At 36.4% G+C, this 72089-nt stretch overlaps 5 protein-coding genes across 6 annotated transcripts in view; 3 read left to right on the top strand and 2 right to left on the bottom strand.

The window, feature by feature from the left end:
- Positions 1-11662, top strand: part of plcxd3 (phosphatidylinositol-specific phospholipase C, X domain containing 3) — an 18845-nt gene extending 7183 nt beyond the window's left edge. The window contains exons 2-3 of the mRNA XM_048211074.1: positions 5726-6434; positions 9803-11662. Of these exons, the coding sequence (XP_048067031.1) occupies positions 5726-6434; positions 9803-9959 (866 nt within the window). The 3' untranslated portion in view covers positions 9960-11662. The remainder of the gene's footprint in view (positions 1-5725; positions 6435-9802) is intronic.
- A 6349-nt stretch (positions 11663-18011) lies between these two features.
- Positions 18012-31312, top strand: c7a (complement component 7a). The gene is given in 19 exon segments (XM_048209784.1): positions 18012-18044; positions 18261-18319; positions 19051-19153; positions 19279-19423; positions 19493-19625; positions 19742-19883; positions 20059-20202; positions 22296-22539; positions 22646-22762; positions 22907-23073; positions 23245-23473; positions 26327-26498; positions 26636-26723; positions 26817-26949; positions 28382-28570; positions 28733-28823; positions 28989-29025; positions 29027-29174; positions 30318-31312. Coding segments are annotated over 19 exon segments (2559 nt in total). The 3' UTR covers positions 30503-31312.
- A 1137-nt stretch (positions 31313-32449) lies between these two features.
- Positions 32450-43419, bottom strand: rgs7bpa (regulator of G protein signaling 7 binding protein a). Of its 2 annotated transcripts, XR_007187448.1 has the most exons (7): positions 42858-43419; positions 40698-40864; positions 37753-37883; positions 37309-37453; positions 36576-36646; positions 33192-33390; positions 32450-32987 (listed from the first exon to the last, which is right to left on the bottom strand). XR_007187448.1 is itself a non-coding variant. In XM_048209783.1 (6 exons), the coding sequence occupies exons 1-6, from the start codon at positions 42996-42998 to the stop codon at positions 33299-33301; spliced, it is 747 nt and encodes a 248-aa protein (XP_048065740.1). In that variant the 5' UTR covers positions 42999-43419; the 3' UTR covers positions 32450-33298. The 2 variants fall into 2 exon arrangements, 1 of the variants encoding a protein (XP_048065740.1); XM_048209783.1 differs by having other exon boundaries at positions 32450-33390.
- Positions 43420-43619: 200 nt separating this feature from the next.
- On the bottom strand, positions 43620-55307 carry rnf180a (ring finger protein 180a). The gene is given in 5 exon segments (XM_048209785.1): positions 43620-45006; positions 45142-45267; positions 48105-48336; positions 54340-54844; positions 54847-55307. Coding segments are annotated over 5 exon segments (1188 nt in total). The 5' UTR covers positions 54969-55307; the 3' UTR covers positions 43620-44803.
- A 2266-nt stretch (positions 55308-57573) lies between these two features.
- On the top strand, positions 57574-59963 carry htr1aa (5-hydroxytryptamine (serotonin) receptor 1A a). Its single transcript, XM_048211347.1, has one exon. The coding sequence runs from the start codon at positions 58273-58275 to the stop codon at positions 59479-59481; it is 1209 nt and encodes a 402-aa protein (XP_048067304.1). The 5' UTR covers positions 57574-58272; the 3' UTR covers positions 59482-59963.
- Positions 59964-72089: the final 12126 nt, after the last annotated feature.

The raw sequence follows: 72089 nt of genomic DNA, 5'->3' as shown, positions 1-72089 counted from the left end.
GGTTGTACTTCACACAAAAGATGAAGCGTCTGTTTTCACTCAAGAAAATCACTGTAAGAGCTTAATAAAACAGTGCAAGTCGTGTGCATTAAAATATTATCCATAAACTCTCTCTCTTATCCTTGTATTATCACCAACAAACATAGTGAAGAACACAGAAACACTCGTTACAACTAACAGTAAACAAATATATAAAGACCTTATGCCTTTCGTGTGGTGCTTAATAAACTTTATACCGTAAATAAACTCCGATGAACTGTAATAAAGTGCCCTCACCTTCATTGCTGCCATATAGTATCATTCTGGAGTCTTTAAGCTGGATCACGAACAGTTTTTACTTGTATATCCTTGAGTAGCACATTTTTAGCACAGTCTCTGTTTTATATTGTCCCTTTGTATTGATATTAGTTCACAAAGCAGTCCAGTGTGAAATGATTCACGCAGACATACACGAATTTCGGCAGAACTGTGGGAGCATTTTCCTGGAAAACCAAATTAATCCACCTCGTCTTCAGCAGCTCAGATTTAGGTTGTACATGAAGAGAGTTATGTGGATTAATCCATCCAGCTACAGAACACCTAAAACACTTGGGAGACGTTCTCGTCAGTGCAGCAATGGCGGAATCGCTGTAAACAACGCGCTCAGGGCGGTTCTATGTTCAAACTTCAGTGTCAGTCAACTCTGTGGGCGGGGCCTGTTGCTTTTGTGACGTCACACTGCCAAGGATCTGGAAACGGCTTGTTCTGAGACACTGCTTATGATTTATGGGGATTAAAAAAAAGGAGTGGGTGGATTTTTATCACTATAGGGTGGTTGTGTACACACACCGCCAACACACATTTATGTCCAAACACCAGGCAAAAGTGAATTTTGCATAATAGGTCCCCTTTAAGACAGCATTTTAAATAGTCTGTTTATTTGTTCGGACAGTTGCACCACCTGCATTTGGGGGTTCAAGATAACAAAAAATATCATTGACCCATAAACAGTAAATATGTTTGAGGGGCACTGGAGACCTGTTAGTTATCTTGCCCTATATTTCATACATGGTAGCATGTGTAATCCCACCTATTCACTAATGAAGAATGGAAGAAGGGATTACATCACTAACCACAGCTTTTTGTTGATGAGCTTCACAGAGGCTTCGTAATCTAACTGCAGTCGTATGTTAGAAGTGCTCTTGACAGGTCTAGACATTTGACCTTGAGGCAGCCGGAGTGTGTGATTAGGAACTCATCTGCTATGCCAAGTTATTTTCCTGTCCATGAACAGCATCCATAGGCAGTTATTGGGTAAACACTTTAAGTATATTCACTTTGACTACATGCTCAGTTGGAGACCAAAAAAAATCATCAAACTCAAGGCACATCTTTGTTGCAAATAATTGTTCTCTGAAAATTACTCTAATTACCCGTTTTTCTTTTGTCCTATCGCTCATTTTTCTTCATAGTAGAGCATTGCATCGCTTGCCAAATGTCAAAATGCCTACCCAAAATGTTTCCTGTGATGAGGTGTAAGGAATATTTATTTATTTTCTGACAGATCACACGTACATACAAAATGATTTCAATTACTTAAAGTTGCACTAGTGGCATGAAAAATTGCAATGGCTTTAAACCTCGAAGGCTCCGTTTGCTTGTGTCTGATTCATCTTTAAAACTGTCTATCCATCCAATTGTTCATCCATTAATCCTGCACTTTAGACCCAAAAGAGAGCCTGTCATGTCTCAAACAAGATAAATGGAAAAGATTAAGTGACCAGACATGAAAGCACAGTCACCATGGGGAAAAAAAAGAGTCACTTTTTCCTGTAATGATGACTTTTCCTGCTGAACTCTGAGGCGGTCCCCTGTGGTTGACAATGACATGTCAATCTTTTGAGATAAGTAGTTACATCAGCCTAAGGGTTCACAGTAAACCCTTGAATAGAATCTGCCGTAAGTGTTGCTGCTGCTGGTTTGGTTTTAGAATGATAGCATTTCACTGCGCTGCAGTATGTGATGTTGGACAGTCAACCCAGGGAGGTTTTTAAAGATCATATTGAAAAATAATGTCTTCATTCACCATATCCACATGAATAAAAACATATTAAATCAAAATATAATGAGGCGAATACATCTGGGTGCCGTTCAGTGATATTATGAACAGGTGTCGTATTGTGTATTTTATTGAGCAATCATTATCCAGGAATGAAATTATTAGGGCCCGAGCACCAATGGTGCAAGGACCCTAATCTAATTGCTCAGTCAATTATTCTTCTCCGAAATGAATTGCATTTTTGAGGGCCTAAACATGCTTGAAAACTCATGAAACTTTGCACGTGCGTGGTGAACATTTACATGTGATATGGGTTTTAGAATTAGGTGTGGCAAAATGGCTTGATAGCGCCACCTACAAAATTTAAATTAAGTGCCCTTTGTGCTACATTTCACGTACAAGTATGAAATTCGGTAGACACATGAAACAGCCCAATACCAACAAAAAAGTCCCTTGGAGTAAAATCTGAAAACCCAACAGGAAGTCAGATATTTTGAATTTTCTCTGCGAAATTTGTGCAGTTTTTGCTATTTCCAGATGTTGTACTTTAACAAACTCCTCCCAGAGATTTTATCAGATAAACATCATATTTGGTCAGCCTAATCTAAAGGACTTTGCGACGTTACAATGCGAAAATCTTGAGTTTTCATTGAACGGCGTGTCCGTGGCGGACTTTCGCCATGAAAGAGCAAGCTGTTGTAACTCAATGTCCAACCTGCCCCAAACTTCACATGTTTGATGACATCAACATGCAAATATTCAGTTAGTCATGGTGCCACCTCCTGGCAACAGGAAATGGCATGCTTTACACTGTAATTCACTCCCAGGAACACATTTATATATGCCATGAAGTACCAAACATGCTAGAAACATGTTAAATCATGCAATACTTGGCTAAGTGCTAAAATATGCAAGTAATGCACAAAACAGGAAGTTGTTGTAATTCAGGCATACAATGTCCGATCTGCCCCAAAATTCATGTTTGATAGACATGTAGTCATCTACATGGCAATATAGATTTTTTATAGTAAAAGCGCCACCTGCTAACAGCAGGAAGTGTGGTACGTCAAAAGCCTCTGGGTGGTGGTGGCCCTGGGTATGAGGGCCCTTTCATTGCTGCTTGCAGGTTTAATTTGTTTTTTATATTAATTTTGTATTTATTTTTATATTATTTTTATATAATATAATTTTATATTATACATATTTTTTGCTTTTTATTATTTAAAATGTATTATATTCAAACAATAACAACTATAGACAGGTTTGTGTCCTCTCTACACAACAAAATTTATTGTTTCAATAATCATCTCTGGATTGCATGAAATGAGTCTTTAATCTGCTCTAATGTGCCTCCTCTCTGAGGTTCAGAGGTGAAACATGAGACCAATCAGCCACTTTCATTTTGTTAAATGGTCCATTTTCCCAGAAATAATTTTCCTCAAACCTTCCTAATATCAGCTCAGTGTATCTCAAAGCAGGGATCTCATAACAAGGAGATGCTCCTTTGCATTTAGCTGAAGAGAAAGCTAACTAAAAGCACTGGGTCCTTATGGAGCTGAATTTGTTCAGGCCTGATGAAATTCACCTTGTTTTCTTCTGTTCAACAACCACACAGTGTTTTAAATGTGGTTTTCTTGGGATGTAAGTCATAATACAGCTTCAGTGCAGCTTTAATAATCTCATTTCCTTTGTTTTTAAGGTTTGCACAAGTTATATAGCTCAAGGAGAAAAGACAAGTTGCTATTAATTTATTTTTAAAATGATCTTTCTGTTTCAAAAATGTAATAAAAGAGGATGTTTTATAGCATACATTATAGGTGTTGTGTTTGGAGAGAATGAATGAAAACTATGTTAAAATAGTAATGTGTTGTGTTTCATTCACAGTCTCTGATCCAATGAGACATACTTGGAAATTGTGTTAGTGGAGACTTCCCTCCGTTTCCACGAACCAGAAGGCATTACCTGTGTCAAGGAGGGAAATGAGACATACACTGTTGCTCATTAATCTGAATTTGACACAGAAACAAAGTCTGTATATTTCAGGCCGATCTTTTTAATGAACATTCATTAGATAAATGACACACTTTATTGTCATAATAGAGACAGATTGTCATTGAACTGAAATGTTAGCAAATCTGAGGGTTGTGATTCTTTCTTTCTTTCTTTCTTTCTTTCTTTCTTTCTTTCTTTCTTTCTTTCTTTCTTTCTTTCTTTCTTTCTTTCTTTCTTTCTTTCTTTCTCCTTTGCTAGTTAAAGCAGCATCTAATGCCTCCATCATTTCCACTGGTTTTGTTGTAGTGATTGCTGAGATGTCTTTGCCGAGCAGACAGCTGTTTGCCTAATGGTCCTTTTCCATGGTGAATGTTGATGGCTGCTACAGTGCTGCCTTCAGATGCAGAGACGCATTGTTTATTCATCAAAAATAATATTCGGAGAGTCTCTCTCACATGCACCGGTTATAGACTGCTAAATGCTTTCATTTAATTACATTAGCAATGCATCTATTTTAATAGTTGTTTTGATTTTTGAGATCAAACATAGCACCTGGCTTTGCTCTGTTTTTACATTGAAAGCGTGCTTGTGAACTCCATGTTATTATCCTGTAGGCCCTGGCAACGCTTTTCCTCCTGCTGCAGTCAGGATGCAAGTGTTGGCTATTGCATTATTCCATTATTTCATTTAACCATTACAGCAGCCATTATATGTATTCTTAGGTTCCTGCTGTACAAAAAGTACCACAGATTGTCAGGCAGTATTAGATTTGAGTCTTTTTCACAGCAAGTCACCTTAAAATCATTGTTCTGATTATTTTTAGAGCAGATGGCCCTGTCCCAAATGGCACACTTCGTGTATGTTCGTAGGCTTGTGCATGTCTGTGAAGTCCACCAGACCATAGAAGAGGGCTATTCTATATGAACATTTTTTGGTGGTGGTGGTGGGGGGTTTGTTTTATGCTACTGTATATGATTTTTTTTTTTTAACTAAATAAATTATGCACCAGTGTTTATAGTGTTAATTATTAATCTCAGGATATTCAATAAATGGTTAAACTTGAACTTAAACTAATTAACCTAATTAACAGAATATCAAAACATCAAAAGTTTTGGGTCAACAATATTTTTTTAATGTTTTTGTCTTTTTTAATGTCTTTGCCTCATTGATCAAAAATACAGCACAAACAGTGATATTATGAAATATTTTAAAAATGTAAAATAACAGTTTTCTATTTTAAAATATTTAAAAACCTAATTTATTTCAGTGATGGCAAAGCTGAATTTTCCGCAGTCATTACTCCAGTCTTCAGTGTCACATGATTCTTCAGAAATCATTTGAATATGCTTATTTATCTACTTTTGAAACATTAAACAGTCACTTTTGATCAATTTAATGCATCCTTGCTGAATAAAAGTATTAATTTTTAATGGTATTATATTATATTATATTATATTATATTATATTATATTATATTATATTATATTATATTATATTATGTGGCCTTTCCTGTATTGCAAAGTGAATGTTGTCTTTATCATTTCACAGAGACCAGGGACTTTTGCTATTATACATGAGATAATACCCAATCAGTTCCCTATGGAATATTTTATATGAGCCAGAAAATTGTATCACTCAGTTGTCATTATCATATTGATATAATGAATATCACTGACTCAGAAATTTTCTGTTCAGGTTCCCATGACTCTTTTAGTTTCTACATCGACGAAGCCTCACCAGTTGGGCCGGAGCAGCCTGAAACAGTGCAGAACTTTGTCTCTGTGTTTGGCACTGTGGCCAAGAAGCTGATGAGGAAGTGGTTGGCGACACAAACCATGAACTTCACCACCCAGCTGGAGGCAGGCATCCGCTTCTTTGACCTCCGCATATCCACCAAACCCAGAGACCCCGACAACGAGCTCTACTTTGCACACGGCCTGTTCAGCGCCACTGTACGCGAAGGCCTGGAGCAGATCAGCGCCTTCCTGGCTTCCCATGCTCGCGAGGTCGTGTTCCTGGACTTCAACCACTTCTACGGCGTACAGAACCTCCATCACGAGAAACTGGTCCAGATGTTGCGCACCGTCTTTGGAGACCGACTCTGTCCAGTAGTGTTTGCTCAAGAGGTAAGCCTGAAGTACCTCTGGGAGAAAGAGTTTCAGGTGCTGGTCTTCTATCACAATCCCATGGCTCTGGAGGTTCCTTTCCTGTGGCCGGGTCAGATGATGCCCTCTCCTTGGGCCAATACCACAGATCCTGAGAAGCTCATTCAGTTCCTTCAAGCCTCAGTAAAGGATCGGAGACGTAAGGGCACCTTTTTTGTGTCCCAGGTGGTTCTCACTCCCAAAGCAAGCACCGTCATGAAGGGTGTCACCAGCGGTCTGAGGGAGACCATCACAGAGAGGTAGGATACTATATACAATTACAAAATCCTTTCTGTGAAATGTGTGGCATCAAAGATCGTGTTGACTCATTAGATCTCGCTCTCTGTTATCTTCAAATCAGCACCAGGCAGATTTTTTACAGTTCCAATTTAATCTCATTACAGTTATTAGCCGTTGCTCAGAGTCTCTTGGGCTTTGCTGATCAGGATTTGTCAGGCTTGGTTAGAAACATGAAACTCTTGGCAGAAAGCAGATTTCGAAATGGCTCTGGACGACAGAATGACATATTCAGTGCATTAATTCAAGAGTGAACCAATATTCTGCTCATTCAAATGACTGAGAGGGGGCCATTCCGCTTCCCGCATGGAATACATTGGCATCTGTGTCTGTCATCTTCTGTTATTCCTTTTCACCTGTCATGCAGGCATGACATATAGTGTGCCATTGGGCATGCAGCTACTGTAACACAACCATAATATCTAGGTGTTGGAATCATAAAGGAATTCAATAATTGGATTCCTCTCAATGATTCTAGTTTCTTAAAAAAAAAAAGTATAAAAGAAAAGAGTATAAAAAGAAATAATTTAGATAATATGTTTAAAACAATTTTTGAAACATGCTCGAAGCGGTTGACCAATCACAACACAATGGTCCAGCCGACCAATCAGAGCACATTGCACTTTTCAGAAGGAGAGGCAACATAGAAACTAAACAGAGCAATACTTACAGACATAGAAGAGAGGTGCTGCCTGCAAAAATGTAAAATATGTGAAAAATAATGTGCTTTTTAAACATTCTAGCATGAAAACCGACTCTAGTAGACCCCAAAAATAAAATCAAGAGTTTGAAAAAGGGCATAATAGGTCCCGTTTAAATTCAACTTGAAATCTGTATGTGTTTGATTCACTAAAAAGAACTGGCTCATTTGTTTGGGACTCATTTTAACTACACTGGCTATGGTGTATGGTTTTGATTAGGGCTGCATGATTATGGCAAAAATCATAATTGTCGATTATTCCCTTGAAATTGCAATTGCGATCATTAGTTACGATTATCACAGTTTACATTGAATGATGTTTTGAATAGCTTTATGCCATTGTTTGAAGCGAATGCATGCCATATTGTTATATCAAACTAGCTGAAAACACTCTTCCTGAAAAACTTTTATTGCTTTTCTATAGCATTAAACCTCAAATGTCAAAAAGACATTGGTTTGGTTTCTTCTTTAAATAAAAAAAATGTAAAATATGCATGGTATTATAATGTTATACTAAAATTTTTATTAAAATGATGGAAAAAAAACCTTTAAGATAACTTGTAGAAAGTAAAAAACATCTTAAGCACAGAATAATGTGAGTAGACTTTTTTTTGTAATTGCGCCATTGAACGATTACATAATTGTGGCAACAGTAATTGTAATCACGATTATTGAAATTCGATTAATTGTGCAGCCCTAGTTTTGATTCACTAAAAAAACAGCTAAGAGCGTTTGTTCAGGAATTAGACTATACTTATCATGCTACATGTTTCACACTATATTCTCAGTAGAAGAATTCGTGTGATTCCATAAATGGAACCAAGCTTCATTCAGTTATGGAATTTAAAAGCATAGAACGTAATCATACCTGTGATACCACCTTCATGCTCTACATACATAGCAGAACCTCCCTGGGTATTTAGTGAGGAGCTGCACATTATTTCTGCTTAGTGTAACTGGAACATTAGCTAAAGGGCAGAGATGACACCAGCGTTAGTCACCCTGGTTACTGGAAGACTCATTCAGAAGTCTCATCTCAGCATGTAACACGTTAAGCATCAAATCTCTATTCTCTATGGAAAATGTGCACATTGGTCACAAGTTCATTTTATGACCAAAGCCAATGTGATATTTTGGTAGAATGTGTCATTATTTTTGCATCGACTGTGGTGATGGCAAATAAATTATAGATGAGGTGAGAGGTGGGGCACAGAGAGTAAAATGATACGGTCTCTGCAAGCACCCTGCAATCTGACAAGAATGGCGTCTTATTAGCTGATAAAGCCTTCTAGCCCTTGCATCACCTCGGAGTGAGCAGCAGAGCATGAGATATCTTCTGAGTCATAACGCTCGTAGGGATGAGTCTGTGTCTGCTGATGTGACCCACCTTCAGGTGCATCACCATTTATAGACAGACCCAGCTAACAATACATATGAGTTTTGTAACAAAACCTAGTGAGCTGCCCCTCTAGATAGCATCCTAATTACACAATTTAAAGTGAAATCTGTGCTCTGCATTTCACCCATCCGAGTGCGCACACACACACAAAACAGTGAGTATTGAACACACACACATCCGGAGCAGTGGCAGACATTTTTGCTGTGGCACCTGGGGAGTGATTGGGGGTTAGGTGCTTTGCTCAAGGGCAGTTGCAGGTTCATTCACTCCCCCCACCTACATTTCCTGCCGGTACTGAGACTCAAACCCACCTCGGGTTACAAGTCCGACTCTCTAATCATTAGGCCACAACTGCCCCAAAATTAAGATTTAAACATGCTTCCTCCTTATTACTATGGAAGCCCATTTCTGTCACATAAGAAAACAAAAATCTTGCTTTGGTAAATTATAATTATGACATAAAAACATGAAATTATGACAAAAAATACATAATTACGACAAAAAAAAAAAAAGAGTCCTAATTATGAGATAAAAAGTCATAATTATAACAAATTGAAACTTTTTAGGTCATAATTATGACATGATTTATAAAATGTCATAATTTAGACTTAATTTTATAATTTTTTACTTAGTTATGTTAACAAAGCATGATTTTTTTTCCCTTATGTGGTGGAAATGTGCTTTCATATACGATACCTTGTTTTGACCAAATTTTAGGGCAAATTTTATCCTCCAGAGAGAATGCGTTCCCTGAATGCATTGTGAGATGGTGGACAATGCGAGAGAAATGTTGATTATAAATACACTTAAATTCATTTGGTACTGAAAAGTATCAGTGAGAATAGTTTAATAATGGAAAAAAAAATTTAATTAATGTCAAATATGAATTTATTAGTAATGTAATAGTATTACAGTAATTTAACTAATTATAACTAATTATAAACTAGTAATTTAAAACTAATTAAAGACTTTTTATCAAACTGTATATATACTTATTGCATCAAAGATTACGTGTGTACTTTGCATGAGGAGCACTACTTTTATGGCATACAGAGTTGCTGACTACATTCCAAATCAAGTCATTTATGAAGTTACATTTCAGTCAGGATGCTGCCTATATAGACAGCAAGGAAGTTCACTATGTTTTGAAACTGAGCTATTTTTTCCACAATGTTCATTTTGAGAACAAATCCCCTTAGATTGAAACAGGCTGTATATTTGTGTTCTCTCAGGGCTCTTCCTGGCATGATGCAGTGGATCCGCTCTCAGCGACCCGGGGAAAGTGGAATAAACATCATCACGGCCGATTTTGTGGAGCTGGGGGAATTTATCAGCGCTGTTATCACCCTCAACTACTACCTGGATGATGAGGAAGAGAATGCCACCTGAACCTCCAAATTTCCCACATCACTTGTGGTATCAATTACTTACTCCCTCTCTCTTTGCCATATATTTATTTTATTTATTTATTTATTTATCTTAGGGTGGTGGATCATAAAAGCTCTGTTCATGAGAATGAGCATAGAGACCAGACACAGTCTGGTAGAATAAATTCAGGTTTTGTCTGAAGATGAATTGGGTGCAGATGGTGATTTCTTTTCTTTCTGGGTGAAAAAAGGGCCTGACTGGCCTTTTCCCATGTTTCTCTGCTTCCTATCTATTGGACTACTAGTTACTGATTCATACGCTCGAAACCTTGATAAGTTTCCCAAATTCTGCTTCTGATGAAAGTAACAGTAACGTTAACTCATTTCATGAGAATAAATATTGTTTGTACAGTGAATGTGATGCTGAATCTATAGTAGGTTTAATTTCTAGTGGTCATAGTAACTTGTACAATTGTCGAGTTGTAAATACTTGTAAACCTGTTGAATTGTAACTTTGCTCACTATTTGTCATGCTCGAACATACATCAAGAGTAGAGGCTCCCTTCTGGGCCTCGGTCTGGTGTTACAATGTTGAAGAAGTGAACTATTAGATGTTTGTACTCAACCAAAAATTGCAAATGTATGTAACAGCATTTCTGCCTTTCTGCCATTATCAACACTAATAAGTGAGGCTTTGTATCTACATTTTTGTAGTTGTCCTTTACGTTATTATTTGGAAGTTTCCGCCACAGAATAAAAATTTTAAAAAGTAAGTGCGAATTTTTTTTTTTTTTTTCTCGCAAATTGTGATTTTACATCTTACAATTCTAACTTATTTTCTTAAAATTGTGTTATATAAAGTCAGAATTGCAAGTTTAAAAAAGTCAGTCTTTTTTCCTCAGAATTGTACTTTATAACTTGTAATTGTGAGTTTATATCCTACAAGAAGTCCAAATTGCGAGATATAAACATAACTTGCAAATGTGAGTTTAAATCTTGCAATTCTGAGAAAAAAAGTTGTGAGATAAAATGTCGCAATTATTTTTAAAATTGTTTTTATTCTGTGATGAAAGCAAGCTTCTATACTAACAGATTATTTTATATATCCGTGAACAATGTAAACATTCATTGCATTTGCACTGCTCTGACTGTGGACTGTTAAAGAGTGGCCAATGAAATTTGCTGGTGCAGGACAAAAATCCCCAATCCAATGACTTAATAATGCACAATTTGCATTCAATTGTAAACATGCATACATAAACAAACAAACACACAAGGGACTCACTTAATGGGTGTGAACAGATTTATTATAACGCCATTTTCTAATTATCCAGACTAATTGGATAAATAGCCATGCTAATGTTTTAATCACACAGATGCCAAGTAATTGAATTTGTTCAATATATGACATAATGGAACAACGTCCCTTTGTCTTTCCTGTTTAGATTAGTCCTAATAGGCTTGTGGCACTGAAAAACCAGCTCAGAAAGTTTGCAGCATTATTTGTTCTTTGAAGTGTTTAAATCATGTTCATTAATATGACAATCCCATGGCTAACCTGGAACATGGACTTGTGTAAATGCATTACTCATGCCTTTGTACAGTATGGAATCGCATGTAGTCGTCAAGGTCGATAAATTGTACGTAAAATTTCTATGGGTATGTGTCCTAATCTAACATTTCTGACAAATCTGGTGTACAATAAATGTAAATACTCCATATAAACCACATGGTGTGTTTCTTTGACATAATACTCATTTTTGTCTCGATATACTATGTTAATTTATTTAAATAAAAATACATTAAAAATGCAATTCATACATACAATGACTATTCCATACAGAAAAAAAAGCATAAAACAGGAAATTATATCATAGAGAGGCGTCCTGCTGACCATCATGACTGTGTGTCAAGGACAATAAGTCTTAAATTCAGATAAACTGACTTTTTTTATGACAAGACAAGATTAGTTCAGGGGCCTGTAGCATAAACACAGCCGCTAAGTGAAGTACTAGCAGTTAATTAGGGCTAATCAGTCTTACTTTTCGGATTCAAATTAGACCAATCTACCTTAACTGACTTTAAAAAAGTTATGACCAGCCATAAAAAATTAGATGACTAACATGTAAGGCTAGTTTAAACAGTTTATGCAACTTTCCACAGGTTATAAAATGTCATGTGGTGTGACCCCTCAAAAATATAATATATAATATTTATCTATTAATTCTTCATGATATCTATCTTACAAATGTATGGATGTGTTTCCTCGTCTGTTTTTGTGTAATTTCAACACTATTCATAATTATATTTTTTGGCAATTGGTGGCAAATTCGAATGAGCTCATACAATCTCATTTTTCATACTAAGGCTTAGGTTTAGGGGTGGACCTTCATGCTTAGTTTTAGATTTGCCACCAATTTGCCAAAACGTAAAATAGTAATGTTTTTTCATGCCTTATTGTTAAATAAAGTTGTTATTTTTGTTTAGTTTTTTTTTGCACACAAAAAGTATTCTTGTCACTTCATAAAATTAAAGTTGAAACACTGTAGTCACGTCAACTGTTTTAACAATACCTTTCTGGACCTTGAAAGTGTTGATTGTATATCTGTCTATGGACGAGTCACAAACCTCTTGGATTTTATTAAAAATATCTTAATTTGTGTTCTGAAGATGATCGAAGGTCTTGCGGGTTTGGAACGACATGAAGTTGAGTAATTAATGACAGAATTTTCAATTTTAGGTGAACTAACCCTTTCAAAAATGAATTTACAATCATAACTGATAATGTTAGTTTAAATACAATTAAATTGCATGTGCTGAAATTCTTGCTTTAGGTCTTCTATATGATATCTCCCACCAAATGAGCCATGATTGAAATCTATTGAAATGCAGATGAGAAGCTAATTTGAATAAATAACGATAGAAAAAGTAACATTTGCCAATTCTGTCTCTCTGTGTTGCCGAGAGCATAGTCCGTGGCCTCATTAAATGCTTTCTCAATTACAGCTATTCATCGCTGGCAGAGGTCCGCTCAGCTTGTTTTGACAATGGCACTATGCAGCTGTGAAAAACCTCTCTTTCACTTATTCGGAGCACTGTGTGCTCTCTTTTCTGATTGTGAGCTTATTAGTAGAAGCTGTTAGTCTGCTGACTGTATTTTTCAAACTGCAACATAGAGGTGTTGGTGTTACTGTGATTCTCTAATTTACAGCTGCTATTCAGCAGTGTCATGGTATGCAACTGAACTTTTGAAAATCAGTTTAGCTAGAGGTCATATAACAGTAAAGAGAGAAATGTTTCTCTTGGGCATAGATAAAAATCTGTTGTGGGAGGCGATCGTGATATAATCATTAGTCAGTTTCCATTTCTGATTAAGAGTGGACATTGTCTGACTGGCTTTTTCTCCTGCCAACTGAATCTGTTCGTGTTTGACAGTTGCCAGCAGCGATATTCGAAACGCTATTCAGAAATTTGCCAAATAAGGTTGGGCATAAACCTCACATTCACAGTCCACAGTGTAATTACGAGCAGCATGGGACCATTCTGAAACCGGCATTGGAGCAGAATAAGAGTTCCTCTAATGCCAGCATGCTTTCAGACAGGCAGCTGAACAATATTAGCCTGTTAGCACATCTTAGTTTGACAGCATCTATTTGCAAGTCATATCGAGTCGAATAACCCAAAGGCAACTCTCTATACAGCCTGTATAAATGATGGAGTGTTTGGCATTTTAGTGATGTTAACCATTTAAATAAATGCTAGATATTGCTGCATGCACCACAATCTAAAGCAGCTTACTTGAATTTTGTTTGTTATATAATCTATTGTTTCTCCAAACCGGCAGACGTTACAAATCTTGTCTGAGGTAGATCACACAGTTTATTCTTCAGTTTTGTCTCATCAGAAAAACAAACCAAATGCTCCTTTGCAGTCCCATTACAAAGCACTCAAGAAAATTAGATAAAGATACCATACAATATTATTTAACTTGTCCATTATGTATATACTGTATATGAATACAGTATCAGTTTTTAAAAGACACTCATAAATTCACTTGCTGATTCACATCCCATCTGTTAAAATATTTTATAATGTTGTATACACACGGTATATTGTATTTCATCATACCCTAAATGTATTTCAAAGTATTAATACACTAACATTCAAAAGTTTGAGATTTGTTTTTGTTTGTTTTTTATGTTTTAGTCTCTTATGCTCACCAAGGCTGCATATATTTGCTCAAAATACAGTATAGAAACAGTAATATTGTGAAATATTATTTCAGTTTAAAATAACTGTTTTCGATTTTAATATATTTTAAAATGTAAAGTTTTCCTGTGATACCAAAGCTGAATTTTCAGCTTCTTTACTCAATGTCTTCAGTGTCGCATGATCCTTCAGAAAACATTATAATATGCTGATTTGGTGTTCAACAAACATTTCCTATTATGTATAAAACATTTAAAAGAACAGCATTTATTTTAAATGGAAATCTTTTGTAACATTATAAACTACAGTGTCCTACACAAATATTGGCACTTTTAGTAAATATGAGCAAAGGTGGCTGTGAAAATAAATCTGCATTGTTTATTTTTTTGAGCTTTCATTCAAAAAATTCTAACCTTTCATTGAAGGAAAAGAATTGAAAATGGGTGGAAAAGCTCATTATGAAATAAATGTTTTTCTCTAGTTCATGTTGGCCACAATTATTGGCACCCAATTATTGCAATGTCCTTTTCCCAAGATAACAGCTCTGAGTCTTCACCTATAATGCCTGATGAGTTTGGAGAACACCTGAGGAGAGATCAGAGACCATTCCTTCATGCAGAATCTCTCCAGATCCTTCAGATTCCAGCTCCATGTTGGTGCTTCTTCTCTTCAGTTCACTCCACTCATTTTCTATAGGTTTCAGGTCAGGGAACTGGGATGGCCATGGCAGAAGCTTCATTTTGTGCTCAGTTACACATTTTTGTGTTGGTTTTGATGTTTGTTTTGGATCATTGTCCTGATGGACGATCCAACAACTGCCCATTATTGGATTTCTAGCAGAAGTGATCAGGTTTTGATTTTTTATCTGTTAGTATTTGATAGAATCCATGATGCCATGTATCTGAACAAGATGTCCAGGAGCTCCAGCAGAAAAATAGGCTCACAGCATTAAAGATCCAGCAGCATATTTAACCGTGGGCATGGGGCACTTTTTATCCATGTGTGCACCAAACCCATCTGGTGGGTTTGCTGCCAAAAAGCTTCTTTTTTTTGTTGTTTTTTTTTGTTTCATCTGACCACAGAAGCCGGTCCCAATTGAAGTTCCAGTCTTGTCTGACAACTGAATATGCTGGAGTTTGTTTCTGGATGTGCAAAGAAGGATTTTTCTTGAAACCTTCCCAAACAACTTGTGGGGATGTAGGTGCTGTTTGGTACATTTTTTAGGCTTTCTGAGACTCAAGACTCAACTAATTTCTGCAATTCTCCTGCTGTGATCCTTGAAGAGTCTTTGGCCACTCAAACTTTCCTCCTCACCGAGCATTAGGGCGATTTAGACACACATCCTCTTCCAGGCAGATTTGTAACATCTTTAGTTGATTGAAACTTCTCAATTATTGCCCTGATGGTGGAAATGGGGATTTTCAATGCGTTAGCTTTTTTCTTATACCCATTTTCTATTTTGTGAAGCTCAACAATCTTTTGCTGCACATCAGAACTATATTATTTGATTTTTCTCATTATGATGAATTATTAAGGGGATTTGGCCTTTGTGTTTCCTCATGTTTATACTCCTGTGGAACTGGAAGTCATGGCTGCACAATTTCATGCTCATAGTCACCCTGGTGTGCTAACAAATGTAAATGGGAATGGAAATATACTTCAGAGATATTTTACTCAGAAGAATTTCTAGGGATGCCAATAATTGTGGCAAACATGTATTAGAGAAAAACATTATTTCATAATGAGCTTTTTCCCCCATTTTCAATTCTTTTCCTTCAATGAAAGGTTAGAATTTTGTGAATTTTTTGAATGAAAGATCAAAAAGCAAATTTTTTTTCACAGCCGCCTTTGCTCATATTTACTAAGGGTGCCAATATTTGTGGAGGGCACTGTATTTTACTGTCACTTTTGATCAATTTATTGCAATTTGATGAATAAAAACCCCCTGTAATTTTATTTCAAAAAGAATAATTACTGACCTCAAACTAACTAAATATTTATACAGTGGGGCCTAAAAGACTTAGAACTCATTAAAAATTGGGATTCAAAATTTTACTGAAACCTAAAATAGAAGAAAAAAAAAAAAAAAAAAAACCCTGAAATACTGAAAATATGAAATTTTCCAGAATCTGCACTATTTCAAGGCCACTTCAGTAATGTGACTCTTTGTACAGATAGTCAGATGTTCTTTTGTGCTCTTTGCATTATCTCAAATCATGCTGAAGAACATGATCATCAGGTTTTACACAAACTTGTGAAGTTCATGCAGTTCGAGTGCTGCTGTCATTAAAGCAGAAAAGAGGAACACACCATGTACGAAGATGTCCTGATTCATGTAAATTTTCAATTAAACTTTCAATTTAAATAAAATTAAATTAGAAAAAAGCTAAATAGAAGCAGACTTTTGGACGTCACTGAATGACAAGAGGTGTTGGATGTACATGTTTGAGTGTGTGTGTGTGTGTTGTGTGTGTGTGTGTGTGTGTGTGTGTGTGTGTGTGTGTGTGAACACATGCAGGAAAGGACTCTGTGACCGGACGAGTCTGACATGAATTTATGATGCATTACCTGCCCGCCAAACATGTTGCTAATAACAGCTTGCAGATGAGGGGCTCACTGAGAAACTCAATTACCTTTTAATTATGCAAATGAGATCCTCAGAGGAACTGTGGATCCTGAGGTCTAAGGAGCAGAAAAGCATGCCGATTAACCACTGACCCGGAGACAATATAAGGCATTATTATTCACAAAGGCATCTGTGTGCTGGAAAGCACTGTCATTTTGTAAAGAGATACATCAGAAGATTTGACTTTTAAATACAGTGACCTTTCCAGTAGCTAAACAAGATTTCTGAATATCTAACAGAGGCTATGTATTAAATACTCCACATTTGCAGCATCTTAATGGTGCCTGGATGCAGAACCTGATTTCGAACCAGAACAACATGTTCCTGGATCAACATCTTTGATCAACATTCCATTCAACCAATCAGATATGACGGACAAGTTTACAGTTTATGTCAAGTTTAGGCTTACAGTCAGAGTTAGGTACATCAGTGTTATTCACCTATCATTTCCCTCTGATTTTAGGGATAACTTATGAGTAACTTATTAGGTTTAAGGGTAGGCAGGGCCGGATTTACCTTATATTGTGACAGGAAAAGTACATTTTGACTGCGTGCAGTACTTCTTTGACGATAAAGGCTGGGTGGATTCATGATGTTACAATGGAGTTACAAGGTTTAGCACAAGCTCTTTCTAAAGCTTTTCGTTAGTTAAAAATTTGCAAAATTATTTCTCCTTGTTGTATTTGTCCCACCCCCCCTGGAAGTGCAAGCATAGGCACGTGCCTAGAATGTCTACGCATAAATCCGGCCCTGTGGGTAGGGATATAGTTATAGGATTACATTTTTGGACAGGAATGTTGCAAGATCAACAAAATATGTAAAAATCAGGACGTGCGTGATTGGATGGAAAATGGCGCTCTGTCTCCATCAAGTGTTTGTTGTGAATACCTTGACATTACATTCTAATGTAGATGTCTGATTCTCATTAGAAGCATGACAGCTACCTGAGCGAACATGATTTAATCTATCTATTTACTTAAATGGACATCCATAACTGACCATTTAATTCTCAGCAGGCACCATAAATCCTCTAGAGCCATTAGAGAGATTTATGTGCTCTTTCTATCTCCTAGGCCTCGCTCACATTCCAGTGAAATGAGGATTGTGTTGTTACAAGCATTCATTGGCAGAGAAATGATCATTTCCTGCTCATGGCTTGTTTTTTGCAAGATAAGACACAGACTGGGAGTGTTTCCCATAGCTGCTTGCACACAGTAAAGACAAACAGTTTGGAAAGAAATGCACATTCTGCTTTAGATTATTACAATGAAGGTAAGCACTCTTGATTTTTCAATAGGTTCATTCCTGCATCATTTTATGGACCATTAAAAACATGTTTTTTAAAGCCTGATGCTTTAAGTTTAACTTTAGTATAGCCTTATTGAGCTTAATGCAATATTAATAAAATGCATTTTTTATTATTTAACTGTATGATAAAGCACAAAATTATTAGGAGGAAATCTTTTCTTAATTTAACTTTGTTTTCAGTGTTTATTCCTGCATGGAGTATTTTTTGTCTCTCTGTTATCGTCAGCAGCAATTACACAGTAAGTAACTGAAACTCCTTTGCCTTTATAACAAAATATACAAAATATGCCTAAATATACTTTATTTTCTGTTGCTTTTTGAGCAATAAATATTTGATGTAGTTCAGTTTAGTTGTTTTGAAATAGGTCTATAAGTATAATCCATCCATCCATCCATCTACATCACTTTAGATAAAATTGTCTAACAAATGTTTATGCATTTGTTATTTATTTTTGTTTTATTGATTTTGTCTATTTAATATAGTTCAGTTTCTTCTAAAAAGAAATGCATTATAGATTTAATGTTAGTATACAACATACAGTGTACATAAAAAGTTTTTGGACACTGAAGACATGCTTAAAAATGTCATTGCATTATATAACAAAAAGTCAAACTGAAAGTAAAACTGAAAGTAAGTTTCACAAGAATGTTTTAAAACAGTTCCATGTTAAAACTAACATTTTTTTAAATTATTATTTTTATAAATTAATTTGAATGTTTTGTAGCATATTCATAGTAAACATGATGAACTACACCTGTGGTTACTCTAATACACCTTTGTGATCTTGAGGAGAACTGACTTGAGACCAGTTGATTAAAAGTCATTGCACAAAGACACTTTTGAGAAATGAGTCAGCGTCATTTGGTTTGACATTTTGAAATGTTATGTAAAATTATCCAAATACTTTTTGTGGCTACTGTACATATTTGATGTTTGTGAAGACTTTCATTGAGCTTGCTCCTAAATCAGTGCAGTGAGGTCCATTAGGTCTGTGTCTGAACCTGTGGACTGCCAGTGGGGACCCTGGTCCTCTGAAAGCTGGTCAGTCTGCGACGGCTGCTCCAAAACACAGGTGGGACTAGAGTGTTTTGTTTTTGACCTTTTTAATGTGTCATTGTAACTGTACATCTAGTTCACTGCATACATTTGCTGGTTTGTATACTGACATGTTCAAGGCACTTTCTGGGGACATTACAGACACAGATCCGCTCCATTGCAGTCTACTCTCAGTTTGGCGGCCAGCCTTGCACTGGAAGCTCAACCCGCACACAATCCTGTATATCGACTCAGGTCTGTCCCCTCGAGGAGGGCTGTGGAGAACGGTTCAGATGCCAGTCTGGTAATTATTTTGATACATTTCCACTTTTTCCTATTTGAAAGTTATTAGAGTAATTTCTTTCTCTTAAGGGAGAATGTATCAGCCAGTCTCTGGTATGCAATGGAGATCATGACTGTGAAGATGGCTCAGATGAGCAGAAATGTGACAGTAAAGAGATCTGTGACCTGCAAAAACCTCCACCAAATGTAGAGCTCACTGGTCAAGAGTAATGATATCTGTTGTCAGCTTGTTTCTATATTTAATTCAACAATGCATACATATAATCAAAGACACACATCCCAATCTCTAAAGCCACTATGATTGTGTGCGATTGAACTATAGGTTTGATGCCGTGGGGAGAAAGGCAAGAGGAACTGTTATCAACACTATAAGAGCTTTGGAGGTCTGTGTAGAAAGGACCTTCAGTGGAGACCATATGGACCTATACAGACTTCCCCAAAGTGTCCTCAGATACTCTTTCCAGGCAAATGAAATTTCACAATTTACTATACTAACATAAAAATGACTGATTAGTAAAAGAAGAACAGATGTTACTAATGCAAGAGAAAAATCTGGGGATTTCTAAAGAAAAAAAAAACCCAGAAATATCTTTATAAAGAATACTCTTTGGTCTCAGTGTCCTCATTTGTGTTTGCCAGGTCACAGCAAAAAGTGATTTTACAGATGAATCCTATAGCAGCTCCTGGCACTACATCAGTCACATAGAAAAACATTCAAAAACAAGAGGCACAGATTACGGGCATGATGATTATGTCTTCCATGATGAGCTGTTTCAGTCACAGGTACTAAAAACATTTTATTCTAAAACATATTCACTATATAATACAGACTTTCATATAACACTGGGTTAATGTAATACTTGGGTTTCTCCCTTATCTCCATGACTTTATCCTAGTAATTAATCCTGGCCCACAGGGTTCTATATGTTTAACATTCTTATTTGCATATGTATGAAGTTAATACAGTTGATTGATGATTAAGAAACAAGAAAAAATGTAGGACAGGACTTGATTTTATGTTATTATATGTTATTTTTATTCACAAGTTCACAATTACAAACGATAAGATAAATAAAAAGTATTTGGCGTGCTTCAGGGCTCCGAGTTTGGAATGTCGCCCGAACCCAGAGTAGCCTACTCCCCCGTATCTTTGGTTAGGATAGTAACTAGGCAAGTGTGAGGAGACGAGGTGATGGGATGCAGAAAAAAAAATATATCAAGGAACATATGGCGCTTGCGATTCACTTTTTGGTGCTTTTCCACTGCATGGAACGGCTCGGTACGTCTCAGTTTTTGGCACTTTTCCACTGCACGGGACAGCTCATTTTTAATAAATATTGCAATATTGTATTAGAAAAAAGAATTGACTCTTTTTGTTTTAAATCGTTTGAAACACTGCAAAAATAATGTTGTCTCATCAGTTCAGTTAATGTGTTTGCCATCGCTGTTCAATATTTTTAACATTTTCCCATTAGACGCTAAAAACAGCCCTGTACTAAAGGCTGATTTATACTTCAGCGTCGGACCTACGCCGGAGCCTCTTCGCCGTAGGCTATGCGTCTGTTTTCATTTATACTTCTGCGTCGTTGTCCGCGTCGACATGCATGCAGACCACTAGGAGGCGGTGTCCGCGGTCATGTTGAGTATCAAAACAAAAGCGGAAGAAGAAGCAGCTTTTGTCAGAGAAGCTTACAAACAGAAACGGCAGAGAAGCGGCACATAGGTAATGACTTTTGTTGCATGTCGACTTCATGTGTCCCCTGAACCAGAGTGTATTTTCATTCATAGTGAAGTTGAAAGAGCTCGCTCTTCTCCGAGTGCTCTGCGCCAGTTTTTTGACCTGAGGGAGGGGTTCTAGCAGACCAATCACAGCGCTTGCGGTCCGCGTAGAATTGACGCGTTGTTAGATTTTTGAAGAGGTGCACGTCAGGCTACGTCGTAGGCTACGCGTGTTACGCACAGCCTACGCCGTTGGTACGGCGTACACTCGACGCAGAAGTATAAATCAGCCTTAAGGACTGTACAAAATTCATGAATAATACATGAGGTAAGTGCTGAGAAGGTTTGGGATTGGTTGTCTGTTGCTAAACAAATCCATGTGACATTCTAGCACCATGTTGCTTCACTGTTCCTTTCCACCTCAAAAGTTAAGGTTAAAGTCAGCACGAAAGGAAAATTCTGTTTTCTAAATGCACTGTTACAGATCTTCTTGTGAACAATTTATCTGTATATATGCTCCATTTTTAAAAAATCATAAATGCCATATATTATATCATAAGTCGATCTTCCAGTGAAATGCAGTACATGCAGTACTTCTCCAATCATTTAGTCTGCTTAAGTCTCATCCACGTTCATCTGCCTCCACTTTTGAGTGCAACGTCCACTTCTCAAAATCCAATCAACAACCAATGCATAGAAGTCCCCGCCCCTACATTTTTCTTTTCTTCTCCCCTATATCTGTTGCTACTTTTGTTTCATTGTGACTTTAAAATCAGTGTTAACCCTTTTAAAATAAAAGTTTTTCTTAACCCTTAATGTGGCTTGGTAACTCTTTTCAATAAAGTTAGATTCATGAACATTAGTTATTAGACAGCTATCTTAAACTAAACATACTTTTTTAATATTGTTATATTTCAATTAATCAATTGATTATTTATATTTACAATAGTATATTATAAAATTACATTTTAATCAATTTTGAAAGAAAAAAAAAGTTGCATTAGCATAAATTTTACCAGTTAACCTGGGGTTTTAGACATTAATTTAAGGTTAAGTGCCTAACAATCTCTGAATTTGCTGTGGCTTTTAATTGTTTTAAAGTCATTGAGAACACAGGCCAGAATATTTAAATATAAAAATCTCTGTTCACCCTTCAGTCCAAAAATCTGCTGATCATGAAGAGTGATGTGGATGTTGCCCAGTTCCAGAACCAGGCCCCAGAATATCTTCCACTTTCAGAAGAGTTTTGGAAAGCTCTGCTCTCCTTGCCTGTTGCATACGATTATGCGGCCTACTACAATGTGCTGGAGAGATTTGGGACCCACTATATTTCAGAGGGCACTCTTGGGGGCCAGTTTAGATTATTCATGGCGGCCAGCCAAGATGTCATGCATAAATTGCGTAAGTGACCTATATGTCACATATTCATTTCACTTGAGAAAAGTATTTGCCATTCGATATCATTGCAATGTCCAACGATTTTCTGTTGTCTTCTTTTTTTACCTAGAAACTGTGCAAAGAGACTATAAACATTGTGTCAAAACGTCCCATTCAATCCTGTTCATCATCAGATGGACCACAGAAAAGTGCAGTGAACAAAATTATAACAATGTCGTAAAATTTTGTAAGTCATTTAGGAAAAAGAAAGCAAAATCAAACCATAAACTGTCTTTTACTTTTGGAAGACAATGGTACTAAATTATACATGCATATGTGATATTTTCATACTAATTTCAAATACTAAATGTTCAAAATGTCTTCCAAACAGACCAAAGCATACCAAAAAATGATATGTCCACAAATATTATTGGCGGAGCTCCTGGATTTATTGCACAATTGTCAATGTTAGACAAAAACACATCCCTGGAGAATGGCAGGATGTTCTCCCAGTGGTCGGGTTCAATAAAGGACTTTCCAAAAGTCGTCAAAATGAAGGTTTGTTTAGAAATATATGGTATATATGGTATATGGTTAATATATGGTAATTGAATGCAAATGAGTTTGCAATCATACAGAAATGAACGTTAGCTTACCATAAACTGACACATATACATAGGAGCACATGCAATGATTTCATTCTTATGTGTGAATTTCTGATTTGTTCAGCTCAGACCTCTCTATGAGCTGGTGAAAGAGGTCCCGTGTGCAGGGGTGAAAAAGCATCACTTAAAGCGCGCAATTGAGACTTACCTAAACGAGAAACACCCATGCCACTGCAGAGAGTGCCAGAACAACGGCCTGCGTGTGCTTGATAATGATATCAGTAAGTGTGTGTGTAAACCAGGCACCAAAGGCCAGGCGTGCGAGCAGGGGACACCACAAGATGAACAACCAGGTACAGAAATTGTTACATTAAAATTATATAGATCGGGGGTTTTCAAGCTTTCTGATGCTACAGACCCCCAACTATGAGTTGATGATTTTGTATGAACTTGTACATTTTAATTCATAGAAAAAGATGATTTTTAGAAAAAATTAAGCATGGCAAAATGTATGATCATATGAATTTGTCACCAATTCACCAAAAAAAATTAAATATTTATGAATTGCAACCTAATGGCAGCTGTACATTTTCATATATAAAGACCTTTTTACATTAAATTACTGTATTTTTTTTCTACCCACCTTTAGAGTACTGTTAGGTGTACAAACATGAAGAGAGAAAAAACATGGCTTTCAACAGAATAAAACAGTCTTTAGAAAGCAGAATGAAATAGTGTCAAATTATTTTGTATATTATAATATATAAAATATTTTTTAAAATTTTAATAAATTTATTTTATAAATGTTTATTTTATGCATTTAATTTTATTTATTTATAAATTGTAATTTATTTTAATAATAATTAGAATTAATATTTGAACAACAATTTTTTTTATTTTTAGTGGATGTTAGTTCATGCCAGGCTGGGAGTGTGTAGTAAATATGAACATGCTCCACATTTTTTTTTTTAATTATACAATTCATTTTAAAAAGGTTACCCTTCATTTTGATGTTCCATACTACACATTCTACCCAGAAAATAAATAAATAAATACATTTTAAAAATCCGTAAAAATAGGGCAGAATGTACTGTATTCATTTGACGTAATTTTCCGTATTTATTTTTTACAGGTGTTTTACCTGTATTTTGAATTTTGAACTTCATTGCATTGTTTTAGGGTTAAAGGTGCAATGTGTAAAATTTGGGATTATCTATTGACAGAAATGCAATATAATATACATTACTATGTTTTTAGAGGTGCAAAAAGACCTTTCATAATGAACCTTTATGCTTTTACTACTGAGCCATTTCTATCTCATACACTGTGGGTCCCCCCTCCATGTCAAGTCACCATTATGCACCGGCATGTTTCTACAGCAGCCCTAAATGGACAAACACTCCACAGAGCGCGTTTTGTCGCTATGTTGTTCTTCTTCAAAATCGTTCTTGTTTTTAGAGGCAGCTTGCATTGTCAATACGTTGAATACGCACAAAGTTGTAGTAGTAGTAGTCGTCATCGTCTGGTTTATTAGAAGCAGAGACCATTCTTTAAGCTGTGGTCACACTAGACTTTGAACGTGCAAAATTTATTCGGATAACGACTGTAATGGTCGTGATATGACATCACAGTCTACAACGTCTTTTTTATAAGAATTCAACCCATAACTTAAAGCAATACATTCAAAATGTAAAAATATAGAACCTACTCGACTTTACTGCAAAAAATATAATTCTTTTAATTCAGCCAAGAGGTCATGCCGTGACGAATCGATCTTCTACTGGTCGCACGTCTTCACGTGATGCGAATTCACAGGTCAGAGTTCACCAAACTTGAACTTTGGAACGCAGCAAAATGCTAAATTTTCCGCACGAGCTTGCGTTTCCGGTCTAACGCATTCGCATGCGTTTGAATGAAAGTCAATGGAACAAAAAGTGCAGTGTGACCGCCCCTTTAGAAATAAGAAGAAACCTCATTGCTTCACACAGGCTACTCTCTGCTGTCTCAGACGACGACATCTTTGAGTTGTGTCGGCCATGCGGCCACCATAGCTACACCGAAAGAGAGAGGTGCAAGGGGTGTGCGCCGTTAGTTGCAGCAAAGCCACTGGAAGGCAAGCCTGCAACCTTTAGCCAAAAAACGTAATGGCTGATGCTAACTGGCGGTACGCAGGGAGTTTTGAAAGGCGACACGATAGGCTGAGAGATGCCACACTTGATTAAGTTATGGTAAGAGATACAGACCCTCTTATTTCCCTGTAATAATACAATTTCTGGTCTGGTTGCAGTTCGCAAGTTTCTTAGAAGCGGAAGTTTTCATAGTTGGGTAAAATTCTATAGCGTTGAATGAGAGAATACATTAAATATATTTTTTTGTGTTTCCATTTGCTCAAATAGCAAAAGAAAAACTCCACAATAGTGTTCTAACAACTTTCAAAAAGAGGGAAAAAATAGAAAGCGATTGAAAACGGCAGTCAGAAGAGAGAAAGATGTCAATTTTACTGTCCCATCTGCTGTATTAGAAACACCCTCACAGCAGCGATTTTTTTGTAATTTGACGCAAAGGTAATATAATACTAAGTGTATAGTGTTATAAATGTACGTAAGTTATTTTTTTGTTGTTGTTTTTTTTTAATGAAAATATAAAAAACTTAGCAGGATTTACGATACTGATGACCATTAAATCATGTCATCACAGTCTGTGAAAAGCGTCTATTCGCAACCTCACCACTAGATGCCGCTAAATTTACACATTGCACCTTTAACGGAAATGTCCGTAAAATTACTGAATGTCCTGGTAATTTTCTGCCAGTACATTATCCGTTTTTTACAGATTTTTTTTTTTTTTTTTTTTTTTTTTTTACAGTGTAAATATAAGTAACTTTGTAACTACATGTCAACTAACTCTCATTAGAGTATTAGTAGACTGGTTAGAGTTAGGTGTTAGGGTTTTAGTAAAATAAGTTGCCATGTAGCTACAAAGTTACTTATAGTCAGTCAAATGTCTGTTGAGGATCATCAAAATAAATTGTTAGCAGATATTAAGCCGACAGTCTACTTATGGCTACTCAAATGACTTGTAGTTCACATGTAGTTGCAAAGTAGAATTTCTAAACTGGATCTGTTATCTAAAGTTAAGTACCAAAAAACTTTGTGCTTGTTTTTGTGCTTGTTTTTGAGTGTCCAGTTAATATCTTTGTATCTTAGGAGTGATCCATGGAGACTGGGCTTGTTGGTCTTCATGGAGCACCTGCAAGGAAGGACAGAAAAGCCGGAGCCGCTCCTGCAGTCGTCCCGCCCCTTCGGGTGGCAGGAACTGTATTGGGAATGCTGTGGAGATGACAGCCTGTGATGATGCAGAGGAATTAGATTACTTACGGTGAGGAAGGTCAATAGCCTGTTCAAAAGCTGTTATAAGCTGTTCGCTGCAAGGTGCTAAAGACACAGTGAATGATACTGTGCAACAACACTGCCACTATGTGGAAGCCTGACTTATTGGTTTTGACCTATTTTCAGTACAATGGAGCCTCACTGCTTTGATGATTCAGTCACACCCAGGAAGAGTTGTAAAACACCGCCCTTCCTAGCTAATGGGTTTGTTTTGGTAATAATGATTATATGAAATATTCTCCTCCCAACTGTGACTGAATATGTATTCGTGATGTGTTATAATGTTATTTTCTTCTGCTAATTGCAGTACCCCAAAGATGCATATCCAGTGGGCAGTAAGATTGAGTATACATGTATTGAAGGCTATCATTTGATTGGAAATCCTATAGCAGAATGCCAAGAAAATCTAGACTGGTTGCGATATCAAATAGAGTGCAAAAGTAAGTGTATTTGAGTGTTTGGAGCTGTTGTATGCTGATGTTAGTATCCATTTTCAGTGTATTTTGAGTTTTATTTTGATGGCATGTTTATCATTACTGATGACAGTACTGTGCAAAAGTCTTAGTCACTTCAGTATTTTCACCCCCCAAAAGGGTTTTAAGCCAGTTAGTTATATCTTTTGCTGTAGTGTGTGAGTAGTAAATATCAGTTCACATTTCCAAACATTCATTTTGCCATTAATTGTAATACACAAGGAGTCTGACAACAGCCGGTGCTCCACACCGAGATCTGATCTCACCATCATCGAATCTGTCTGTGATTACATGAAGAAACTGAGACAGACTAAATCCAGAAAAACTGTGGCCGTGTCTCCAAGACGCTTGAAGAAACCGACCTGCAAAGCTACCTGAAAAACGATGCGCAAGTGTACCTGGACAAAAACGCAAAGGGTGGAAATACTGATTTGATTTGGTTAATAGAAGTTAATTGATAAATAAAATCTATTTATGACAGTTTTTTTGAAAGCATCTTCACTTTACACTTCTCACAGTACTGTAGATTTGCAGGTTGGTTTCTTCAAGCATCTAGGAGGCACGGCCACAGTTCTTCTGGATTTAGTTTGTCTCAGTTTCATCTGTTTCTTCATGTAATCACAAACGGATTCGATGATGGTGAGATCAGATCTCCGTGTGGAGCACCGGCTGTTGTCAGACTCCTTGTGCATACAAAAATCTCACTGGATTATTACAATTAATGGCAAAATGAATGTTTAGAAATGTGAACTGATATTTCCTGACACACTACAGTAAAAGATATAAATAACTGGCTTAAAACCTGAAAATACTGACCTACCCAATACTTTATTTCTATAAATAATACATGATATAAGTCCATAATATATCTATAGTTTTGAAGGGTGCAAAACTATAGATATAATGATTTTAAATATATATTTTGTAGAATGGTAAACCATGTTTCATAAATACTAGATGATGTATTTTCTTAATTACCATTTTTATGTGATGTATTGTATATTATGTATATAATTATTATTTAAAATATGCATACATTTGGGAGAAACCATGTTTCATACTTAATGATTCATACATTAGTGAGGAAATGATTTGTATTTTATGTAAATATTAATAATATAAATATAAAATATAATAAATTATATGATGTATTTTATATTATGTATAGTTATTTTTTATTTATAGCCTACATTTTAGAGAAATAAGAAACCATGTTTCATTAATATGATATAAATACTTAATATAACAATATTTTGTATTAATATATTATGCCTTTTATAATTATTTTAATTAATTAAATCATTTTATATATTTTTTTAAATTGTATTATTTTACATTTCAAAGAAATAAGAAAGAAACCGTATATATGTTTTATAAAAATGTTGCATGCTGTCTGCAGAAACATTGTGTGATCCACCTCAGCTTCCTCCAGATGTCACCGGAAGCCCGTGGAAGCTTGCCTATAACATCGGTGAAGCTGTCTCACTCTCCTGTCCTGAAGGGAATGTCAAAGAGGGTCCGGCTGAGATCCAGTGCAATGCTGGCCTTTCCTGGTCACCGCAACCAAAAGAAACCAGGTGTCTCACAGGTACAAAACTAGTCTGGAAGCTGTGCTGTTTTGTACAGTAATTCAGAGTGAAGAAAATGGGGATAAACACATTACTTTGCTGTCTTACAAGGACGTCATTTGATTAAATGATCCATAAAAATAAAGAATGCAAGTAAAATTATATGACTTGTTTTCCACTAGTTTTTCAGCCGACCACTGTGCCAGTGCAATGCCAGCCATGGGAAAATCTGGCAAAGGACAAATGTGTCTGTAAAGTACCCCACGAGTGCAAGTATGTTCCCAGACAGTCCACAGGAAGGAATTAGCATTAAACAACACAAATGTCATATAGCAATAAAAAACACACAAAAATGTCAGAAAAATACATTTCTACACAACCATCCACCAAAACCTACAAATTGTATTTTCAGTTTAATAAAGGGTGGTGTTTTTGTAGATCTTCCTTGGAGATATGCGCCACTGATGTGAAGCGCAGGTCGGACGCAGAGACTGAGTCTGTGTAAAGTACAGGCTATGCGCTGTCTGGGACACCAGTACACCCTTGCTGAAGACAGTGACTGCCAGTGGCCACAACGCTCATCCACTGCTTGCCCACTCTGTACCATCTGGGAGAGTTGTGATGGTGAGGGATTGTAAAATACAAGATATAATAATGACACACATCATATCTGAATTTTAGTAAATATGCATTGTATCTTACAGCAGTATAACATGTAAATCAGATTGTCAGGACATTATTTGATCAAAAGTAAAACAGTAAAGCTGAATTTTCAGCTGGCAATTACTCCAGTCTTCAGTGTCACATGATTCAGAAATTAATATAATATGCTGATTTAGTGCTCAGTTATTTTTGGTGCTCATTTATTAATAATGGTTCTTATTATTATCATTAATGTTTAAAACAGTTTCTGCTGCTTAATATTTTTGTTCAGCTCATGATACATTTTATTCAGGATTATTTGATGAATAGATCATTTATTTGAAATAGAAATGTTTTGTAACATTATAAATGTCTTTACTGACACCTTTGATCAGTTTAATGTGGTTTTGCTGAATAATGTTGAATATGAATTTCTTTTTTTAATCTAACTTACCCCTAACTTTTAAATAGTAGTGTATCACAGTTTCAACAAAAATATTAAGCCTCAAAAACAACATTTCAATACTGATAATAATAAGAAATGTTTCTTGAGCACCAAATCAGCAATGATTTCTGAAGGATCATGTGACACTGAAGACTGGAGTAATGATGCTGAAGCTTTGCCATCACAGGAATAAATTACATTTTAAAATACATTATATTAAAATAGAAAACAGTATAAAAAGCAAGAAAGACTTCTTTCAAAAACTAAAAAATCTTAATTATTCAAAACTTTTGACCGGTAGTTCTTTTTCTTTTTTAAATTTATGGGTAAAATAAAGTTCTGTGGTTAACACGATCTGCCTTTCGACATAACTTCCATTTTTAGTTTTACAACATAAATTACACACTGTCATACCCAAACGTGAATGTAGCATCGTAAGTTTTTAAAACATGCACAATGCTTTAAAAATGCTTTTTTATGTTGTAGAACAATTGTGAAAGTCACTTTAAGAAATGCTAGCCACAGAAATTGAAAACTGCCTTTCAAAAACCCATTCAAAGATTCCTGAGGGAGCCCATGGCTTGAAAATGTAAATTCTTGCTAATGTCTTTTTAAACCTGGTCAGGAAAGTGCCATTTTAAAGACTTAAAAATGTTGTAACAATCATGTCGTTGTTGTAGAGCAAACGAACAGCTGCCGTTGCAAGACAATTGAGGAATGCTCATCCTTGGACGCTTGGATCCATGTGTGTGTGCAGCAGGAAGGAGCGTCTGCACCAGTGACAATGACAGAATGTGAGGCGGGCGTGAGGAAATGCAGCGGAGAGACTGTCCGCATTGTCAGCGTTCAACCTTGTCAGTCATAAGCTTAGAGGCTCAATAACTAATTAAATAGTGTAACCATATTATATGTTGAACTGCCTTCCTGTTCCTGCCTTCGTTTTTAAAACGCCATGAATATGCTTTAAAAAAAACAAAGATGGCTTGTCAAGTGAAGTTTTCTTTCTTGTGTTGACATTTTCTGTTAAAACAGGATGTTTGGACAGGACAAAAGAATAGAGCGCAGCAGTGATGCATTTTTGTACGCCAGCCTGTAAGTTAGCATCACACTGGTTCCCTCGACAAGATTTTTCCATTGGCTTTTTTGGATAATTGCAGAAAATAAGCTCTATGACCAACTAAAGTTTATGATTCTTATGTTTTGTTCATCATGATCTTTACAAAAGAACACAACTTGAATAAAAACTGATTTTTGAATAAAAACAAATACAAATCTCCACAATCAAAAAGGTAAATGTAGGCTATGAACAAACACAGATGCATGACTTCAACGTCACCACCGTTAAGCTTCAATCAGTCTTTATTTAAAAACATTTTCCCTGAAAGTTTGTTATAATAGTTTGCAAGAGTGCGATTATAAACAATGAGGCTGTGAAAGCTGACTATAGTGAGTAGATGAGTTTTCCTGTGGTACACATACCTTTCAAAAGAGACCAAAACCATGCATATATTCCAAATGGTTCAAGAACAATAAGCAGTTTACTTTGGGTATGCCTTTTAAGGGGTTTTACAGAAATGTTAAGGGGTTAATGTCCCCCACAACCTCTGTAGTCCCATTTAGCCACTGGTTAGCAATAGCCTTTTTCAAGACAAATAAAAGCTTTGAAAAATCACAAGGGGGTATTACTGATGTATTTTATGTTGTGGAAACGTGAAAATCAATCCTGAGCCAAGTAAGAATTTCACCACAGACCTTTTAAGCATTTAACCAAAAAACCATCAAAACCCCCACTGACTTCAGTGGAACCAGAAGTGCTAAAATGCTAACTCGTTTCCGGGTTTTGGCAAACAAAAACACATCATCCCTCCAGCACTCTATTGAAAAGCTGTAGTGCAGGATGTCATCAATATTTTGGTCTGTTGTCCCAGAAGCGAAAGACAAGTGTGTCTTCTAAAAGTGAATTTTGTCAACATTTAGGAGTATGCTAGTGTATAGATAGTCCATGTGTGTTAGCTTTGAGGCTAAAAGCCACAAAAACTCTCATTTTGATTTCTTGTATTTAAAAAAAAAAAATCTTTATTATTATTTTTTTTAAAGATGGGCATCTTACCGTGACTAGCAAGAGACCAAGCTATGTTTTCCCCTTCCTCAATCCTCTTTCTTTGGTTAGCAAAGCATTAGCATTACTGCACAATTTCAACCATGTATTTCTGGACCTGTAGACCTGTTCTGGACTTCTACTGGGCTCAGAACAGCGTCCTATTCAGCCAGATTCAGACGTCCTGCCAAACTCCTGACAACCAGCCCAGATTCCGCCAACAGCTCGTCCAGAGTCAGCAGTGCAGCCAAATAATTAACCTGAAAACCGTGTCTATTCTTGTAAACAGTTTTTTTTTTTTTGCATTCTCCATTACTGCTTCCACATTGCTTTGAGAAAGTAAAAGGGTAGGAACTGCTGCCAGGTGTGAATTTCACAGCCTCCCTATTAATGTGCAAACAAATCCAATTACCTATAACCGACTGAGATCCAAAAGTGATATTTTAATGGGAGAGTTTTTGTGCATTGAAATTAGAGCCTGTGACCTGTCAGAAGATTGTTCTGAGAATGGTGGATAATAGCATGGCTATCAGGTGGTTTTTATCTAAATAGCCTATATTTTTTAAATAGTTTCTCTGAAAAGATGATAGTATATATTCACAATGACTTATTATTCCACTAATTTGATTCCTCTACCTTTTCTTAACTCATCATGGTATTTTATATGTTAAATAAAATATAATTTTTAATACAAGACACAAAGTTCCAGTTTTGTTAAATCATTAAAAAAAGGTTTATTACCAATGTAAAACGACACTGTGCCTTTTCATAAACACTACAGTATCTTCACCATGCCTGACACATTTAGAACTGTTATTAATAAGCAAGACCCATGCTGAGCCCCTCCAATCTGGACTTATATCACACCAGATGGATAGACATGCCATCCTTTACTGACAATCTCTTTAAAGGAATCACAGTTTTGAAAAATAATTCAGAGCGCTAGGTTTACATTGTATATGTACATCTCTAAAATTCCCATTTATAGATATATTCTTTATTTACAAAGGCTTCTTCAGGTATTTTATACTCCTAAAGGCTGAAAAAAAAGAAAAAAGTTACAGGATTTCGGTTTATGGAAGACTAAATAATACTGTAGTAAAAATATTGTAACAGCAAAAAAAGCAGAACAAAAGAAACAACAGATACCACATTCACTCATGTTGTGCAGTATTAAAAAAAAAAGCATCATAAATGTTTAGCATCATAACCTTTGCTCTAATTAGCACTCTTGAACGCCTCATTACAACACCTGTCTTGACAAAAAGCACAGCATATGAATTGTATGGATAAACATAGCTGTAGTCATACTACAAACCATTTTCTTTACTAAGCATAATGTAGACAAACATTCATTTAAAAATGATCAAATATTATATAGTGTTTGTATGACTACTGATGTTACACAGATATTACTATTTATTCTCATAGCAGTAGGAAATTGGACAGAACTCACCAAAAGAAAGCACTGGTTTTGGAAATGGCAGTAGAACTGTTGATTGGTGAGTGTCACACATTGTGAGGAAACGTAGTCATTTGTGACTGGATTCTGGGAGAGAGCTCTTAGCTGGACACCAGACAACAGAGGCCAAAGAAACGCCGCTTTCTCTGCCGGACCAACGGGTATGGCGTCAGATTCAACAAACTGCTGTCATCTGTATCGAGACAAGAACAGCAAACATTAAAGAATCGTCTGTCCTTTCATCTGCCATTTTACATCAATTTAATGAAACATTATTTCCAGTTCAGCATATTAAAGTTTACCAAAAGTCTAACATTTTGTTACCATCTAGGCAACAGCTACAGCATTTTCCTATCCAAGCTGCAAATTTCGCAATAGAATATGGCAAAAATAAATTGTAAATGTGAAAAAAATGGAAATATTGTGCCTTTTGTGGAAGCCACTGTATTATCACAATAATAATATTAAAATATAGCTGTAAGCAGCAATTACGGGGCCAAGCACAAAAACGGCACAAGAAGCCAGCCAACATGGCTGGGAGCATCAGACCAACAGCAGCAGTGAACAATTAAAGACCTATTAAGATCATTTTAGGCAAAATAGCTGAAAAATTTTAAAAAATGAGGATTTACTGGTTCATATCTTTTGACCAATAGGTGGCGCTGTGACCAAATTAATGTGGTATGGTCAGAGTGAGGTGACTATGACACTTGCAAAGTTTGGTGTCAATATGTCAAAGCATTGCAGAGATACAGCTTCAAGACTGGGTTTTGCATCATGCCTCAAATTCGTTGCTCCGGTATATGAAAACGGTTTGACGTATCAACTTGAAATCCATAACTTTTTGTCGGAATCGTCTGATGATAATACAGTTCGATTTTGGTGAAAATCGGAGCAACGGTCTAGGAGGAGTTCGAAAAAGTCGATTTTCAAAGAAAAAGAATATGGCGGACAGGAAGTTCATCCGACTTTGGCAAATTTGATATCTATGTTCTCAGTATGACCCAAGGAATCTACTGAGACCAGTTTCATTACAATCGGTGAATATAGTCAAAAGTTATTAGCATTTTTGTAAATTTAGTTATAACTTTTGACCACAAGGAGGCACTGTTCAGAAACTTCTCAGGCTCCTTCAGGGCTTTGTGCTGATGACCCATATCGAGTTTCGTAACGATACACTAATGCATTCGTAAAATACAGCATTTTAGCACAAAATTCAAAATGGCTGACGGTCAAAATGTCCGATATGGTAAAATTGGACATCATTCGACTCAGCATGATGCCCCAAATCTAACGAGAACAAATTTTTAGACAAACCCATCAGAAGTTATAAGCAAAAATATCCATTTTTCATATTTCCGAACCAGTAGGTGGCGCTGCGCCGAAACACTGCATGATGCCTCAGGTCATGCTTGTGATGACATGTACCAAGTTTGGTCTGAATACGATAAAGCGTTGTGGAGATACAGCCTTATGTCTATTTTCACAAGCGCTACGTACAATTCGTTCACATGTTTTACGAAAACGGATGGAGGAATCGACTTGAATTCCATAACTTTTTTGTCGGCATGGTCTGAAGATGATCTGGTTCAATTTTCATGAAAATCAGAGTAACGGCCTAGGAGGAGTTAGAAAAAGTAGGTTTTTCAGAAAATTCAAAATAGCGGAAAAATTTTCATGACGGAAAATGACGGTTCAAAAGTTATTAGCATAAACATAAGTGCAACTTTGTGAATCTTCTCAAGTACATTACCATTCAAAAGATTGGGGTCAGTGTTTTTTTTTTCTTTAGAAAGAAATTAATTATTTTATTTAGCAATGATGCTTAATAAAATCAAAAGTGACAGTAAATACATATATAATGTTACCAAAGTTTATATTTCAAATAAATACTTTTCATCAAAGAATCCTAAATAAAATATACTGTATCACGGTTTGAACAAAAATATTAAGCAGAACCACCGATTTCAACATTGATAATAAGAAATGTTTCTTGAGCAGCAAATCAGCATATTAGAATGATTTCTGAAGGATCATGTGACACTGAAGACTGGAGTAATGATGCTGAAAATTCAGCTTTGCCATCACTGGAATAAGTCATATATATATATATATATATATATATATATATATATATATATATATATATATATATATATATATATATATATATACAGTACAGTCCAAAAGTTTGGAACCACTAAGATTTTTAATGTTTTTAAAAGAAGTTTCGTCTGCTCACCAATACTACATTTATTTAATTAAAAATACAGTAAAAAACAGTAATATTGTGAAATATTATTACAATTTAAAATAACTGTTTTCTATTTGAATATATTTCACAAAGTAATTTATTCCTGTGATGGCAAAGCTGAATTTTCAGCATCATTACTCCAGTCTTCAGTGTCACATGATCCTTCAGAAATCATTCTAATATGCTGATCTGCTGCTCAAGAAACATTTAATGTGTACAATTGTACAAAATATTTGTGTACAATATTTTTTTTCAGGATTATTTGATGAATAGAAAGTTCAAAAGAACAGTGTTTATCTGAAATCTAATCTTTTGTAACATTATAAATGTCTTTACTGCCACTTTTGATTGATTTAATGCATCCTTGCTGAATAAAAGTATTCATTTCTTTCATTTCTTTAAAAAAAAATAAAAATACAAATTCTTACTGATCCCAAACTTTTGAACGGTAGTGTATAATGCTACAGAAGCTTTGTATTTCAGATAAATGCTGTTCTTTTGAACTTTCTATTCATCAAGGAATCCTGAAAAAAAAAGTACACAACTGTTTTCAACATTGAAAATAATCATAAATGTTTCTTGAGCAGCAAATCAGCATATTAGAATGATTTCTGAAGGATCATGTGACACTGAAGACTGGAATAACGATGCTGAAAATTCAGCTTCGCATCACAGGAATAAATTACTTTGTCAAATATATTTAAATAGTACACAGTTATTTTAAATTGTAATAATATTTCACAATATTACTGTTTTTTACTGTATTTTTAATTAAATAAATGTAGCCTTGGTGAGCAGACGAAACTTCTTTTAAAAACATTAAAAATCTTAGTGGTTCCAAACTTTTGGACTGTACTGTATATATATATATATATATATATATATATATATTTTTTTTTTTTTTTTTTTTTTTTTTTTTTGATTAAATAAATGCAACCTTTGTGAGCACAAGGCTCTTCTTCTTTCATAAACAACAACAAAAAATCTTAATGAACAATTTGCTATTGTTGGAAGATTTTGTTTAATGAAATATGTTATTTTATGGCCAAGTTTTCAATGAATTTTTCTGTAATATTAGCCAAAATAATCAGAAAGCCAACACTGAGAAAGTGTTGAGATATTACCTTGGTTCTTCAGTGGTAAAGGCATTGTCTCCCTGAGTTTGCTTAGCAGGTTTTTCATTTCTGTCATGTCCCTAGAACATTGAGAAACCATTTCAGATTCAAACTGTCAATTTATGAGGAAAAAAACAGAGAGATAGGGATCATGTTGGGGACATTCACACAGAATGTGTTTTTTGCAGTTAAAAATGTAAGACGCAGGTCAGTGGAGCCAAAAAAAAAAGAAAAAAAAAAGGCAAGGTCTACTGGCCCTCCAGGGCTGGATTTGAGGAACCCTGGTCTAGAGTAGTGCTGTTTGAAAGCAGGTGTCTATCAGTTTACCGGTCCGCTGATAGACACCTGCTTTCAAACGCTCCCACTTTCAAAACCAAACACTTTCTGTGGACTTTCAAAAGCTCCCTTGCGTTGATCATATATTGAGCGCGTGAACACAATGGCCAGTCAGAGGTGTTTACGAATCCGCTCAACAGCACTCAAAGCGTCACATTTTTAAATTTCAGTACTTGGTATCGAAGTTTGTTTTCTTTTAAAAGTTGAACTTATTTTAACTTGAGCGCTGCGTTTTCAGAACGCAGCATCTTGCACGAGACACTGCAAAATATGCAAGACGTGAGCGCAACGGTTAAAGACGTCCATATAGCGTGTGTGTACACTGAAAGACAATGGAAAAGTAGCGCAGTGGAATGTAAAAACACGTTCTGTGTGAACCGACCCTTAAGCCGCTCAGACTATTGACCTCTCAATGTTCTCAATGTCTGTGGCCACCAGGAAGTATGTCTGCGGACAGTCCGCTGGAGTGGAGGACGTGTCTTCCAGGATTGGGATGTCAGAGCTGTCCTCTTTCTTACTGTCTACCTTTGTAGCTCCTGAATAATGTTTCCCTGGAACACATACAGTAAGACATCACTAGCAGACTGTTGAGAAATAGAAATGGTCAAAATATGTCATGTCAAGATTTGACCCCAGGGCAACAGGGCTTTCTCCTGCTCCCAGAACATCCATATTTACCGTTTCCTATAAGCTCAAATCAGATACAAATCACAGAATCTAGCAGAACCAACTCCTGCAAACATTAAGCCACTAGAAGGCTCTACGGTTGGACAAGCCAGGCTTCAACAACGTCAGTTTCCTGTCGCTGATGTGGATGTTTCCTGCTGAGAGCCCAGGGGCACAGCATTACCTTTTCTGTGGAGCTGCAGGGATCCCAGCAGACAAACAGACTTCAGCATCTCCGTCAGGTACATTTCCAGACAGCACTGCAGCTGGATGAAGAGGCGGCAGATCTCCGGATGTATTTCTCCATCTTCTGGGCTGTGAAAAAAGCATCAATAATGCATCTCAGAGTTCTGGCCCCGAGCCCTTGAGCTTCAATCTGTCTAATTTCTTACAAGTTACAAATTCTTGCATTCATATGCCTCACAGTCCACAACAAGTGACCACTAACAGAAATCATGAGTCTTAGGAACATATGATGTCAGTTCTGGGCAATATAGCTAAAGCAAATATTTCTGTATTTTTCAGTCTTTTGATGATAATCAATACATTGGTTTTTATTATTTACACTAAAACTGCTTAAAGGTGCCCTAGAACTTAAAAAATGTAATATAAGTCTAAGGTGTCCCCTGAATCTGTCTGTGAAGTTTCAGCTCAAAATACCCCATAGATTTTTTTTTATTCATTTTTTTAACTGCCTAATTTGGGGCATCATTAACTATGCACCGATTCAGGGCTGCTGGCCCTTTAATTGCTCGTGCTCTCCACCCACGGAGCTCGCGCTTGCCTTAAACAACATAAAAAAAGTTCAAACAGCTAATATAACCCTCAAAATGGATCTTTACAAAGTGTTCGTCATGCAGCATGTCTAATCGCGCAAGTATAGTGTTTATTTGAATGTTTACATTTGGTTATGAATGAGTTTGATAGTATGCTCCGTGGCTAACGGCTAATGCTACACTGTTGGAGAGATTTATAAAGAATGAAGTTGTGTTTATGAATTATACAGACTGCAAGTGTTTAAAAATGAAAATAACGACGGCTCTTGTCTCCGTGAATACAGTAAGAAACGATGGTAGCTTTAACCACATTTAACAGTACATTAGCAACATGCTAATGAAACATTTAGAAAGACAATTTACAAATATCACTAAAAATATCATGTTATCATGAATCATGTCAGTTATTATTGCTCCATCTGCCATTTTTCGCTATTGTCCTTGCTTGCTTACCTAGTCTGTTGATTCGGCTGTGCACATCCAGACGTTCTGCCCTTGTCTAATGCCTTTCATAATGTTGGGAACATGGGCTGGCATATGCAAATATTGGGGCGTACACCCCGACTGTTAAGTAACAGTCGGTGTTATGTTGAGATTCGCCTGTTTTTCGGAGGTCTTTTAAACAAATGAGATTTATATAAGAAGGAGGAAACAATGGAGTTTGAAACTCACTGTATGTCTTTTCCATGTACTGAACTCTTGTTATTTAACTATGCCAAGGTAAATTCAATTTTTGAATCAAGGGCACCTTTAAAACATCTGAAGGACCATAATTTCAACTAAACAGCCATTGTTGCCAAGTAGATTCTAAATCTTTAATGTACAGTAGTTAAAATACAGTAAACATTTAAGTAAAAATAATCATGGTCTGTTTTCAACACTAAATGAACACAAGGAAGAATTATATTTAACGTGAACCAGAGATTAAACATTTCTCACTGATGAGGCAAATCGAATGCAAATTGAGCTTTGAATTGATTCATTGAAATGGAAACAGAACTGATTCACAGAATTGAATCAAACTTACCAGCACTAACAACAATTTTGCTACAGTTTAAATCAATCTGTCTTAATGCTTTAAAAGGACCATGGATCTATCTAACTTAATGGCCAAATATAAAGCCCACTGAAAACATGGCAATATTCAAGATGCCAGCAAAATTATTGGATGTTTGAATATTTCTGAGCAGCATGTTTACAAGGCTGTACAGACAATCTAGCGCTCTAAACACATTAGCTCAGTGGCCAGTGAGAATTCTCAGAAAATCATATTTCTCAGAATCCTACGCCTGTAATTACTGCTCTGTAATTCCCAGGTGGAATGCAGTGGCATGGTGGATACTTTATTTTCCTGTTCTTGAATTACCTGGAACAGAGAGATGTACCAAACCCATGTAAGATAAATCATGTAAAGTGTCCATCAGACATACCCTTTGCCCTTTGTTCCCTTCTCTCTATGGTAAATTATCATATTGTCTGTAACACTCACTACTAAATATATTTAAATACCAAATAAAATACCATATAAAAGTAGTAAAATTACATGTAAAGGGACATTTCTCTCCATGTTCATGCACAGAGCAAGATATCATGATTCATGATGAAAATAGATCCATGCCATTACCTCTGGTATATTATTACAGAACATTCATGCAACCAAAACACTACATTCTGATTGTCTTGCTGTAATTAGCAGAGAGGAAACAAAATGTTTTCTAGTAAAGAGCATTTTTGGAGGCTGTATCAGAAAAATGTCACTTAATATGGATATGTGTTGACTAATATAGAGCTGTAGTGTCAATTTATTGTGTTAAATATAAATGTGTTAATATAAAACCATGATTTATGATAAATGCGCAGTAGAAAGCAATATTTCCAACTTCGATCATGTATGTATTCTGCTCTCCCAACATAGCGCATGTTAAGCCAGTCAGAACTAGCTGATATTTAGTAACTAAATGGTGCTGTGAAGTTTTGTCTCAGTCTTATTATATATAAAAAGCTACAATATAATAATATATGATATGATTTTATAGCTTGCATGCTTTTAATATGTAATGGTTTAATAATGACTAGAGGTTTTCAACAGGAGGTCCATGACACCTAGGGGGCCCGCATGGGTACTGCATGCCAATTGTTGGTTGATAATTATTATTGAAAAAAATAATTAATTAAATTAATTTAAAAAGATAAAAATGCATAAATAAAAAACAAAATATTAATTTCAAACAAAGCTAAAGAAGCTAAAGTTTAGCTAAATGTCTCATTGGCCCACCCACGTTAAAATGCAATAAGCTAACATGTAATGTACAAATATTTGAAAATTATGATATTGTATTAAATATGTTTTTACCCTGATATTGCAGAAAGGTTTTGATGAGCAGTCCGTGCCATCTCACAGCCTTTTGTGCGTGTCTTGTGCATTTCCGCACGGAGAGAGGGACAATCAGTGGAAATCTCTCCTATAGAGATAACCAACTCCCTATAGAGGGCCACAAGTGTATTGAACTCCTGGACAACCTGATGGAAGAGAGAAAAACAAAAGCAAACAAACTGAGAAAATATAGGGCTCACATAACCATTTTAATTTTAAAATTTATGAAGCAGATAAATAAAATGTGACTAAACATTGATGAAATGACATGTATCCAACTTGTCAAGACATTTTTCATTTTGAACAGAGAATGTCACAAAAACAGGCCATTTGTTGGAAAGCAGCGCCTCAGGCGACAGATGCTCATGCCATTTTATCAATATTTGGTAGAAAGGATAAGCGTTCAATGGCAAGCAGTTTTAACATTTATGTCTTTAAATAGCATCTGTTTTTATGTTACTAACACTTATATTTTAATTACTTGTAAGCAGTGCTCCCGAGGGCTGAAATCACCCTTGGATGAAATTACATTCCTCCCCCTCGGTTGAAATTGTGTTCCGGGGTGGGGCGGTCCGAGAAAAAGTAGGGTATGCTACATATATAGAGGCATGTACCGGCCCACTTCGAGCACTGCTTGTGAGTAATCCCATAATGACTACTATGTTTATTTAACTTCACTAGTTTTTATTCATTTAATATTAGTACTTATTTCTATTTCTATATTGACTAGTATCTATTCAATATAGTAACTAGCACTCATTTGCTCACTACCGAAGTTCCTTTAAAGCAAGTCATTTCACTCAGCGGCCATCTTTGAAACGCCTCTCGGGCAGCTATTTTGGTCATGCAAGTACAGCTTCTATCTCTTTGAATGAGAAACATCAAAATCTCCAAAGCTGTTCAACAAGCTTACAAGTAAATTTCATATTTGAAATCACCAGTGAATTCTGAACACAAACCGTCCCATAAATGTTTTTTTTTCTTATGCTCAAATAGCGTTAAAAAATGTGCAGTCCTAAGCATGCGTCTCAGAACACTGTTTTCTATAGAGGCGTTGACGTTACCATTTTATTTAGAGTCTTTGCTTACTAGTAAAAGTGACAAGTTACTCTTACATTGTTCTTGGAAACATATTGCATATTTTTGTTGTTGAAATATATGGGGATCTGTGGTTCAGGGGCCGTTTACACAGCACCGTTTTCAACTAAAAACGGAAAATTTTATGCATTTTGGCCGTTCATTCATGCAACAATGGTGCCTTGGTGGCCTGAAAAGCAAACTTTTGAAAACAGGTTTCAAAGTGCAAGTTTTTGAAAACATCTCCATGTAAACAACAAAAACGCATATCTGTGAAAACGATGATGCCATGCACACGCATTACATGATCAGTTTATAGTGTTTCATCGCCATCTAATGGCCTGCCAGCAGAATACAGCGTTTTTAGTCATCTTCGCGGATTCGTATGAACGGGGATAGTTTTGACAATGGTGTCGTCTGTATGCGAAAACTCAAAGGAAAAACTTTTTTGTTTTAAGCATATCGTTGTCTGTAAACATACCCTCAAATGTCAACTACTGTCTTTCAACAAGGAGCTAAAGCTATAAAATGTAGCCTACTAGTAGCCATACGGGATAGTCAGTAAATTAAAAATACTTCCAGCATTTAATAAACAATTGGAATACATATCAGAACATCTGACATTTGCACCACAGACCGACATAGAATTCAATGTCAAAAATTCAAGCCAACTCAATGTTAAAACGGCTTGCCACACGCTTTCTGCCTGTTCACGGGGCAAAGACTCCTCAAACACAACACACGAGCTTTAAAAATGTGCTCGCAGTTTTAGCCCAAAATAGAGTACTAAATCTTATCGCTCACTCCATGCCATAATCTGTCAAATTAAGCGTTGTTTCTGGAAAATCAGTCAGAAAAAAGGAAGCTGGAACTACCGCCGCACCATAGTATAAGTCACAGACCTCCAAGCCAAAGCATTCATTTTTTAACGTCCCTAGTGTCGCATTATACATTTAGGATGTTGGCAATTGCAGAACCTTGCGTGAATTTAAAATTGTGGTTGAACAATCCGCAGGAATCATAGTGGAATAATGCTGTGGGTCATGACGCAGGCATACGCACCATTCTGCAGTCCGCTACGGCACGCAGAGCTTCGCTGCTCTCCCGGCGCTCCGACTCTCTGGACGGGGGCTTACTGCCGATCTGGAAAATGGTCCCGGCAGTTCTGGGGCGGTTTTTGCGCCCATTCGGTGCAGAACTCATGCATACACATCAAGTGAAGAAACTGCCCTGATATAAAATGCTGATTGATCAATATTCTGCCACTCGTTTTGGTAAATTTCTTACTCAATTGATCGATCTGCCCGTGTCTTGCTCCTGGATTCTCTCCGCATTGCCACAATGCAGAAGCCGAGTCACCTTCATTCACTCCAGCAGAGAGCTGAAGTGTCCTTGCAGGGTTTCGTCTTCTTCAGCAGGGAGAAATGCGATAACAAAGAACCAGATGCAAACATGTCTTGATGCACCGTATAGTCCCTCAACGAAGAAATAATAGCTGCTTGTAAACGAAACGCCTCCCCGCGACAATAATCGCTACTTGAGATAGACTATGTGGCGCAAGTTGAAATGATAAACTCTATATGGCGTTTATTGAGAGTAGGTAGCAGAAGGTGATCTAAGAGCGCTATTCTAACCTTGATAGGTGCAGTTGCTTGAGGCATGACGTGGTTGAACACACTGCACTCTCATAGGATGAGAATACTAATGCAACAGATTCACCAACTCACCAACTCAGATTCACCAATCTCAAATGAATCTTATTAAACATTCATAAAAGTAAAGTATCTACTTACGGTTGGTTATTAGGAAATGCTCTATTAGTGGTTGAATCATACTGTTTATTGTAATGAATCCTAATTGTATAAAAAGCAAGAAGAGCAATTAGACCTAATATTGGATGAATTGCTAATGGCAGCCTGTTGTGTTGTTCTCTGCCAAACCACTATAGAGAAATCACTGCATTTGAGTTTTTACTGATGTAATCTATATGTGTATGCAGATATTGAGTGTCCTGACAACATGTTTAGAGCATGCTGTAGAACAAAACAGCATGTCCTAAAAAACAAGAAATGAACAAAGCTTCCAAAAGATTATAGCCTTCTTCTTGCTTTTAACATGAAATATTTATTCAAGCGCAGGAAAAGATTTCCACTATTAAAGATTTCACTGCTTTTTTTTTTTTTAATAAAATGTAAATAAAAATAAAATTTAAGTAAATACATAAAATTATAAATATTATGTAAAAGAATTACTTGAACATAAAATCTATATATTGAATATAAATTAATAATAACATCAATCATTTTCCTCTGAAAGTATCTGTGGCCAGGAGACAATAGCAATTAATGCTAACAGCAAATAGTCCTTAGTAACTTTAGCCAACGAATAAGGATGTGCAGAGATTAAACATTTTATATGATTTTAAAAAGTTATTTCGGATTGCCAAAGTTGAGCACTATTTGACATAATAGTGGTCTAATTACATATCTGAGACAATAAATTGAGCATTAGTTATTGAGACCACATAAAGAACCTATGGCCAATTGAACATTACTGTAAAACAAACAATAAAGGCTTTAAATGAGATGTTATTATTCTCAGCATATTCTATGGATGGTTTAGAAGCTGATATGGATAGTTTAGTTTACAAACCTGAGCACTGCATTTTGGAAACTAGCTGTAAGAGAAGATATAAAGCAAGTGAATACAACTTGTAGTGAAATGATGAGTCCACTCGTGATTATCCATACAAAGCTGCACACAGTTAGCCAAAATTCTGTTTAAAAGCAAACAGAAATTAGGCAAACCACAAACTCAAAAATCATTATTCATCTTTGTGGTAAACAGATCATCAAGCTTTCGAATTTAGCATGGATTCATTTCGCTCTGTGATCGGTTGGCATTTACATAGTCCGGAAGTAGCTGCGGCACCTGATTCCTTTTGTTGCCGACTTCTGTATTGTCCTAAAAGACCAAAAACACTGCATAGAGCTTCCCGTGCTTTCTCTTTAAAAAGAGAGGAAGAAAAAATAGCAGAAGAAGCAGAAGATAATGAAGCCAATGACCCAGTTGACGGAGTATATATAGATGATCACCATGTCCATGTCAAATCGCCAACCATGCGAATCATCCTCAAAGTTGAAGGAATCAAGCCTGTAGCCCCCGTGAGGGAACTGGCGTCTGCCAATTGGACTTGCCTGTCTTTGAAAGCCTAAGAAAGACAGATATAGATAAAGAGTGGGAGAGAGAAAGACAGAGAGCAAGACAAAGAACAATGAGCATTACTACCATATATGAAGAATAATCTGCAGAGTTCTTAATGTAGATTTAAATATGATGATTTTACCTCCAAAAATGCGAAACAGTTTACGGCAGCTCGGAAGAGGCCATTTTGCACAGCTCGCTTTCTGGAAATTCTGCTTCCGAGACAGGTATTCCTTCGGGAAGAACGTACGAGCTGTATGGTTCAGTTCTGTGAAGAGTGGGATGTGTGAATTTATTTACCTGTGAATCATTAGTGCGCTCAGTGCAATGTGCATTGCTTTCAGAAAGCCCACACTCATTTTATATGGATTTACTTACATATTTATCTCATACAGGGTGTTTCTCAGATTAGATCCTGCCTGCCCTATTTTATGTCACATTTAGTTCAATATATCAATAGGAGCATTTTCTGTTCAATCACTGTCAAAAACCATACAATGTGTTAATAAGAGGGAATATTCCATATTGATTTTTTCAACTGCACATTTAGAGCCAAAATCACCTAAAATGTAGGTGGTCACTCTTGTGCTTTATCCCACGAAAAAGGTCTGTAATGTGAGGGGAAAATGTTACATTCGATCGTTCCCATACATTTGAAGCACACATTGTTAGAACTGCCATTTAAGATCTTCATAACATTGCTCTCTGCCACATCCTTAACCATAAAGATCCTTTTGTCCATGTAATGCACTTGATTATTCTAATGTCCTTGCACTACCTTGCACAACTAAAGCAGACAAGCATATATTCAAAGTTAAGCAGTAAATATATAGTTTACAATACAAAATCTTTCTTGTGAACTTTTGACTCATCTTTCTGAGCTCTTCCATCCTTACACACCAGCACTCCCAGGTCCTTTATTTCACATCTACTTTGGTTAGTACATTAATCACTGTCATGAACTTTTTCCCTTAGATCTCAGCTTAAGCTCTATTCTCACAGTACTTCTCCTCTCCTCCTGTTAATCTTTGTCTTACAGAACTGTCTGAGGGCCAACCCAGAAGCCTAATGCTCCATGGGTTCCCTTGGGAATTTCTAATGGGTTTCTAGTCTCTGCAGCCTTCTCATTTGTTATCTAGAAACTTGTAAGCAACTTACATTTTACACAAAGGATCTATCTATCTACAAAGATCCTACACAAAGGATCTATCTATCTATCTATCTATCTATCTATCTATCTATCTATCTATCGTAATACATTTTAAATACATTATTATTATTATATGCACTCTAAAAATGTTGGGTTAAAAACAACCCAAGTTGGGTTTAATGGACAAACCCAGCAGTTGGGTTAAATGTTTGCCCAGCCTGCTGGGTAGTTTTATTTAACTCAACTACTCTTTAAAAATGACTATATGGCTAGCTTAAAATGAACCCAAAATATGTTGGAAATTAAAAATCAGACACTTAATTATTAGAGGCAACAATAATAATCAAAAAGTCAACATTTATCAATAATCAATTTAATAAATGTTTGTTTAATTGTTATTCATTAAACTTATTAATACAATTTCATTTATTCAACATATTAATAAATGTTAATTTCCAACATACTTTGAGTTAATTTTAAGCGAGCAATACAGTAATTTTTAAACAATAGTTGAGTTAAATAAAACTACCAAACATTTAACCCAACCGCTGGGTTAAAACAACCCAATCGCTGGGTTTGTCCATTTTCAACCCAACTTGGGTTGTTTCAAGCCAAATTTAAGTGAAAAATGGACAAACCCAACCATTGGGTTAAATTTTTAAATTAAATTTTCAATCCAACGGTTGGGTTTGTCCATTTTTGACCCAAATTTGGGTTGAAACAACCCAGCATTTTTTAGCTAAGCTTTTGACCAAACCATTTGGGCAACTTCTTTGACAAGTTCCCCAAAATATTCCAGAAAATCACAACAACAACAATAATAACGGATGCTACTATTTATATATTATAATGGTCACACTTTAGTTTAGGGTCCAATTCTCACTATTAACTAACTATTAACTATGACTTTTGCCTCAATAAAGTCCTAATTACTGCTTATTAATAGTTAGTAATGTAGTTGTTAAGTTTAGGTATTGGGAAGGATTAAGGGGTGTAGAATATGGTCATGCAGAATAAGACATTAATATGTGCTTTATAAGTAAGCAATAATGTACAAGAGGCTTTGCTTCATGTCATGCCTAACAACGCCCTTCAGCCGTGACTTATTGTGATACAGCACTAGCCTCGAGTACCTTATTGTTTTTATAAAACGGCTGCTGCACAATACAAATATTTAAGCCAAAAAATATGTATCAATGCAACTTTCATGAAGTAAAATCACTAAAAGCCTTCCTTCCGCCGAAAAAATTAGTCCCTGACCGTGAACAGCAACAGAAGTTTCATTATTACGCCATTAGATGGCGGCAAAGACTGTCTTTATGAGTGTATCAGTCAGTAGCGAAGACCTTTATATTGAAAAGATTGAATTATTGTGAACACGGAACAAGACACAACTGATAAATGCTTTGACTAGCGCTGTCAGTCACGGGAAAACCCCTTAACTGTTAAAATGACAAGATATTGCAGTGAACATTTAAACAGTTTTTATTATGAACATAGGACTGACCTGAAGGAAAATGCTAAATCTGAATGCAGGTAATAAACTTGTTCAATTAATCTCTTTATCACAATACTCTTCTACATAATACAGTAAGCTTCAATGAACAATAGAAGTTGAGAACAAACAGTTTAAGTTGCTAAGAGTGGTTGCTAAGGGTGTTGTGTAGTAATACACAGAACAGTTGGGCGAAGCGGTCATAGCCATGCTTTATCGTGAATAAAACACAGCTATTGACCAATCAAAATCAAGGACAGGAACTAACCGTTTTTATAAGCACTAATAAACATCCAATATCCTAGTAATATGCATATGCATGCTAATAAGCAACTAGTTCATAGTGAGAATTTGACCCTAAACTAAAGTGTTACCATTATAATATATATTGTTAATATATTAACTCACATTTATAAAAAGATACCAGAAATTTCAAGATGTCTTTTTTCCTGAAACCAACCTTTCTGGAAGAAAACGTGTGTTATGGTGGTTCTGCACAATGGACAGGGTGTGTTGGTGGGGCAGTTCTTGGCCAGTGTCCGCAGACAAGGCTCACAGAAGACGTGGCTGCAGGGATGGCACATGTATGGACTGAAGTAGACATCCAGACACACAGCACAGATATAGCCTTCACGATCCCGGCTGGGCAGCTCCTCATCCTCACTGCTGCTAGATGGGTTCCCTGTAGAGCTCTTCAACAGAGAGGAGATGACTCAGTGCTATTAAACTCAACAATCTGGTGAGCTTCACCTTTACTAGGGAGCATCGCTTTCAGTGTTATGCTGATGGTTCGTATAAACAGTGTTTTAACTTGACCTTTAACACACTTGCTTATTGGACTATGAAGCATCTTTTGTATTGTGTTATAGACAGGCTTTGAGCAGGGGTGGTGTGTCCCACACAAGACTCCTCTGGTGCACAGGGACTGTCAGCATAATTACAGCTCTCCCACCTATTGGGACCTCCAGAGACCATGCTCCTTGTTCCTTATTTGTGTCATTAACACCAAATTCACATCTCATTAAAGTCTATACATCCCACTTGACAACCCAGGAACAACATATCACATGGAATCCACATAAAAAATTACTACATTAAAGTGCCCCTATTATGCTATTTTAAAGGTTCCAATGTCTCCTACATTGTGTACATGCATGTAAGGTCAAAAAAACACTTGTACACATTGCAGTATCACCTGTTTTCACACTAAGGGTTGCACCGACTAATCAACTTTAAAGGCCAGCTGAAGTGTCTTGGCATGTGCAGCATTATTCAATGCATTGACAATTTCAGAAATTTCATAATTAAACAGAAAGACAGGACGATATATCGAACAGCCCCGTCCCTTTTTTAAAATAGCCAATAGTGTTTCATTTATGTTACAGCTCGGCCAGAGCCTATTAGAATTCCGGCAGTGTAGACGCTGCTAAGTGTATTACTGCCCTCTTCAAGTCAAAGTTTGAACTAAACTGTTATATACAATATGCTAGTGCAAGTATATAACAATTAGTTCAAACTTTGACCTGTGGAGGGCAGTAATACACTTAGCAGTGTCTACACTGCTGGAATTCTACTAGAGAAGATGAAGGAGAGAGCTAGTTCAAGATGAGCATTTATGGTTAAAGGTGCCCTCGAATGAAAAATTGAATTTATCTTGGCATAGTTGAATAACAAGAGTTCAGTACATGGAAAAGACATACATTGAATTTCAAACCCCATTGCTTCCTCTTTCTTATGTAAATCTCATTTGTTTAAAAGACTTCCGGAAAACACGCGGATCTCAACATAACACCGACTGTTACGTAACAGTCGGGATCATTAATATGTATGACCCCAATATTTGCATATATGCCAGCCCATGTTCAAGGCATTAGACAAGGCAGTATTAACGTCTGGATCTGTGCACAGACAAGGTAAGCAAGCAAGAACAACAGCGAAAAATGGCAGATGGAGCAATAATAACTGACATGATCCATGATAACATGATATTTTTAGTGATATTTATGAATTGTCTTTCTAAATGTTTTGTTAGCATGTTTTTAATGTACTGTTAAATGAGGTTAAAGTTACCATCGTTTCTTACTGTATTCACGGAGACAAGAGCCGTCGCTATTTTCATTTTTAAACACTTGCAGTCTGTATAATGCATAAACACAACTTAAATCTTTATAAATCTCTCCAACAGTGTAGCATTAGCCGTTAGCCACGGAGTATAGCCTCAAACTCATAGAGAATCAAATGTAAACATCAAAAAAAATACTTTACTCACATGATTCGATGCATGCACACAGCATGCATGACGAACATCTTGTAAAGATCCATTTGAGGGTTATATTAGCTGTGTGAACTTTGTAAATGCGCTGTAATATAGTCGAGAGCTCCTGAGGCAGGGAGCACGCGATTTAAAGGGGCGGCGCGCTGAAAAAATCAGTGTATAGTTAATGATGCCCCAAAATAGGCAGTTAAAAATTTTTTTTTTTTAAATCTATGGGGTATTTTGAGCTGAAACTTCACAGACACATTCAGGAGACACCTTAGACTTATATTACATTTTGTGAAAAAGCATTCTTGGGCAACTTTAAAATGTATATAATTTTTAATTTTGTTTTTAGAAAATGAGTGATGGTTTCTCTAGATAAGACCCTTATTCCTCGTCTGGGATCGTGAAGAATGCTTTGAAGCTGCACTGAAACTGTAATTTTGACCTTCAACCATTTGAAGGCCATTGAAGTCCACTATATGGAGAAAAATCCTGGTGTTTTCATCAAAAACCTTAATTTATTTTCGACTTAAGAGAGAAGGACATGGACATCTTGGATGACATGGGGATGAATAAATTATCAGGAAATTTTAATTTGTAAGTGAACTAATCCTTTAAGCATGACGTCGACTAGTCGCTGGTCATGGCCTATAGAGGGCGCAACAGGATAAGAAATCTTTGAAGTCCACCTTTACGCTCTGTATCCAGCAGTTAATGACAAATAAATGCAGACCCCGAGAGCGCTCCAAAAGATATGTTTGATTATACCATCTGGATGCTCAGTGTTGATCGGGTGAATGCACGTTTTAAACAGCTTATAGAGGGTAGCTATGCATCGACGTCACTTTCCCGCCGGAACGCGCTCCCTCAACTGGACTGAGTGGTAAAAGAACCTGCTGCATGACTGGATTTAATATAGGAGAAACTGAGAAAACGCGAGTAAAACTAACGATTACACTAAAGGTTGGGCTCGAAAGTGTTCCTTATAACATGTCAAAGAAACCTAATCCATGGATATTGACATGCAGCCAGGAATCGTGTTTCCTGACATTTATATGTGCCTGATTTCGACGCCGGGGAAATACATAAAGCAAATCTGCCTGTGAATATTTTATATAACTACAATATAGGTAGATTTAAATGTTATATATATCATCATATTGTCCAGACCTAAAACTTATATAGTTTTTGTCATTGTTTATTTAAAAACACCCAATTATGCAGAATATAAGATGATAAATATTTAATTGATGAGTTGCCAACACAATATATAACAATACAATATATATGGTATGAATTTACCTCAAAATCCAACAGTTTGACACAAAATGATAACTGCAAATCCATGTTTCTCTGCCTGGAGTCCAGTTGTTTCTGTGAATTGCAGTGATCCATTTGCTTTTTTTTTCTGTAGCTTTCTCATAGACTGTGAGCTTTCTGCAGTCTGTATAAATATACCTCAGGTTTTGTGTCAAAGCTATATGCACATCAATCACAAAGCTCTTTCCCGTTTTGGATGTGTTTTGTGTGCTTTTCGCGGCATTCACGCTGAAAACTAATGCTGCCACTCAGTGGGCGTGACCGCAGTCGTAACGATCGATGGTGACGTCAGGTGCATACCCTCAATTGTACATGGGCGCGTTTCCCGAAGCGAACTATGGTCGCAAGTTCCGTCGTTACCAATAGAGTTCAATGGGACTTACGAGCATGGTTCACCAACGATGCTTTCGGGAAACGCACCCCAGGTACGTTAGTCGCCGTTCTAAACTGTGCTACTACATAACACAGACAGTAGCGTGCAGATCACGTGCAGATAGATCGCGCGCATACATATTCATTGTAAACACTGTTCTGTGAATTATCAATACAATAGAGTATCTTATAAAATAAATATCTTAGACACTGAAAAGATATTTCTTAGTAACTAAAACACACAGCTTCTCTATCAGTAGAGAGACGCTGCCACGTGGAATTCACACCAATCGCTCTCACTAATGCATTCATATAAATGTAATCTTTACTGAGCTACTTTATCTGTATCTTATTTAGGAAGGAGCAGAAATTTGTGAAAAAATATAACGACCCAAAGACAAAAGAACTGATACAAATAAACTTAGGCCTACGTAGTCAGCGCTGTGTCATATGCCATATAGCTGTGCACAAGGCAATCCGCGTTCCAGTCTCAGCTCGAGGTTGTTCACACAGAACGCATTTTTGCTTTCAAAAACGCGAAACGCGGGCAGTGGAATAGGGGTATCGAGACCTATGATCGTGATCGAGATGCGTTTTTTTAAAAAGTTGAACTGATTTGATCTTGAGCGCTGCATTTTCAGAACAGCGTGTCATGCGCGAGACACTGCAAAAGAGGAACGATGCGTATTTACATAGAAAAACAATGGAAAAGGAGTGCATTGGAATGGAAAAACGCATTCTGTGTGAACGGCCCCTTATTTTTTCATCATCAACTTGTCGACACCGACATAAATGTCGACTTGAAAAAAAATCTTTAAAAAAGTAATTCAACCCCTATTTGGCACAATGGTTCAAATCAATAAAAGATTCGGTCTCTCTAAACCCCTCCTTTCTGAGAACCTACTCTGCTCTGATTGGTCTGTTGTGATTGCTCCAGAAGCTTCCTCAGCACTTCTTGGTTTTACCGTATCAATTTGAGCCCGACCACATCCTCATCCTATAGAACTGCATCTAAAATGAATTTGCTTTCTCAGCACAGAAAACAGAATGGGTTGGAAAACAGCATCTTCTTGACATGTTGGCCTCAGCTACAACTACAACATTTGAAGGTGTGTCAAAATAGATGTTGTTCACAGGCAGCTAATGAACTGTGGTGGGGGAAGTTACTTTTAAAATGCATTGCAATATTTGCGTTACTCCCTAAAAAAGTAACTAATTGTGTTACTTAGTTACTTTTTATGGAAAGTAATGCATTGTGCTACTTTTTGCATACTTTTTCTCATCTAGGCTGGGCTTACTTGTTAGTTTTTTTTATTAAAAAAGGTCTATTTTTGGCAAATGTAAAGGTCCTTTCACACCAAAAGTGAAATGAATAATGCAGTAGAGGGTGCAGTTCAAACAAACCTTTTAGCTTCAGCAATTAAAAGTAATATTTGCTTATTGGTATGGTTTAATTGAATCACTGAAGGTCACCAAAGACATTAGTTATTAAAGTGACAATAAATACATAAAGTATAACAAAGTATATTTGTATTATTTAACATATTTAATTATTGCAGGTTTGCGTAATATTCTGAGTTTGCATTTCATTGTTTTTATTCATTTTGAAAAATACTGAATCTGTTTTTTTGCAAGTGAGATGAGTAAATGTCTAGAACTACAATACCCATCATGTTTACACAGCGCACACAACACCTCTGCACTTAGTCTCGATTTATCTCAACATGGGGACAGGAGAGGTTTCACTCAATACATGGGAAAAGAAAGTAACTTGCGTTACTTATTTGAAAAAGTAACTCAGGTATTTGTTGAAAATTTAAAAGTAATGTGTTACTTTATTAGTTACCTGAAAATGTAATCTGATTACGTAACTCACGTTACTTGTAATGCATTACCCACAAATCTGCCAATGAAGACCAGCAGGCATTATGCAAATTTGTTATTAAATGTGTACTGGTATGCCATGCCACACTGTGCCAAAAAGATGTTGTGCCTATGATTAGAATTATTACCGCTGAAATGAAAATTTTGGATTTATCTTTCTCTTCACTGTATTATGAAGTGTCCTTACCTCCTCCTGCTAAATCACAATTCACCCCTCTGAACAATGAGAAATGAAGGAGTAAAGGACATCATTGCATTTGAGTAGGCTATAGTAATCAGACCAAAACCATGAATTATTGGACCAGTGCTTCTAAGAGCAGATGTCCATGGTTTATGATTTCTCATGAGACACTTTGGGGTGTTATGCATTAAAGATTAATCATTGTGAAGAGAAACATATTCTTCATATAAATCTTTTATTTGCTTACACTTGAAATTTTACATCAGTGAGCATTAATGCTGGTGAATGGGTTTATTGCATTGACTTGAGAATCCCTGAAGCAGAACCTGTTGATTGTTAAAAGGTGCCCTCTACTGGAAAATTATAAATTCCATCTTAATAAACTGGGAGTGATTGTTCGGCTTTAAATTGTGCCAGCAAAAATAAAGGATATAAATATAAAATATTTAATATAAAATATATGCCAAGGATAATGTAATGCCAGCCAGTCATTATCGCAAAATAAACTCCAACATGAAATATTAATTTGAGCCTAACAACAAGACAAACACTGAAACAAAATCACAAAATTCATATATAGGCCTATTATTATTATTATTATTATTATCTGTACACAAGCTGCTATTACAGCTCAGACGGCATGTGCTGTATGTGTGTGTACATGTGTGTATGTTTCACCTGCACGTTCTCCTGCTGCTGGCTCTGTCTGCAGCGCTCTCTCCTCCTCTGTCTCCTCCTCAGGCTCTTCAGTCGTTTCCTCTCTCTCTTGCTCAGCCTGCGTTCCCCAGTGGGAGTAGGTGTAAGCAGGGATGAAGTCACGCTGAGCCCTGCTGGAGCTCTGCCAGCCTGCTCTCCAAACTCCTGTTCCTCCTCAGAGCTGCTGAGAGACATCAGAGGAGCTCTGTGGTTGAAGGAGCCACCTGCTTCCTGATCCTCACGAGAGCCTCTAATAATATCCAACCTAACAGATTCAATATCGGACCTCCTCGAAAGCATCATAGCCCTACTATAGGGAGGCTGAGCAGGAGGGGTTGTCCTTTGGCATTGGGAGGTGAGGCCTGCTGGCTGGCTGTGGAGCTCAGCGTATGTCCAGTGTGGAGATCGCAGTCTGGGAAGAGCAGATGAGAGTATCCTCGTGAGGAGTATAGCCCCCTGTAGAGAGCCTCTCGATGGGTGTCCGTATAGTCCAGGCTGAACGCCTTCCTGTGGGCTAGTCTGACTCCAAGAGGGGCCTTCTGCAGGGGCCTGACCTCCAAGCACAGGGCCTCAGCCGTACGCCCAAGGTCCTCTCCTCCATGTGAGCCCATCTCCGAGATCAGACAACTCACTGTTGAACCGAGTCCTCCCCCCCACTGCACCAAACTCTGCACCAGGCCGGGAAACATTTGAGTTCATTGTTGAAGAGGTGAGCAGGAACATACTGGCCCCCTGAGGCATTTTGCACTGTTGACAAAGGTAAAGCCCCCTAAATAGTGGCAGTTCAGCGACCCAATTGTTTCTGGGGGCCTATAGAATTCAAACAGCCCACAATGCATGCATTGTTGTAAGGGTGGAAAAATTAGGTGAAATAACTAGACCAACCTTTTTCAACAGACACGGTCAGCTCTTTTTCTGTCTGAACAATTAGCAGCATATGGGAATATGAGTCACGCTGGAACGAAATATGTGCTCATTTCATACAGTTTATGTGTAGTTTTCTTCTTGAAGATTTTTTATTAATAGGCTATCATGATTAATTGCAAGTAAACAACTATTTTATACAATTTTATATATATATATATATATATATATATATATATATATATATGAATTCAATATTATATAATCATATAATATAAAATAAAATAAAATCATCTATATTATTTAGAAATTTATGTAAAATGTGTATTAAAGGATTACTTTACTTCAGAATTATATTTCCTGATATTTTACTCACCTCCATGTCATCCAAGATGATTATGTCTTTCTTTTTTCAGTTGCAAAGAAATGAAGGTTTTTGAGGAAAACATTCTAGGATTCTTCTCCATATAGTGGACTACTTCTCTGGTGTTCAACGGGTTGAAGGACCAGTGCAGCTTCAAAGGGCTCTACACAATTCCAGACGAGGAATAGGTGTCTCATCTAGCGAAACAATTGGTCATTTTCAAAAATAAAAAAAAGCATATACTTTTTACCACAAATGCTCGTCTTGCACTAGCTCTGTGATGTGCCAGAAAGGTCAAGCATGACGTAGGTGGAAGGAAAATCGGTGAAAAAACCATCCAACTTCAAAATCATCCGATACCGTTGTTTTACCTTTTTTTTTTGTAAAGTGCATTTGACTTATTAATCTTTGCACGTTTGTTTTATAGACACTAAAGTTGCGTCCCAAATGACGCACTATACACTATGCACTTATACGCTATGTAATATGCACTATGTACTCATCCAAGTAGTGTATAAAATATATACGTTTATTTTGTCATTAAACATCGGAGACTGATCCCCCCTCCGCAACATAATTAAAGCTGTCCAACATTCCACACTTCGTTTTTTCCGTTAATTAAGTGCATCATCCGGGTATTTAAAGAGCACTTTTTCTTTTTGGAATTTTCTGTGTGAACGCACTACCTTCACTATTTTTACTTAAAAATGTCATAGAATAGTGCATAAGTACGCGAATTGGGACGCACCTTAAATCTGTACTTCCGCCTACGTCACTCGTGACATTTGTAACGTGATTACGTCAAGTGTGGAGCATCGCAGAGCAGTGCAAGACGAGCATTTGTGGTTAAAAAGTATATACATTTTTATTTTTTTAAGAAAATGACCGACCGTTTCGCTAGATAAGACAATTATTCTTCGTATGGAGCCCTTTGAAGCTGCACTGAAACTGCAATTTGGACCTTCCACCCGTTGAAGTCCACTATATGGAGAAAAATCCTGGAATGTTTTCCTCAAAAACCTTAATTTCTTTTTGACTGAAGAAAGGAAGACATGAACAATTTGGATAACATGGGGATGAGTAAATTATCAGGACATTTTTATTCAGAAGTGAACTAATCCTTTAATATAAAATGTATATTTTAATGATTTTTAATATTTTAATTGAATGTACATTTCAATAGATAAAAATGTTGTAGGTTATTTCAAGAAAATGTTCAACCAATTTAAAGCAATTTTTAAACAAAATTGGCTACATTGTAAATATTAAACATCAATAGACCATTCAGTTATTGAATTTAAATTATGGAAACAGAGCAAGCTAAAATAACATGCACAACAATGAAAGATTTAAAACCTTTATGGTAAACAAATTAACAAGTAAATGTATTCTGTGGCCAGTACCTTTTACTGCAGAGACAAACATCTGCCTGGGCTTCTGTGCTTCTGTCCTTGTCCTCCAAGGGTACAACGGTGTTGACTCTTTAATTGTCCTCTGCAGGGCTTGAACATGCAACCTTTTGGTGACCAGCTCCCCCTTCCGCATCACTCACAAATTTGGCATGTTTCCAAAGAGGCATTCAAGTTAAATGTCATTGCATATGGTAATGATGGGTTAGGCATTATGTGTCGAAACCATGGTATCAAACACTTTTCTGTATTGATCATCCCAGTATGTTGTTGGCTTTGCTATAGCCAGAGTTGTAAATGCATTGATATATTCTAGCACTTTTGAGGGAAAATCTGTGCTGCATGGTGTTAAGAGTGATCTGAATCGTTGGGAAACGGGGTCTCGTTACACGCCGTCACTAATGTTCTTTCATCTTTTTGCCATGTTCTCAGCAGATGGCAGCAGATTTCCGTTCTGGGTAACACGGGGATCTGTCCACGGTACTGAAAGTGCTTTATCCTGATGTATCTCTACAACAAAAGTCATAGAGCGTATACTATTATAATAACTCTATTAACCATCAAAATGTTTATGATATTAGAAAACATCATAATTACTGGCATATTGTCAGTTTTGTAATGAGCATATAATAATGAATATATTATTTGTATGCGTTTTCAATTCATTAGTTGTTCACAGAATTATGCTCTTATATTTTTCATCTTTCTTTCCAACCATTTAACTTATACAACTTTGTTTTCTTCTAAGTCATTTTTCAGATTTCAAGCTGATATTCTTCATTAGTAATGGAATTCAAATTGGTTAGGAAAAGTGCAATTAATTTATCGCTGCAAAAATAAAATAAACAAATAAAAAGGTTTTAGAGGGATGTTTTTTACAGTGTGAAGAAAAAAAAATCTGGTTTGCTTACAGTGTGCCACTGTCAGCAAAACAGGCACTCAAGAAACACTTTAACAGACACAAGCACGTTGTGGAATTTGTGCGCTCGACTTTCATAACAGCAACTGTTGAATATCTCAACATATAGCACTAGAACAGCTCGTGTCCAAAAGGACAACTTTAAAGCTTGCGCGACAGCTCTGCAAAGTGCGCGCGCCAACCTCTCAGCCATCTCTGACGCACTTAGCACGACTCGTATAAATGAATTCACTTCGTCACTGGGCGCCAATGATCGCAGCTCGAGCGTGCGGCACTTCCTGAGCCCGGAGCCCGCCATGCGTCTTCAGAGCAGCGAGGTGACCGGCGCGAGGGACTGTTTCTGAGTGACCGCTCTCACCATGGAGAGTTACAACAACACCACAGAAAGCCAAGACTGGAGCGGGAACGCGACGACAGTTAACGAAGTTGCTCTGGTTTACCAAATAATCGGATCGCTTTTCCTGGCTGCGTTAATTCTGTTTGCCATATTGGGAAACGCGTGTGTCATCGCTGCCATCGTCTTGGAGAGATCGCTTCAGAATGTGGCCAACTATCTCATCGGCTCCCTGGCCGTCACAGACCTCATGGTGTCAGTGCTGGTGCTACCCATGGCAGCCCTGTATCAGGTGTTGAACAAATGGACTTTGGGACAGGAGATGTGCGATATATTCATCTCTCTAGACGTGTTGTGCTGCACCTCTTCCATCCTGCACCTGTGCGCAATCGCTTTGGATAGGTACTGGGCCATCACTGATCCCATAGACTATGTGAATAAAAGGACCCCCAGAAGAGCGGCAATCTTGATCAGCCTCACTTGGCTAATAGGATTTTCCATTTCCATTCCGCCCATGTTGGGTTGGAGGAAACCAGAGGACCGGGCAGACCCCGACGCGTGCACAATCAGTCAAGACCACGGGTACACCATCTACTCAACTTTTGGAGCCTTCTATATCCCCCTCATCCTCATGCTGGTCCTCTACGGGCGGATATTCCGAGCGGCGAGGTTTCGCATAAGGAAAACGGTGAAGAAAACCGAGAAAGCCAAAATCGCGGACAAATGCCTCGCGGTGTCTCCGGCGCTGTTCCCGAGGAAGGCGAACGGCGAGGTGAGCAAAACTTGGAGGCGAAGCGTGGAGCCGCAGCCGGACTCGTGCGTAAACGGAGCGCTGAGACACGCGGAGGACGCAGAGTCGTTCGAGATCACAGAAGTTCAACCCGTCTCCAGAAACCACCTGTCCTTGCCCAACAACCCTCTGCCGTGCTTCGAGAACAGAAACGAGAAAAACACGGAAGCGAAGCGCAAAGTGGCTCTGGCCAGAGAGCGCAAAACCGTCAAGACTCTGGGAATCATTATGGGCACGTTCATTTTCTGCTGGCTGCCCTTCTTCATCGTGGCACTTGTTTTGCCTTTCTGTCAAGACTGTTTTATGCCCGAGTGGCTGAGGGCAGTCATTAACTGGCTCGGATACTCCAACTCACTTTTGAATCCTATCATATATGCGTACTTTAACAAAGACTTCCAGAACGCGTTCAAGAAGATCTTGAAATGCAAATGTATTAGACAGTGAAAGAAGCTATTTAACGGATGCTAATATCCAGATATTGATTGTTAAAGAACTGCTCGAAAGGCATTAATGGACAGTACTACAGCACAAGAAGAGTTAGAGCTCTGTCCTTGTGTATGTGTTTATCTGTGAAGTTCATCTGCCTCCACCATAAAACAATGTGCATATACCACTGGATGGATTCAGATTAGATCAAGACTCTCAGACCAGTTGCGTTCGTGCATTAAACAATAAAGCCCTTAAACAACAACAACAAAAAAATATATATATATATTTGAATGATGAAAGGCACCTTTCTCCGAGCAAGGAGCTGTTGGTGTGATTGTAAGAACATGGAGACACCAATATCCAGCAGATTATTTATGTAGAAAAATGTCATGTGAAATCATTTCTCTCACATCTATTTGTTTTCAGCAGAGTTTTATCATATGACATGGACTGACTGGAAATACCTTAAAATAAAAACATAATTCTAGATCACAAAATGTCACTGTATTTGAATCATTGCAGTTGGGAAGGGGGTCTTTAATGAGGTTAGAGGGAAACACACATTACCACATTACCACATTCAGATGTACAATTTAAGAAAGTAATGAACTAATATATATATATATATATATATATATATATATATATATATATATATATATATATATATATATATAATGCAATCTTATTAAAGGAACTTGCAAAAAGGATTATTATGTCCTTTTTTTTCCCTTTGGCACATAAAGAAGCTTCTCAAGTCAAATGTTTAATTTGCAAATGGACATCAAATTCAAATATGTGCACATAGATAATAAAGCTATGTAAAGCGTGTGGTAAATGTCAGTGATGCAGTGAGTACACAATGATCCGTTTGCCTCAGGCACAGCTAGGCCTTTGTTCCTCTGCAGTCATTCCACACTGCATTAAAAAACTAACTCAGAACCTGTAAACCAGTTCAAGTGATGAAAAATTACAACCCTTTTGCGTGTTCTCAACAGGCTTAAAGAGCCTATTACCCTCAATTAGGTCCAAGGCAAACAATATGACTTCAGCTATCGATATATAGACCTCCTCTCGTAAATCGAATTGGCTTATGCCACCTCTCCAGATGTTTAATTCTTTAAAGCTAGTCCCTATAGATTATAAACCTCCTCCACTTCCAGTGACATATTCAATGTATTTTGTCAGTGGCCACATGCAGAGTATGATGGGAGAGGCAATGGTGCAGAAATGTTATTCAAATAACATCCTAAGGCTCTGCCCACACAGAACCTTGGCAAAATATAAATGTCAGAAGAGATAAATGGAAAATACTCAATGTAATGATTATGATTTGCCTTTCCCCCTACATTTGTAAACGTGCTACTGACACACTGCCATGTGACTAGGATGTTCGGAGGAGATGACAGCATTGATAACTTGACAATGGATATTGTGAATGAACACAAAGCACTCGTAGTAATATACCCTGTTGGAGTGAAATTTTGCTGACTCACTCCTTTAGCACATAAACAGCCCTTGAATTAATTTTACCCATTTTCAGTTGTGACAGTTTTTGAAATGTACCACCACTGCTGATGACAGTGGTCATGCCCCCATGTCAAAGTTATAAATGACCAGCCACTAACTTTGCCTTGATTGGAAACTATAGGGGAAAGGCACAATATGTATTCCTCCCCCTTGTCCCCTGGAGTAAATTGAAATGGCCATGAGGAACATTCACAAGGTCATTCTAACCTTGATATAACTATTTCTGAGGGTAAATGACTATTGAAAAGAACTCACTCTCATCCTCTGAGGAAAGTCTCAGTCTAAAGACAGCAACTCTTTTAATGTGACTGTTAGTTACTCAGGTGACCTTTGCTTCGGAGCATTAAGAAAAGATTAAGCTGCATGTTTGTCATTTCTTTTTTTTTCTCTTTTTTTTTAAAGTGCATATTGCCAAAGACATATGAATCATCACTTCCTTGCACTTGCACAGCATGCTCTGATGGATCTTTACCCTGCTGGATAGCATGTTAAAAGCATATAGGAAATTATTATAGCAAACTGCATCTGTTTGATCATTTGTGATAAAACAAAGCTCATTGTTGGATCTCTGGGTTGTAGCACATGAAAAATATATGAATCAGCCGCTCATTTGTTCAAAGCTGTTTAAAATGTAAAACAATTTATTGAATTGCTTTATTTACAATTGCTTTATTTTACAGTTTTACCTTAGTATATACATAATTGTTTTAATATGCAGTATACACTACCATATACAGTAGGCTATATATACTAGGCTATCATAATACAGTAATAGCCAGGCCTAACTGTAATATTGTGAAATGTTGTTACAATTTAAAATAACTGTCTTTTTCGTTTAAATATATTTTAAAATGTCATTTATTCCTGTGATGGTAAAGCTGAATTTTCAGCATTATTACTCTAGCCTTGTCACATGATCCTTCTGAAATCATTCGAATATGCTGATTTGATGCTCAAGAAACATTTGTGACCTGTGCTGGCAAAGTTAGTCTGAATACAGGCAAAACAAGTACAAAAAAAAAGGGGGAAAAAAGGCAATTTTAGTCGAATTTCAGGTTTTCACAAAAAATGAGTTCATTACGCCCTCGTCTAGCAATCCCAATGCCCCAAATAGCAATTAAACAGCTAAACGTATCTTTACTTTGTACGTTTTCTGAGAGGAGTACCTTTTCTTTGATCATGAAAAATGCTGTTTTTCTCTGCTCACTTCTTGACTGCTGGCGCTTCCTCTCAGCACACGTTTGGTGTTGTTGTTGTAAAGCACAGCAATCCAACTTTGTGAATATTCATAGTGAATTCTCGATGGCATGAGTCTAAAAGAATGAAATGTGATTTTCAAACTCATGCTGATGTAAGCAAAACGATCTTACTCGAGAGATCTGAAGCAGCTCGTGATCCTGATTTACACATAGCCTACTGTAGGCTATACAAAGAATTACAGTGTTTCAAAAAATGATGAGTATTCACGCAAACATTATCCGTTCTGTCTTAAGTGAACGTTTGGGGAAAACATCTGATGTGTGTAACATTATATTAGATCCGTGTGATACAGTAGGCCTAGGTCTTAATATATAGGCTGTCTGTTTCATTAATGTTAATCAAACAATTGTGGAATCATGGAAAAAAGTTGAATATACATTTGTCCTATAGATATGGGTTTTGACTTAGTTTGTGCCAAATCTTCCAAGTCTTGACTTCAAACAGGTGTAGCTCAGTCATTTTTTTTGTTGGATTCCAACAAATCATATAAGCTATCATTTTGAAGGTATAAGAGAATGTGAAAATAACAATAACTTCTTTTTTCTTTTTCTTTTTTTTTGAAATTTGCTCATTGTGATTGCGATTTTGCCAGCATGGGTCACATTTTTATTTACATTATTATTAATGTTGAAAACAGTTGCTGCTTCATAATTTTGTGGCAATCGTGATTCCAGCATTTATTTGAAACAGAAATAATTTGTAACTCTATGTCTCTATGTTTCAACTTTTGAATGCATCCTTTCTGAATTTAAGTAGCCTATTAATTTCTTAAAAATTAATATATATATATATATATATATAAATTCTTAAAAAAAAAAAAAATAAATAAAAATCTTACTAACCCCAAACTTTTAAACAGTAGTATGATTTATTTGCAATGTAGGCCTATTCAAAATAATATAAAAATACAAAATAACAATATAAATTTATAAAAAATATTATTTAAAAAGCTAGACATACCTCGTTTAAACAAATGTAATGAATATACAATGCATTGATCTCTTCCAAAGGCATTTTTGATGTGTTTTATGTGTCAAATGTCACATTATATGGTATTTCTGTGAGCTAAGCATCTATTACAGAGGTAAATTTACACAAAGGATAGTGACAGACTCCTTTTAAGGCTGTATAAGTGAAAGACCCTAACCTAAAGCTGAGTTTGCTGTGTTTCCACTAATGCATGTTCAGTGCATCATTATCGCAGTCACAGTCAGGTTTTAGAGAGGGTCGAACCAAAGAGCTTTAAGGGATCAAAAGTCCCCTGTGACAACATTTATACGAAAAGAAGCAGGATGCCTGCCTGCCTGCCTTTTTTTTTTTTTTAATTTAAAAAGGCACACAACAATCTTGTAGTTATTGTATGGCAATAGTGTAGTCATGTTTGATTTAAGTCCTATAGATACAGCAGAAAAGGAGTACAGGAAAAAATGCACACAAGCCAGTGACTGAGTAATGTGGTTTGACACAATCTGAAAGACGTTTTACATTTGAATGCAAACTGTCTTTAGTCAAATGTAAATTCTCCTTATTGCGCTCTCTTTCTCTTTATCATTGGTGCTTCAGCTGAAATGAACCAAGCAAGAAGACAATAAAAAGGGAAAAATTAGCAATAGCAAAAAATAGCAATTTTACGTCTTTGCATCTCAATAGAGACTAGCCGAGGGGCACAATAATGTCATTTTGTGATTGGTCATGAGTCACCTCTTCAACAGTCATCACACAGAAACGTCACTGAAGTCATGTTTCTGATTCCCTCTGAATGACTCTGGGGCCGCAGAGTGCTTTGTTTGCTGTTTACCGTGATGCCGTAAACTCTTCATTCTTATCTTCAATTAATGTTTGTTCCAGCAGAGCTGAAATGTATTGTAGTTTTAACAATGTGTGAATACAGACTGTTTTTAATAAAACATGAGAGATTTGGTGTTGGGCGATGTGGACTGAGCAACACAATTTCTATTGCTCTACTACTGGCTCCATTAAATGAGTAATTCCATTAGCTTTCTTTTACACACTGACCCATCCATTTAAGATTCAGATGAAGGTCTCACTGCTAGTGGCCTGTAGCACATTCTAGCCAACTTTCCCTAAGTGCCAGTGGTTTGCTCAGAGTGCATCTGAACATTAAAAGATAGAGAATGAGGCACAGAGGAGGCATAGCTGATGAATAATAACTGCATGGCCCTGGTCTACATACATTTGGTCACATTTAATCATAATACTTTGTAATTACATTACATTTTACCAAAAGCAAAAGCATTATTAGTGATATCTGTAGGTACATTTCAAGCTCTAACATTTAACATTGCATTTATTTATAAAATGTATAAAATAACTGATAAATACAGCCTATATTTAATTTTTTAAAAACAATTAAAAAATGATTTATTAAAAATGTTTTATTAATCTATAATAATCGATAAGATAAAAATTGATATATTTTTAAATAAAAACAAGTGCTGTCAAATCGATTAATCGCGATTAATCGCGCCTAACATAATATATATTATATTATATTATATATATATATATATATATATATATATATAATATATATAGTATGTATATATACACATACACACATATGTATATACACATAAACACACAAAATTATTAATCGCAATTAATTGTTTTGACAGCACTATTAAAACACTTAAAAACAATTTATACAATTTTCAATAAATATGTAAAACAACAAAAATAGAAAAAAATTTATATATATATATATATATATATATATATATATATTTTTTTTTTTTTTAAGTTTTTAAGTTTTTAATATTTACAATAATTGACACATGCCTCAAGAACATTTTTAGGCTTAGATTTATGAGTAATATTCTGTTTTATTACTTGAATAAAGTAATTAATAAAGTAAAATTCTCCGAGTCTAATGAAACACAACACAGTTTTCATACTTTTTATATGTTTTGGCCATTTACTTACACAACAACAGTGTTTTGGGGGCCTGAAAATGCTAACTTTTGAAAACTCAAGTTTCAAAATGACAATTTCTCCATATAAACTACAAAAATAACAAGAAATTTGTGAAAATTGTGACATCATGTGCATGTGTATTACGTATACAGTCCATAGGTGTGTAGTTTTTCTAGACAAAGTTACATCGCCAACTACTGGCCTGGCATGCATAATACAGCGTTTTTAATCGTTTTTGCATGCAGATCCATGTGAACGGGATCATTTTGACAATGTTGTCATCTGTACGCAAAACTTTAAAAAAAACGCAAAGGAAAAACATTTCCTTTTTTAGTACATCGTTGTCATGTAAACATACCCTCAGCCTAATGAAACCAAATATCACAACTTCCTGTATCATGTTGACTTAGTTAGGCAGCAGATTGTCTTTAATTACATGCTAATCTATTTAAATTGTCCACACGCAGGGTACAATGCTAAAATTTAATTCAGATGAGTATCACAAAGAGATGTTCTCTGGCCATTGCCATCAGATCAACATTCAAAATGCAACATTGCACTTTCTTTAGACTCCCTCTATGGCAACGGACCCCTCGTGGTGCTCAAAAATGTCTGTGGATTAAGCTCTGTCCTTTTCCCCCCCATTCATAAGAAATAATACACAGCTATTTGGAAACTTGTTGCCAATGTCGAGAGCTGTGCTGGTCACCATGGAGATGCTCTAAAGCCGGACCTCCGCAGTTCTAAGGGAGCAATTACCTGATGACATCAAAGCTCTTCAGTAGCACAATAGAAGCATGCAGGACAGACAGGCTTCAAACAAATTAGTCTGAAGATTCCCCTCATTTGCATTAAATTTCCACTCCACGTCCACGGAGCAGAGAGCAACAGCAGGATGCAATCAAATGTTAAGAGTAAACAATGTTTGATGTATTAGGAAGTACATTTATGCTTGTGGAGAATGAAGGAAATGCCTCATTATTGAAGCATTCCTGGAAGGCCGACGATGTAGTTCACTTATTAATACTGTCAAGTTTTTTTGTAAGGGTAGAATGAGTGTAACACAAGGAGCTGATTTGGCAATAGTTCCTTACAGTGATGCAAGAACTCTGGCTGAGCTTAATACAATCGTCAGAAAACAGCTGAAATTAAACTCTTATGTCTGGTTTCACAGACAAGGCTTGAGGCTTAAGCCTTGTCCCAGACTGTTTGTGCTGTCTTAACAGAAAGCAACTTGCACTGACATACCTTAAAATATATCAGTGCCATTGTTTTGTCTCAAGATGCACACCAGTAATGTTTTTAAAGGCATGTTTATAAAAGCTACTTAAATGTCCTACTTTGAAGGCCTAGTCCTGGCTTAATAAGCCCTGTCTGTAAAACCAGGCCTTAGTCTATTCGAATTTTATCTGAAGCTCAATTGAGTACAACAATATTTTTTCACATGTCAAGCTAACCTATTTGGCAGTAAATAACTAGCACAAGCATGTTAAAAAAGTTGACATGCAACAAGAAATGAAGAAAAATGTTGAGTACGGTTCTTGCAAGAAGAGAACAGTTTGTTTTATTTTATCAGCGATCACTCACTGTAACAATAAACTAAACAGTCTTTACTTAACACAGCCCGTTCTCACGTGCAAACCTCATTTTTCATCACAACAGTAACCCCTAAAACGCCAAGAGAGAAAGGCTCATCTCACACTCACTGTTTGTCACTTACACATGCGGAAACAAACCAGCTAAATAATTCAATTGTCAAAAGGACAATATAATTGTATAATTTTCAAATAAAATAATACAAAATACATTTTCACGGCTAGTAAATACACATTTTTGAAAGGTAATTTTAAGAAACCTTTTCTGCTGCATGAAAATATGTTTCTTAAAGGGTTAGTTCACCCAAAAAATGAAATTTCTGTCATTAATTACTCAACCTCATGTTGTCCCAAACCCTGAAGACCATTGTTCATCTTCAGAACACGAATTAAGATATTATTTATGAAATCCAAGGGTTTTTGAACCACACATAGACAGCAACGTCATTGCACCATTTGAGGTCCAGAAAGGTAGTAAAGACATCGTTAAAACAGTTGACGTGACTACAGTGGTTCAACCTTAATGTTATGAAGTGTCCTTTTTGTGCGCAAAAACAAAACAAAAATAATGACTTTAAATAACAATTTGTGACCCTGGACCACAAAACCAATCATAAGGGTCAATTTAAACATCATCTGAAAGCTGAAAATAAGCTTTCCATTGATGTATGCTTTGTTAGGATAGGACAATATTTGGCCGAGATACAACTATTTGAAAATCTGGAATCTGAGGGTGCAAAAAAATCTAAATATTGAGAAAATTGCCTTCAAAGTTGTCCAAATAAAGTCCTTAGCAATGTATATCCACGCACAAAAATAAATGTTTTATATATTTATGGTAGGAAATTTACAAAATATCTTCATGGAACATGATCTTTACTTAATATCCTAATAATTTTTGGCATAAAAGAAAAATTGATAATTTTGACCCATACAATGTATTGTTGGCTATTGCTACAAAAATCCCCGTGCGACTTATGACTGGTTTTGTGGTCCAGGGTCACATTTGAACTGTTGTCATACGCAGTTGACTTAGTGAACGCAGTGTTCCATCTTAACGTCCGAACGCTGGCTCAGTATTGGCCGACGCTATACGTGTGAGCAGCATCACGCATGATGCTGATGCAGGAGCCGGCCAATAATGAGTCGGCGTTCTGGCGTAGAACACGGAAGTGCTGAACTACATCAACTGCGTATGACAACAGTTCAAATTGTTAAATGATGTAATTATTTGTGTTTTGTTTTTGCACACAAAAAGTATTCTCGTCGCTTCATAACATTAAGGTTGAACCACTGTATTCACATGGACTATTTTAACATCTTTACTACCTTTCTGGACCTCAAAATGTGCAATGATGTTGCTGTCTATGTGTGCTTCAGAAACCCTCGGATTTCATCAAAAAATATCTTAATTTGTGTTCCTAAGATGAATGAAGATCTTACAGGGTTGGGACGACATGAGGGTGAGTAATTAATGACAGAAATGTCTTTTTTTGGGTGAACTAACCCCTAAGCAAGGATCATTGACACTGAAGACTGGAGTAATGATGCTGAAAATTCAGCTTTGCCATCACAGGAATAAATTACATTTTAAAATATATTCAAATAGAAAACAGTTATTTTAAGCTGTAATAATATTTCACAATATTACTGTTTTTACTGTATTTTTCAGTAAATAAATGCAGCCTTGGTGAGCAGAAGACAGAAAATCATATGTGTGGTAGTATCTTATTGGTTAAGGGTCTGAGGTTCTAACACAGGATGCGAGTTCATTTCTAAACAGGGATCAGCCGGTAATTGTGTCACTGAGATCACAGTCTTGCTCAACACAACTGTGTCACCGGGCCACTTAACACCACTTTGCTCCAGTGGGACCTGTCCTTGCAATTATTATACAAAAAGTCACTTTGGATCCAAAAGGTCTGCCTAATAAACTATGACCTACTTCAGAGTTCATCATTGTTTGTTATTACGCAGTGCTAATGTGTTGTCTCTCACCTTGAATAAGGTGAAAACCGCATTCAGGGTAATTTTGTGTATAAGTCACATTTCCAGTGGGCAATGTTCTGTACAGTGGCTTTAATAACGTGCTGTCCTCATTAAGGAAGACCTGAAACGTGCAGAAGTCATTTATAAAGCATGAAAGGGTGAAAGATCTCATTGATCTCTTGGTCATCCTTATTGCTTTTAACTTTGCAAGCCTTACTTTAAAAAACCAGTTCACCCAAAAATGAAAATTCTATCATTTACTATCTATCATTCCAAACCAAACTTTCTTTCCTCACTTGAAGACTTCTCTTCTTCTGCCAACTATTGATAAAAAAAAATCTAATAATTTTCATCAAATTAGCCACAATGTTTGCCATAACTTAATTACTGACACATCTAATGGCTTTCTCAAACTAAATGAGAGGTCTGTGGTCTTAAGGCCCTGATATTATTCAAGTGAAATTGATGATTAAACTGGTGTGACGTCATTTTGAACAAAATCAGGCCAAAAGCAAACTTCTCGGAAAAGTTGGTAAACATCTTAGAACTACCGTTGATCCATGGTGAATACGTAATAGGAAGGTGTGGCTCTGAGGCCTTCTTTGACATGGAATCATCCGGTTCATTTCTTCAGTCCGTCGAGGTTAGACATCAGCGAGTAAAAATGTAATAAAGTACTGTAAAAACACACTGGAAAGCTGCTTTATAGCAATTGAAGTTGTAATTCTAATTACTGACACTGTTTTTAGTGTTTAATACTGTAAAGTTGATTGCTTTAAAGTGATCTATTGTATAAAGTGCTGTATAGCTATAAAAAACATGACTTGAATGTCAAATCGCAGAGCTGGTGCAAACATATCCACATCGCTATGATCAGATGCTTTCTTAACAGCTGTTTTCTCACAGGTCGTTTTTGTTGTTTATTTTGTTACTGAGGCCACATCCACACAAAGCCAGAGCTTTCCCTATCCAATCTTTTTTTCCCCCTCATCTCAAGAAATATCCGCGTACACACGAATCCAAGGAAACTGACTCAAAACGATGTAGTATACATGCCAGATCAGTATGTGGCGCTATAATTCTGCCACAGAGATACAATAAAAACGGAGAATAAGACTTGGAGCATGTGCATAAACCTTGTGCACTGTATGCAAACTATAGTAAAGCTTAGGAAAAAAAGCTTTATTTTAGTAAAGCAAATAGGCTCAGTAGCTTCTGCGGCACAAACACTAGCATGTAGTCCGCTATTATTGTTGTTATTGTTACGTGATATAGCCTAGCGTTGTCTGTCTACAGTCGAGACGTGGGGTGATGACATCATCATTTCATAAAATATACGGATTGGCTGTAGCTACACACGAAAACGCAAGGGTGTCATTTTCCGATTTATCCACTCTGGGACCCGGTTTCAAAAAATAGCAGTTTCAGGCTCCCAAAACGCCGGATCCGTCTGGACTTAGGGTTGCCAACCGTTCTGTATAATACGGAATCGTCCCGTATTTAAGGCATCAAAGAAGCGTTCCGTATGAAAGGCATACGGAACGCAGTTTGTCCCGTATTCTCAGGCATGCGTTTTAATTTGAGAATTAATCATTCCTTTGTGACAAATTTGACAACATAGCCGTTCGCGGAAGGCTTTACGACCAAGGTCCGTGTACGTTTTGATAGTTTGTTTTCCATTTTGAAATGAAATACGCAGAAACGAGAAAACTGTCGTTTCCCATTTTTTCGTTTGTTTTAAAAAAACGGAAAAACAAGATTTTGACTCGATTTTCGTTTTTTCGGGTCATGGATAGAAAACGGAAACACGACTTCAAAACTCGTTTTCCACATGTGGGCGGTCATTACACGCCCCTTTCAGCCGATTGGTCAATGAAATCTGAGCCAGTGACGTCATCTTCAGTTCGTTCAACAAAATAACAGTCTCTCCTGCTATATCAGTAGATGTCATAAATCGGCTTTCTTCTGTGCAACCTAAGGGGTATTTCACAGAAATATTTATTTCAGAAATGTTAATCAGCACACAGACTGTTGTAATGCGGTTTGTAGTTTAATATGCATGCTGAAACTGCGCTACCCACACAGAGGAGCGGATGAAAAGCACAGATTTAAAAAAAAAAAAAAAAAAAAAACTAGTTTTTATTTTATTCTATTTTGAATAAATAGAATAAATCACAATAAATAAGTAGTGTAAGCAGTTTTGAAAAACGAACAATAGCTCATTTCTCTATTTATTTTATAGCCTAACATTGCCTGCTGAATATATAGGCTAATGTTAATAACCCTTTGGTTAAAAGATTGAGGGAATATGTAAAGATCAAACATTAAAGATCAAAATTACAGCTACATAGCTATTTTAGTTATGACAAAAATAATATATATAAAACGAATTAATTTAAAGCTGAACTGAAACAGAAACCGGCGTTATAACTACCTCTCTAATTTGACACAAATCCAAATGTTTCAATATTCACGATTTGGAGGCTAAACTATATTTATTATTTGAACGCTTTTATTGTATAGCCTACAGACTACTTAAAATGAGCAGTATAACTTTTTATATATTTGGTTGAATAGGCTATGTTATTTTGACAGTTAACAGGCTGTGATGTCAAGTTACTAAAACTGATGTGTGTGCGCGTTAGGCGCCGACGCGTTCACTTGAATTTTCTTATAAAAGCGGAAACAACTTAAAATACTCAGACATTTATGGTCAAATATATGTAACACCATTCGAATCTGCGAAGGGTTAAATAGGCCTATTATTTTTGTACACTCACAATAAAAACAAAACACTGCTCGTAAAATAAACAAAGAAAATTTCTGCCGTGTCGGTTTCCTTTCTGTGAACGTCTCAAAAATGAACCGACACTCATATTGTCGCATTTTTTTCCCCTTTCATTTTGGTAATATGTTAATTACTTAAGTGAAATAAATTTCGCGCATAGGCTATTTATTCGTTTTATATAATTGAATCCTTTTTTCTCCGTTCACAGAAGCGCGGCAGGTGCGTGATGATGATGAATCCTCATGTTCTGTTTATTCTGCTATTTGTACATGTAGGCTAAAACTAACCCCCTGGGATTTTTTTAATGATTCACAGACATTTATCATATATGCATACAGTAAATTTTCCCGCTGTTTAAGCCACGAATATTTACAAAATAAAATAATTACAAAGATAATAAAAGATAATAAAATAATTACAAAGATAATAAAAGTTCTATGTTCAATATAACGTTACAAGAGTTTTTGTTTTGCTGTTGTCCACTAAAGCAGCTGACGCAGAATCGCCAATTGCCGTTAAATCGAAAT

The sequence above is a fragment of the Megalobrama amblycephala genome, linkage group LG12 (genome assembly GCF_018812025.1).
Source record: "Megalobrama amblycephala isolate DHTTF-2021 linkage group LG12, ASM1881202v1, whole genome shotgun sequence".
Classification (NCBI taxonomy): domain Eukaryota; kingdom Metazoa; phylum Chordata; class Actinopteri; order Cypriniformes; family Xenocyprididae; genus Megalobrama; species Megalobrama amblycephala.
This window is presented reverse-complemented; position numbering and strand designations above follow the sequence as displayed.

Bases quoted from the DNA above. Each gene is read 5' to 3' on its own strand.
- rgs7bpa (XM_048209783.1), bottom strand. From the start codon at position 42,998: ATGAGTTCTGCACCGAATGGGCGCAAAAACCGCCCCAGAACTGCCGGG. The intron at 40,865-42,857 runs GTGCGTATGCCT...CTCTTCCATCAG, and splicing joins CCGTAGCGGACTGCAGAATG to GTTGTCCAGGAGTTCAATAC. The intron at 36,647-37,308 runs GTCAATAGTCTG...TCAATGTTCTAG, and splicing joins GACATTGAGAACATTGAGAG to GGACATGACAGAAATGAAAA.
- htr1aa (XM_048211347.1), top strand. From the start codon at position 58,273: ATGGAGAGTTACAACAACACCACAGAAAGCCAAGACTGGAGCGGGAAC.